The 70,936-nt window shown below is 49.1% G+C and overlaps 1 protein-coding gene and 1 long non-coding RNA gene across 2 annotated transcripts; one reads left to right on the forward strand and one right to left on the reverse strand.

Annotated features, from left to right (window-relative positions):
* Window positions 1–14,810: 14,810 nt before the first annotated feature.
* LOC121482404 lies at window positions 14,811–22,104 on the reverse strand. The gene is made up of 3 exons (XR_005985601.1): window positions 21,828–22,104; window positions 21,209–21,332; window positions 14,811–14,945 (listed from the first exon to the last, which is right to left on the reverse strand). It is a non-coding gene; the product is annotated as an uncharacterized LOC121482404 (long non-coding RNA).
* A 247-nt stretch (window positions 22,105–22,351) lies between these two features.
* Window positions 22,352–35,362, forward strand: EFNB1 (ephrin B1). Its single transcript, XM_041741965.1, has 5 exons — window positions 22,352–23,255; window positions 31,821–32,098; window positions 32,889–32,981; window positions 33,187–33,315; window positions 33,475–35,362. Exons 1-5 carry the CDS (start codon window positions 23,128–23,130, stop codon window positions 33,885–33,887), a joined length of 1,041 nt encoding a protein of 346 aa, XP_041597899.1. The 5' UTR covers window positions 22,352–23,127; the 3' UTR covers window positions 33,888–35,362.
* Window positions 35,363–70,936: the final 35,574 nt, after the last annotated feature.

The following is a 70,936-nucleotide window of genomic DNA, read 5'->3' on the forward strand; positions in this document are numbered from 1 at the left end:
AACAGTTACCATAAGATCCAGCACACCCACTTCTAGGTATGTACAATAATCAAGAAAAAAGAAAATATGTGTCCACATAAAAACTGATGAGTAGGATTATTCATTATAGCAAAAAATGGAAATAAGTCAAAAGTCTATCAACTAAAGAATGTATAAACAAAATGTGGTATATCCATACAACAAAATGTTGTTTGTTGGAACAAGGAATTCATAAGGAATGAATTACTGATACATACTACAACGTGGATGAACCTTGAAATCAAGGCAGACGCAAAAGACTTCATTTTTATAAAATTTTCAGAATAAGCAGGAGTATAGAGACAAAAAGTAAAGTAATGGTTAGTTAGGATTCGAGATGGGGTAGGGGCAAATGGGAGTGACTGCTAATGAGTCCAAAGTTTCTTTTTGGAGTTATGAAATGTTCCAAAATAAGATAGTGATGATTATCACACAACTTTGGGAATATACTAATAAATTCTACCATACACTTCAAAGAAGTGAACTTTATGGTAGCCAAATTTATCTCAATAAATCTGTTTTTTTTTTTTAAAGAGAAATCTAGAAAAAAGAATCCTGGGAAAAATACACCAAAAGGTTAAATGGTTATTACCTTTGAGTCATGGGAAATTTGTGAGGGTGATTGCTATTCTTTTCTTTTCTTCTTCACAGTGTCTTTCATTCATTTTATTATGAACACATAAAATTAAAAACAGACACTTCATGTTTGAAAATATCAAGGAGGGGGGAAAGAAAAGAATTAATATGTTCTGAGTACCTACTCTGTATTAGGTAGGACAATCCCCAGAGCATTCCTGTCAGATTACTACTTTTATTATGAGTTCACCAGTGTGACAGGGAAAAATGAAGCATAAAGATTAATCGTTTAGGGGCCTTTTGGTTTGTTGAATTGGTACTAAATAAAGGAAAATTGAAAGAGGCTTTGACAGACTGGAGTGATTTACAGTAAAAGGAGTAGAATGTGGCCAGAGGAAGCAAGGAAAGGCTCTGGAGAAAGATCACAGGACAGAGAAAGAAAGAAGTGGCAAGGGCTGGATGCAGGGGAAATGAGCCTCATGTGTAGAACTGGAATCTGGGTGCCCGGATTCTTTTTTAAATCATTCTGATCTTAGCTTAGACATGGCCTCTTCAAAGACTCCTGATTACCTACCTCTACAGGAACCCCACTCACTTCTATGTCCATCTCTTTCCATACCAGTATCCTGCATTATCCTCTCTATAGTATTGGTTACTATCTGAAAGGGTCCGGTCTCCTTTCGCTGCAATGTGAGTGCCATTCCAAAGCCAGGGTCTCCTCTGGCTTGTTCACTGCTTTACTGCAGGGCTGAGAAACAGGTATGTTACCAAAGTGGTATTCAGAAAATAAGAACTGCTGTTGCTGTTGTTATTCATTGACTCCTCTCTCTTCATTTACCTCCACTTTTTCAAGGGCTATTCATCCTTCAAAGCCTCACTCAAGACCCGACAACTCCTAGAACTTATACCTCTCGTATGGAAGTGGCCTGCTGATCTTGACACACGAGCCCTCAACTACTCTTACACCTGTATCATAAGCTCTCTGATGCTAGGGTCCATTCCCTGTACAACATAGCAACAAATTTTACTGAGTTTGTGTGTGTGTGTGTGTGTGTGTGTGTGTGCATGCCAGAAAGCAAGGACATAAGAAAAATGGTAATTTTGGACTGCGATAAACATTATGAAAAAATAAAACAGGGGATCCCTGGATGGCTCAGAGGTTTGGCGTCTGCCGTCGGCCCAGGGCGGGATCCTGGGGACCTGGGATCGAGTCCCACATCGGGCTCCCTGCATGGAGCCTGCCTCTCTCTCTCTGCCTGTGTCTCTGCCTCTCTCTTTCTGTGTCTCTCGTGAATAAATAAATAAAATTTGCCCTAGAGATAGAAACAAGGGAGCAGGAGCCTGGGGCTTCTCTGGGAGTCTCTCAGCCAGCCTGTTGTAAGAATCATACGCCCTCGTGTGTTCACCTCATGTAAATTCAGACTGAGATGACAAACTTGTTTATTGAAGTTTGATTTGCCAACATATAGTAAACACCCAGTGCTCATCCCGTCAAGTGCCCTCCTCAGTGCCCGTCACCCAGTCACCCCAACCCCCCGCCCGCCTCCCCTTCCACTACCCCTAGTTCGTTTTCCAGAATTAGGAGTCTCTCATGTTTTGTCACCCTCTCTAATTTTTCCCACTCATTTTCCCTCCTTTCCCCCTATAATCCCTTTCACTATTTCTTATATTCCCCGTATGAGTGAAACCATATAATGATTGTCCTTCTCTGATTGACTTACTTCACTCAGTATAATACCCTCCAGCTCCATCCACGTCGAAGCAAATGGTGGGTATTTGTCGTTTCTAATGGCTGAGTAATATTCCATTGTATACATAAACCACATCTTCTTTATCCATTCATCTTTCGATGGACACTGAGGCTCCTTCCACAGTTGGGCTATTGTGGACATTGCTGCTAGAAACATCGGGGTGCAGGTGTCCCGGCGTTTCACTGCATCCGTATCTCTGGGGTAAATCCCCAACAGTGCAATTGCTGGGTCGTAGGGCAGTTCTATTTTTCACTCTTTGAGGAACCTCCACACAGTTTTCCAGAGTGGCTGCACCAGTTCACATTCCCACCAACAGTGTAAGAGGGTTCCCTTTTCTCCGCATCCTCTCCAACATTTGTTGTTTCCTGTCTTGTTAATTTTCCCCATTCTCACTGGTGTGGGGTGGTATCTCATTGCGGTTTTGATTTGTATTTCCCTGATGGCAAGTGATCTCCCGGCAGTCTTACATTCTCCAGGGTCTAGCTAAGTGTCCTAGCCTTTCTCTACCTGTTTGTACCATTGCCTTCCTGGCATTTGAATCAGCCTAGGTCTTGGGGACTCCATCTGGTCTCACTCCAAATGTAACGCCTTCTGGTCATTTCTCCCTCTTTCTCTCTCTCTCTCAAAGCTGTACATATAATAATAATAATAATAATAATAGCCACTATTTGCTAAGCCTGTAGTATGTGCCAAGATATTTATATATATGAACTCATTTGATTTGCACAGCTTGCTGATAGGTGTTATTTTCTTGGCACATAGTGGGTATTTAATGAATGAATAAATGGTTACTCCCCAGTTTATCACTGGCTCAACAGAAGCAGCAGAAACAGAAAGGAAACCCAAGATTATTCGACCTCAGAGTCCAGGCTCCCAAAAATCATGAGGATGCTTCTAAAACCACTGCCAGTGCATTGAATGCCAATCCCCAGGCCTGTGTGAGGGGGAAGCTAAGGGCTGTTAGGGATACTGCATATGAAGTCAGGCAGCTAGTAAGCAGGCACACAATTTCCTGGCTATGCGATGTGTTCAAGTTGCTTAACTTCCTCTTACCACAGCTCCCTCATTGGCAAATGGGGGTGATAATAGTAACAGCTCAGAGGGTTGGGCCACTTTAATAAAATAATGTACATAAAGTGCTTACCATGGAGCTTGATACATGGTTATCACTCAAATGTGTGTGGTGGTGATGATGGCGCCTGAGACAAACACAACATGGCAGTCCCTTTTTATACCTTCTCTGCACTTGGCCCTCCATTCCCTGCACCCCTTTATCTGCTGTGCTGGCCCGAATGGTAGCCTTAAAAAATATATGCCTATGCCCTAATACTATGTAAACTACAAATGTTATCTTATTTGGAAAAGAGATCTAACTCTGCAGGTATGATTAAGTTAATGAGCTTGAGAGGAGATCATCCTGGATTATCTGGGTGCATTCTAAATTCAGTGACAAGTGTTTTTATAAGAGAAAGAAAGAGGAAGGTTTGAGTATCAGTATTTAAGTATTTCTAACTTTGCATCATATTATTTAAGTTACGGGAATATCATGGGGACAGTAAACATCACTCAAGGACTTAACCCCCTCATCTGGGAAAGGGGTTAATGTGCTTTTGATTGTAGGCAGGATAATTGTATCATGCTGGTAGAATTATAACCTTGTTATTGTCTTTATTTGGAGATAAAGTGTGGTTTAAGGAGATGGGTATGGGTGCCAAGTTAGTAAGGGGTGGACTTGTGATAGATAATTTTATGTGCCAGCTCTATTGGGTCATGGGATACCTAGATATTTGGTCAAACATTTTTCTGAGAATGTCTGTGAAGGTGTTTTTGGATGATATTAACATTTAAATTGGCAGACTGAGTAAAGCAGATTGCCTTCCATAATATGAGTGGGCCTCATCCAATCAGTTGAACACCTGAATAGAATAAAAGGCTGATCTCCCCAGCCTTATTGATTTTGCCCCAAATAAAAGAAATTTCCTGCCTGCCAGCCTTCAACCTAGAATATCATCTCTTCCTGCCTGAAGGCCTTTGAACTAGGATATTAGCACTTCCTGGTTCTACAGCAGCTGCCAACCTCCCAAATTGAATTGGCACATCAGCTCTGCAGATTTTGGACTCACCAGTCTCCATTATTGCACAGGTGAATAAGCCAATTCTTTATATACTATTGGTTCTATTTGTTTGGGGAATCCTAATGCCAGAAGAGAATACTTGTCAACTCAATGAAGTAAATATTATTAATATTAAAACTAGACAAAGACATCATAAGAAAATTACAGACCAAACCATATCCAGTAACATATCAATAAACACGATTAAGCACTATGAATCTGTGGAATTTATCCCTGGAATAAAACGTTTATTTAATACCTTATTAATTAATTAAAACACCATATTAATTAAGGACAAAAACTACATGATCTCAATAGACACAGAGTGCTTGATAAAATTTGTCATTCTGTCATGATAAATAAAATCCCCCAAACTCAACAAACTAGGAAGAGAAGGGAAACTTTTTCAACCAGATTAAGAGCATTTACCAAAAAACTCACAGCTAACATCTTGCTTAATTGTGAAAGGCTGAGTTCTTCTTCCTTAAGTTCAGGAATAAGACAAGGATGTCTGCTTTTGCCACTTCTTCTCAATATTTTACTGGAGGCTCTAACCAAGGCAATATAGCAAGAAAAATAAATAAAAGCTATCCAGGTAATGAGAGAAAAACTAAATATTTATCGCTATTTGCAGAGTACATAGTCTTATGTACAAAAAAATATAACAAATCTACTAAAAGCCTATAAAAGTAACAAATGAATTAAGCAAAGTTTCAGGAAAGAAGATCAATGTACAAAAATGTGTATTTCTCTGTACTGGCAACAAACAATCTGAAATAAAATTAAGAAAACAATCACATGTATGATAACTTCAAAAGAATAAAACAGGAATAAAGTTAACAGAAGTAGTGCAAGATTTGTAATCTGAAAACTAGAAGTTAAAGATATAATTATGTGGAAAGTTATATTCTGTGTTCAGGAATTGGAAAAGTTGATATTTTAAATTCAATTCTTAAGCTAATCTATAGTTTCAATGTAATTCCCATGAAAATCCCAGGTGGCTTTGTTTTGCAGATTTGACAGGCAGATCATGAAATTCATATGGAATGCAAGGGACCTTGGGTAGGCAAAACAATCTTGAAAGAGAAAAACAAAGTTAGAGGATTCTTTGCAATTTCAAAACTCACTCCAAAGCTATAGTAATAAAGACAGTATAATAGTATAATATGGGCATAAGAATAGACATGTAGATCAATGGAATGACAGAACTCCCAAATAAATATTCCGATATATGGTTAATTGAATTTCAGCAAGGGTGTCAGGACAATTCAATAAGGACAGAAAAGTCTTTTCAACAAAAGTGCTAGGATACCTGAATATCCACTTGAAAAAGAAGAAAGAAAAAGAAAGAAAGAAAGAAAGAAAGAAAGAGAGAGAGAGAGAAAGAAAGAAAGAAAGAAAGAAGAAAGAAAGAAAGAAAGAAAGAAAGAAAGAAAGAAAGAAAGAAAGAAAGAAAAAGAAAATTAGGTTGGATTCCTACCACATATCAGACACCAAAATGAACTCAAAATGGATCAAAGATCTAAATGTAAGAGCTAAAACTATAAAACCCTTAGAAGTAACTTAGGAGTAAACCTTTGAGACCTTGGGTTATACAGCGGTTTCTTGACATGACGTCAAAAACATAAGCAACAAAAGAAAACAATGTGCTTTAAGGACAAAATCAAGAAAGTGAAACGACAACCCACAGAATGGGAGAAAATATTTGCAAATCATATACCTGATAAGGGACTTGTCTCCATAATATATAAAGTGTATTTAGAACTCAACATTAAAAAGACAGATAACCCCCCCCCAAAAAAAAGACAGATAACCCAAGTAAAAATGAGTAAAGTATCTGAATAGACATTTCTCCAGATAAGATGACAAATTTCCAATAAACACATGAAAATGTTGAGATGCCACTTCACACACTAACTTAACTATAATCAAAAAGAAAGGAAATAAATGTTGGGGAGGATGTGGAGAAATTGAAACCCTCTACATTGTTGGTAATAATGTAACATGGTACAGCCGCTTTGGAAAACAAGTTCCTTAAAAAGTCACAGATAGGGACGCCTGGGTGGCTCAGCGGTTGAACATCTGCCTTCGGCCCAGGGCGTGATCCTGGGGTCTCAGGATCGAGTCCCACATCCGGCTCCTGCATGAAGCCTGCTTCTCCCTCTGCCTGTGTCTCTGCCTCTTTCTCTGTCTCTCATGAATAAATAAATAAAAAATCTTTTAAAAAATATTTTTAAAAAAAAGTCACATAGAATTACCACATGACCCAGCAATTCCACTCCCAGGTATATGAGACCAAGAAAAATGTAAATATATATGTCCACACAAAAGTCTGTGCATCTATGTTCATAGCAGCATTATTCAAAATATCTAAAAAGTATAAACAACCCAAATGTCCAACCCAAGTGATGAATGCCTAAACATTGTGTGATATATCCATGCAATGAAATATTATGTGGCAATAAAAACGGAGAAGCTACTGACATGTACTACAATATGGACAAACTTCAAAAACATTATGCCAGGGTGCCTAGGTGTCATCTACCTTTGGCTCAGGTCATGGTCCTGGGGTCCTGGGATTGAGCCCCGCATCGGGCTCCCGACTCAGCGAGGAGTCTGTTCCTTTCTATCCCTCTGCCCCTCCGCCCACTTGTGCTCTCTCTCTCTCTCTCTCTCTCTCTCTCTCTCAAATAAATAAGATCTTTAAAAACAAAAACAAGGAGGAGGGGCAAGATGGCGGGAGAGTAAGGTCCCCAAATCACCTGTCCCCAACAAATTACCTAGATAACCTTCAAATCATCCTGAAAATCTACGAATTCGGCCTGAGATTTAAAGAGAGACTGAAGAAACCCCCCCTGTAAGTAGGATCAGCCCTAATCCAGAGGCAGCCCATCCAGGTGCCTTACTGAAGTTTTAGCAACAAAAAGCATTCTGTTTGTGATAAGAAAACCATTTCCGCCCCACACCCTGATTGGAATGTCCCTGAATAGGTTCATGTTGACCTTCTGAGAAATCAACCTGGATGCTATGCGACTCCCGCGGTTCTTTTGTCTTTAAGCGGTTTTTTTCCCTTTACCTTTAAAAGATACCTGTAATTGCTAATCAGGGCTCTTTTCCTCCTCGGAGGCGGAGAGCCCGTTTGCGCAAACGTTCAATAAACCCTCTTGCTAATTGCATCTGCCTGTCTGGGGTCTGAGTCTCTGGGGCGTCCACCGGGACACGTTGGCACCCGTGAGCCAGGGTCCAACAAGACCAGCTGGAACGCTACAGTGAGAAGAGTTCCTGCTTCCATAAAGTTAGGAAGACGGGGAAAAAGAAATAAAGAAAGAAAAGGCATCCAAGGGGGAGGGGCCCCGCGAGGAGCCGGGCTGAGGCCGGGGCGAGTGTCCGCAGGACAGGAGAGCCCCGTCCCGGAGAAGCAGGAGCTGCACCAACCTTCCCGGGCGGAAAGGGGCCCGCAGGGAGTTAGAGCAGGACCCAGGAGGGCGGGGATGCCCTCGGGCTCCCTGGGACACTAACAGACACCTGCGGTGCGCGCAGGAGAGTGCGCCGAGCTCCCTAAGGGCTGCAGCGTGCACGGCGGGACCCGGAGCAGCTCGGAGGGGCTCGGGCGGCGGCTCCGCGGAGGGGGCTGCCGGCCGGGAACGCGAATCCAACAGCGCAGGCGCCAAAGCACAGGGCGCCGGGACACAGCCCAGGATCCGGCCTCCCCACGGGACAGGCAGAGACCAGGAGGGCCCAGGACAGCAAGGAGGTTCCTGCCCCGAGCTGAGCAGATCAGCGGCCCCGCCCCGGAGCCTCCAGGCCCTGCAGACGGAGAGCCCCGGAGTTACTCTGGGGGCTGAAACCAGGTTTCCAGAGCTGCCGCCCCGCCACTGTGGCTTCCTCCTGGGGCCTCACGGGGTAAACACCCCCCACTGAGCCCTGCACCAGGCAGAGGCAGAGCAGCTCCCCCAAGTGCTAACACCTGAGAATCAGCACAGCAGGCCCCTCCCCCAGAAGACCAGCGAGACGGACCAGTTCCAGAGGAAGTCAAGGGACTCAAAGTATACAGAATCAGAAGATACTCCCCCGTGTTTTTTTGTTTTTTTTGTTTTGTTTTGTTTTGTGTTTTTTTTTCTTTCTTTCTTTTTGATTTCTGATTGCTTCCCCCACCCCACCCCCCCTTTTTTCTCCTTTCTTTTTCTTTCTCTTTTTCTTCTCTCTTTTCCTTTTTTTCCTACTTTCTCATTTTTCTTTTTCTCTTTTCTTTCCTGCTCTCTCTTTTTCTCCTTTTCCCAATACAACTTGTTTTTGGCCACTCTGCACTGAGCAAAATGACTAGAAGGAAAACCTCACCTCAAAAAAAAGAATCAGAAACAGTCCTCTCTCCCACAGAGTTACAAAATCTGGATTACAATTCAATGTCAGAAAGCCAATTCAGAAGCACTATTATACAGCTGCTGGTGGCTCTAGAACAAACCATAAAGGACTCAAGAGACTTCATGACTGCAGAATTTAGATCCAATCAGGCAGAAATTAAAAATCAATTAAATGAGATGCAATCCAAACTAGAAGTCCTAACGACGAGGCTTAACGAGGTGGAAGAACGAGTGAGTGACATAGAAGACAAGTTGATGGCAAAGAGGGAAACTGAGGAAAAAAGAGACAGACAATCAAAAGACCATGAGGATAGATTAAGGGAAATAAATGACAGCCTGAGGAAGAAAAACCTACGTTTAATTGGGGTTCCCGAGGGCGCCCAAAGGGACAGAGGGCCAGAATATGTATTTGAACAAATCCTAGCTGAAAACTTTCCGAATCTGGGAAGGGAAACAGGCATTCAGATCCAGGAAATAGAGAGATCCCCCCCCAGAATCAATAAAAACCGCTCAACACCTCAATAGTGAAGCTTGCAAATTCCAAAGATAAGGAGAAGATCCTTAAAGCACCAAGAGAAAAAAAGTCCCTGACTTTTATGGGGAGGAATATTAGGGTAACAGCAGACCTCTCCACAGAGACCTGGCAGGCCAGAAAGGGCTGGCAGGATATATTCAGGGTCCTAAATGAGAAGAACATGCAACCAAGAATACTCTATCCAGCAAGGCTTTCATTCAAAATGGAAGGAGAGATAAAAAGCTTCCAAGACAGGCAGGAAATGAAAGAATATGTGACCTCCAAACCAGCTCTGCAAGAAATTTTAAGGGGGACTCTTAAAATTCCCCTTTAAGAAGAAGTTCAGTGGAACAATCCACAAAAACAAGGACTGAATAGATATCATGATGACACTAAACTCATATCTGTCAATAGTAACTCTGAACGTGAACGGGCTTAATGACCCCATCACAAGGCACAGGGTTTCAGACTGGATAAAAAAGCAGGACCCATCTATTTGCTGTCAACAAGAGACTCATTTTAGACAGAAGGACACCTACAACCTGAATATAAAAGGTTGGAGAACCATTTACCATTCAAATGGTCCTCAAAACAAAACAGGGGTAGCCATCCTCATATCAGATAAATTAAAATTTACCCCGAAGACTATAGTGAGAGATGAAGAGGGACACTATCTCATACTCAAAGGATCTATTCAACAAGAGGACTTAACAATCCTCAATATATATGCCCCAAATGTGGGAGCTGCCAAATATTTAAACCAATTAATAACCAAACTGAAGAAATACTTTGATAATAATACACTTATACTTGGTGACTTCAATCTAGATCTTTCTACCCTCGATAGGTCTTCTAAGCACAACATCTCCAAAGAAACGAGAGCTTTAAATGATACACTGGACCAGATGGATTTCACAGATATCTACAGAACTTTACATCCAAACTCAACTGAATACACATTCTTCTCAAGTGCACATGGAACTTTCTCCAGAATAGAACACATACTGGGTCACAAATCGGGTCTGAACCGATACCAAAAGATCGGGATAGTCCCCTGTATATTCTCAGACCATAATGCCTTGAAATTAGAACTTAATCACAACAAGAAGTTTGGAAGGACCACAAACACGTGGAGGTTAAGGACCATCCTGCTAAAAGATGAAAAGGTCAACCAGGAAATTAAGGAAGAATTAAAAAGATTCATGGAAACTAATGAGAATGAAGATACAACCGTTCAAAATCTTTGGGATGCAGCAAAAGCAGTCCTGAGGGGGAAATACATCGCAATACAAGTATCCATTCAAAAACTGGAAAGAATTCAAATACAAAAGCTCACCTTACACATAAAGGAACTAGAGAAAAAGCAGCAAATGGACCCCACCCCCAGCAGAAGAAGAGAGTTAATTAAAATTCGAGCAGAACTAAATGAAATCGAGACCAAAAGAACTGTGGAACAGATCAACAGAACCAGGAGTTGGTTCTTTGAAAGAATTAATAAGATAGATAAACCATTAGCCAACCTTATCAAAAAGAAGAGAGAGAAGACTCAAATTAATAAAATCATGAATGAGAAAGGAGAGATCACTACCAACACCAAGGAAATACAAGCGATTTTAAAAACATATTATGAACAGCTATACGCCAATAAATTAGGAAATCTAGAAGAAATGGACGCATTCCTGGAAAGCCACAAACTACCAAAACTGGAACAGGAAGAAATAGAAAACCTGAACAGGCCAATAACCAGGGAGGAAATTGAAGCAGTCATCAAAAACCTCCCAAGACACAAGAGTCCAGGGCCAGATGGCTTCCCAGGGGAATTCTATCAAACGTTTAAAGAAGAAATCATACGTATTCTACTAAAGCTGTTTGGAAAGATAGAAAGAGATGGAGTACTTCCAAATTCGTTCTATGAGGCCAGCATCACCTTAATTCCGAAACCAGGCAAAGACCCCACCAAAAAGGAGAATTACAGACCAATATCCCTGATGAACATGGATGCAAAAATTCTCAACAAGATACTAGCCAATAGGATCCAACAACACATTAAGAAAATTATTCACCATGACCAAGTAGGATTTATCCCCGGGACACAAGGCTGGTTCAACACTCGTAAAATAATCAATGTGATTCATCATATCAGTAAGAGAAAAACCAAGAACCATATGATCCTCTCATTAGATGCAGAGAAAGCATTTGACAAAATACAGTATCCATTCCTGATCAAAACCCTTCAGAGTGTTGGGATAGAGGGAACTTTCCTCGACATCTTAAAAGCCATCTATGAAAAGCCCACAGCAAATATCATTCTCAATGGGGAAGCACTGGGAGCCTTTCCCCTAAGATCAGGAACACAACAGGGATATCCACTCTCACCACTGCTATTCAACATAGCACTGGAAGTCCTCGCCTCAGCAATCAGACAGGAAAAAGACATTAAAGGCATTCAAATTGGCAAAGAAGAAGTCAAACTCTCCCTCTTTGCCGATGACATGATACTCTACATAGAAAACCCAAAAGCCTCCACCCCAAGATTGCTAGAACTCATACAGCAATTTGGTAGCGTGGCAGGATACAAAATCAATGCCCAGAAATCAATGGCATTTCTATACACTAACAATGAGACTGAAGAAAGAGAAATTATGGAGTCAATCCCATTTACAATTGCACCCAAAAGCATAAGATACCTAGGAATAAACCTAACCAAAGATGTAAAGGATGTATACCCTAAAAACTATAGAATACTTCTGAAAGAAATTGAGGAAGACACAAAGGGATGGAAAAATATTCCATGCTCATGGATTGGCAGAATTAATATTGTGAAAATGTCAATGTTACCCAGGGCAATTTACACGTTTAATGCAATCCCTATTAAAATACCATGGACTTTCTTCAGAGAGTTAGAAGAAATTATTTTAAGATTTGTGTGGAATCAGAAAAGACCCCGAATAGCCAGGGGAATTTTAACAAAGAAAACCATAGCTGGGGGCATCACAATGCCAGATTTCAGGTTGTACTACAAAGCTGTGGTCATCAAGACAGTGTGGTACTGGCACAAAAACAGACACATAGATCAATGGAACAGAATAGAGAATCCAGAAGTGGACCCTGAACTGTATGGTCAACTAATATTCGATAAAGGAGGAAAGAAAGACTATCCATTGGAAGAAAGACAGTCTCTTCAATAAATGGTGTTGGGAAAATTGGACATCCACATGCAGAAGAATGAAACTGGACCACTCTCTTTCACCATACACAAAGATAAACTCAAAATGGATGAGAGATCTAAATGTGAGACAAGATTCCATCACAATCCTAGAGGAGAACACAGGCAACACCCTTTTTGAACTTGGCCACAGTAACTTCTTGCAAGATACATCCACAAAGGCAAAAGAAACAAAAGCAAAAATGAACTATTGGGACTTCATCAAGATAGGAAGCTTTTGCACAGCAAAGGATACAGTCAACAAAACTAAAAGACAACCTACATAATGGGAGAAGATATTTGCAAATGACATATCAGATAAAGGGCTAGTTTCCAAAATCTATAAAGAACTTATTAAACTCAACACCAAAGAAACAAACAATCCAATCATGAAATGGGCAAAAGACATGAAGAGAAATCTCACAGAGGAAGACATAGACATGGCCAACACGCACATGAGAAAATGCTCCACATCACTGGCCACCAGGGAAATACAAATCAAAACCACAATGAGATCCCACCTCACACCAGTGAGAATGGGGAAAATTAACAAGGCAGGAAACAACAAATGTTGGAGAGGATGCGGAGAAAAGGGAACCCTCTTGCACTGTTGGTGGGAATGTGAACTGGTGCAGCCACTCTGGAAAACTGTGTGGAGGTTCCTCAAAGAGTGAAAAATAGACCTGCCCTACGACCCAGCAATTGCACTGTTGGGGATTTACCCCAAAGATTCAGATGCAATGAAACGCCGGGACACCTGCACCCCAATGTTTCTAGCAGCAATGTCCACAATAGCCAAACTGTGGAAGGAGCCTCGGTGTCCATCGAAAGATGAATGGATAAAGAAGATGTGGTCTATGTATACAGTGGAATATTACTCAGCCATTAGAAACGACAAATACCCACCATTTGCTTCGACGTGGATGGAACTGGAGGGTATTATGCTGAGTGCAGTAAGTCAATCGGAGAATGACAAACAGTGTATGTTCTCACTCATTTGGGGAATATAAATAATAGTGAAAGGGAATATAAGGGAAGGGAGAAGAAATGTGTGGGAAATATCAGGAAGGGAGACAGAACATAAAGACTCCTAACTCTGGGAAACGAACTAGGGGTGGTGGAAGGGGAGGAGGGCGGGGGGTGGGGGAGAATGGGTGACGGGCACTGAGGGGGACACTTGATGGGATGAGCACTGGGTGTTTTTCTGTATGTTGGTAAATTGAACACCAATAAAATTAATTTATTAAAACAACACGAAACAAAAACAAAAACAAAAACATTATGCTAACGTGAAAGAAGCCAGTCACAAAAGATGGCATATTTTATTATTCCATTTATATGAAATGTTTAGAGTAGGCAAATCCACTAAGATAAAACTTATATTAGTAGTTGTTAGGAGCTGAGAGGAGAAAGGTATGTGGAATGGGGAGTGGGTGTTAATGGATATAGAATTTTAGGGCATGATGAAATACTCTGAAATTAGATAATAATGATGTTTGCACAACTATACAAATATACTAAAGCCTACTGATTTGTACATTCTAAAGGGGTGAATTTTATGGTATGTAAATTATATCTCAATAAAGCTGTTATAAGGAATAATCTTAAAGGCAAAAACATAATAAAAATAATTTGGGCTCCAAGTCCAAGAGAATTTGAAGAAATAATTAATATTCTTTACAGATAAACTGCCCTTACAAGTTAATTAAAAAAAAAAAAACCAAAAGGCAAAAGAGAGGAATATGTAAAGCTGAGAAGAAATACAAATTGGCTAATAAATATTTGAAGAAGGCAAAAAGACCATTAGTAAGGGCTAACACATCCATGGTGCATGCTATATACATGGTTCACATATATTACCCATTTAACTCTCACAATAACTCTATGAAGTAGGCTCCCACCCCTTACAGTGAATGTCACCAGGCTACCCAATACTGTGTGACATCCTTGCCCCGTCCATGGTGGTCTACTGACTTATATGCAGTGATTTGCGCTCCCACAATCTCCAACAAGCACCACTGATCCCAGGGATCTGATTTTATCCCTGGGATCATTTAGGGTGTCAGGATAGCTTGCTGGACTGCACGCCTTCAGGCAAGGCTCTTGGAGTCATTATTTCTGGAGGTACACATTTTACTAAGGGCTAGGTGGCAGTGTGTGAGCCCGACTTCCCTAATGAGCTCCAGGAGTGCAAATATTCTGTGTGGCAGGGTATGTGCACATCCATCAGTCTTAGCAATCAGCGAGGCTGGGAGTGAGGATGTTTGCTGCTGATGGAAGGTGGGTTGCCCGGTGAGGGCACATACGCTCCTAGAGGAAGATCACTATGCTTCTGCCCGGCAGTGGCCCTGGGAGGCCCTGCTAGCAGGGCTGAGATTTCTTGTGGGAAATAGTTCTGTTTTGCACCTGTGTGAGAAAAAACAGGTTTCAGAGTCAGAGGCATGTGCTCTATTGCCTGGCTTTGGTCATTTCAGACTGGACATTTTTATCTTTTTTAGAGATTTAATTAATTAATTAATTTCTGTATTTATTTATTTGAGGGTGAGACAGAGCACAAGTGGGGGGAGAGGCAGAAGAAGAAGGAGATGGAAAAGCAGGCTCCCCACTGGAACAAAAAGCCAGACACAGGGCTCAATCCCAGGACTCTGAAATGACCTGAGCCAAAGTCAGACACAACCAACTGAGCCACCTTGGTGCCCATATTGGACACTTTTATTTTTATTTATTTTAAAAGATGTTATTAGAGAGAGAGAGAGAGAGAGAGAGAGAGAGAGAGGCAGAGACACAGGCAGAGGGAGAAGCAGGCTCCATGCAGGAAGCCCGATGTGGGACTCGATCCGGGTCCCCAGGATCACGCCCTGGGCTGAAGGCAGGCGCCAAACTGCTGAGCCACCCAGGAATCCCCATTGGACATTTTTAAAATGTCATCCACTTAGGCAAGAAAAAGCAAGAGAGAAAGAAAGAAAGAAAGAAAGAGAAAAAAGAAAAGGAAAAAGGAAAGGAAAGGAAAGGAAAGGAAAGGAAAGGAAAGGAAAGGAAAGGAAAGGAAAGGAAAGGAAAGGAAAGGGAAGGGAAGGGAAGGGAAGGGAAGGGAAGGGAAGGGAAGGGAAGGAAAGGAAAAGAAAGGAAAAGAAAGAAAAGAAAAGAAAAGAAAAGAAAAGAAAAGAAAAGAAAAGAAAAGTAAAGAAAAGAAAAAAGAAAAGAAATCCCTTAATAAACTGTGGAAAGTCCAACCTGAAACCTGAAAGCTCTGCTCCTTGCAGAATGTGCTTGGGAAACTAAGACTCCTGCTTGCCAGGGTTGCCCACTCTCAGCCAGGGCCTTGTTGGAACCCTAGTGGTGGAGGCAGGCAAGGGAGGAGGAGCTTGAACCACCTCAGACACCCACAATGGGCTCTTTTCCTTGTCAGCCCCAGCAGGTACTCTTTGCATGAAGGACTGCTAGGAAAATGGAGTGACTTAAGGAGTTTCATGCAAACAGTTTACTTCAGGAAGGAGGGAGGGCAGGAGTGAGATGACTTACTTCTTCTTAGGTCACCGGGCTGGAGAAAGGCAAAATAGCTCAGGGAAGTCATGGAAAAGAGGAAGGTTCAGATCAGTGGGTGCTCTACTCAATGGTGCTCGGTGGCCTGAGACTTAGCTAACTGGGCACAGCATGCAGAGAAGGGAAGTAACTCATATATCTCTCTCATCTCTTTAATTCTCAGATTCCAGCTTCCATCAGACTCAGAGAAGGCCCAGCAGTGTTTGTGTACTGAACTGACCCATGCTGGTTCTTGGGATGGGTCTGAGTATTCTACTGCTTGCAATGCCTGATGGACTCTTCCTCTGTGGCAATGGGTTCTTGACTTTTTTAAGCAGTCACTGTTCATAGAAGTGTCCTTTTTGGCCCCAGTCTCCTTGTGTGATGGGACCTGGGAGACTTGCATCTGGGCTTGGCAATCTGCTCTGTCAAATGAGCAAACTAGAGAACAATTGGAAGGATGTAGAGCCAGTTCCTCCATGCTCTGTGGAACATACCATCTTTGCTGTGGCTCACACTATGCCTTGTTGTCAGGAACTGAGTTGTAGTCATCCCTATGTCCCTTCCAAGGGTAAAGGTAGTGTATGGTATGTAGGAGATGGAGATATCAATATCTTGGTGCCAGAGAAACCGGCATCATGCCTTGGAGTCTGCCACTTACTATATGTGAGGTGTTGCTTAGGTCAATTGACTTCTGATAACATTAGTTGCCTGGTCTGTACATAAAATGACTTTTATATGAGACCATATAAAGTACATGGAATTTAGTAGATGGCAGCTGTCACCAACATCATCATCATCATCACCATTAATGTTTATTGCACACCTCCTACACGCCCATCCTCGTGCTTGACCTTGATGCAGAGGGTAAAGAATAAGCAGTTAGTGATTTCTGCCCCAGGTTAGTATTTAGTGGGAGAGTTGGAATGTACACAAATAATGAAAATTCAAGTGCCAGTCACAGGCAGTACAGTCATGATATAGAGCTCAAAGGAAGGAAAGTTTTCTAAGACTTAACAATAAGGCTGACCAGAGGAGGTGGGCGCTAAGGTAGGCCTGGATAGATTGGATTTAGAGTACTGGGAAGGAGGATGGGGAGGAGAAGGAAGGATGTTCTTGGCTTAGCCTAGCCCAGGCCAGCACCCAAAGCTGGCAGTGTCCCCTGCTTCCCATTGGGCCGGCAGTGGCCAGATTTAGTGCTAGGTCAGCTTTGGGAATGCATATACTGGGCTGGCCACTAGGGGTCGACAGAGATTGAAAAATAGGGAAACTATCGCAGAGAGGGAGGATTTCCTTGGACACTCTATCCCTTTCATTCAACAACCTACCTAATGCCTTATTTCCCCACCTCTGAAATCCCACTACCTCCCTCCCATGTCTTTAGAGCTTCAATCCCCTATGACACTCTTCAGAAGCGTCAGAAGCCCCCCAGCTTCCCGACTTCCCCATCCTTTCCCAGGACACCAGTCCAAGGAACAAAATTCCTCTTAAGGTTGGGGGCTACTGTAGGGCTCTATTTTGTGTTTCAGAGAGGGTCTGTGAAAGAAAAACGAGCCAGACCCAGGAAATTTATGTTCCCCCAAGAAGCTGACTTCCTATATGGAAGCTGCTGGGTCGTTCCTTAATTGGAGTCTTATCCTAACCCCGAGTCAGGCAGCCCTCTGGGGAGGTAGAGGCATGGTGGGGGCAGGATGGAAAAAGGCTAGGTGGAGAGACCAATGGCTTAGAAGGAAACCGTGTGCTGACTGGTAGATACACTGTGCCCAGGAGGAAGCACTGGGACCCTCCTGACTGGACCAAAGGTAGGATGGAAGGTCTCTAAAGCAAGCAGGACTAAGTTGTGAGTAGGTAGAGGAGATGTCAGAGATCCTGGCTGGGTTGGCTAAGGGGCAGCTGGGGGCCGACGGGCCTGTGTGCCATGTATCTGTCAATGGCTATCAGCCTCTGGGATATTCCCAGAGGCTCATGACCTCTCTGCCAGTTGACCTGGGTTTATCAGTCAAGGAAGCCCAGGACTTGACCCTTTAACCTTCATGAGAAGTTACCTCACAGGCTGCTGAGAGGTCAGATCTAGTGGGACTGGAGAGATAAGGAAGCAGCTACCCTTCCCTGTGCTCCTTGGGTTGTCCAGAGTTTGCTCTGCTTGGAGCAGGACTGGGCAAAGATGCTATTTCTCCAGCCAGCATCATCCATCCCAAGGCCTACTGGCTTTCTGAGATGGGGAGGTAGGATGGGGTCAAAGACAGGTGAGGACAGCTACTGCTTCCCTTCCCCCAAATTCCTGAGACTTTGACAGTTGACAAATGGCCCAGCCTTGCTTTGCATACTCTCCGGGTAACAGGAGTGTGGTGGGATTTCCTTCCCTCCCTAGACTGCCCCCTGCTGGACCAGAGGACACAAGACAGGAGAGAGGCTAGAGGAAGCTGAGTCCAGATCAGTGCCACACAGGAGGGCAAGGATGTCAAAAGTGAGGCTTCTAAGGAACCCAAGGTATCAGCGGCAGTTCAGATCCATGCTCTGTCTCTCAGATGTGCTGTTCTAGGCTCTTCTCAGGGACAGGGGCAGGTCATTTGCCTATATAGGGCCTGAAGGTTTGCGACAGATTTCTAGAAGTCCACAGTAGGGTAAAGTGGAATAAGGAGGGGATAAAGAGAGAGGGAGGGAGGGGGCAGGGCCATCTCAAGAAGACAGCTCCTCCTATTCCCAGTATCCTGTGGATAGCGTGAGCAGAGGCCAGGCTGACACCTGGAAGATCAAGGTGATCCTAAGGCAAACACCTGTAAACCAGGTGTGAAACTGGGGCAGGGACTGGGCATTGAGAGTCTGGTCGAACCGTGGGCATTGGTCGAACCACCCCCTCCTTCACCGGCCACTGAAAATTGTTATGGCTGCAGTGAAACTAGACTTGCAAGGTTTGTCTACCAGGGGCTTGATCTGACCTAGTCCTGGGATGTGGTGCATCCAGGAGAGGGCAGGAGGAAGAGCAGGAGGGCTCCAACCCCATCCTGGGTTTGCCCTGACACTAACCCAGTGAAAGAGTGATTTGGGAGAAACTAGGTATTGGTAGGGGAGGGAGGACAGCCTGGGTCCAACATAGACTCCAGCAGATCTCAGATAGGAGAGCACTGAAGGCAGAGGGCAGAACAGGAGAGAAATGGATGGTGGGGATGAACCAGCCGGGTAAGAGAGGGCATGGAGGAGGCAGACAGTTGGAGCCTGGGGCCTGTTTGTCTCTTCTTCAGAGTAGGCCTATCAATGTCTATGTCAGGGATGTTGTGAGAATTAAACTAAGATAATATAGCACCAAAGGTGAAAGTACCCAGCTACAGTGACTGGCATATAGTGGGTGTTCAAGAAATGCAGCTCCCCCTCTCCCTGTAGGCACTGGCTGTGTGTGTCTGTGAGGAAGGTACCTGCAGAGGCTGTGGGTCTTTGAGGGAACAGACAGGAGACCTAGGGCAGGCCGGGGATGACTATAGATACAACAGAGTGTTGCCAGCCTCACTGGGTTGTTCCAGCTTACATTGCCCTGGGCCTCAGCAGTAGGCTTCCTTTTCCCTGACCTTTTGGTGTACAAGACTCACCCCTTGGCACACACTCCTTTCCAGAGCCCTGGGGATTGCAGTGTAGACTCCTGAGAGTCTACAGGAGTTACATCAGTTACATCAGTTACATCAGTTACATCACAAACTGTGTAGCTCAATTGCCTAGGCTAAAATCCTGACTTTTCTACTTCCTGGCTGTGTGGCCTTAGGTAAATCAGTTCACATCTCTTATCTCAGAGTGCAAGGTGGGCAAGGACAGGGGCCACAGAATATGAGGGCTTGTGTATGTAACAGTGATATGAGAAAACATCAGGGTTAGACTCTAGGTTCCACGGGAGCAGAAACCAGGCCTGCCACCTGGTGTTGACATGAATTGCCAAATGTTCTTGTATGACTATGTACTTCTGTGTGAAAACACAAGAGAAGCTAAAAAACTGTGCTTTTGCACACACAACGTGAGTGAACAGGCAAAAGCAAGAACCTGCGTGAGTAGGAATGAGGGTGTCTCTGTGGAAGAATGAGTTTCCATAGAATGAGCACCATGATGGGCCAGGCATGGTGCTAAGCCCTTGCTGTACATTACTTCATCCACCCCTCACCACAGCTCTGTGCAGGAGGGATGATCTCCAAATTATAGATGGATTAACTGGAGCACACAGAAACAAAGTGACTTGCCCAAGGAGATATAGCTAGTAAGCAGTGAAATCTGTGGCTTTGAAGTTTATACCTCCCTGCCTCCCATGGGTGTGGGAAGCCAAGCTCAGAAGGAACTTCTCTGTAGTTCTCTGGGGGCTGCATGGTCTGGGAAGTCCCCATGTATAGATTTTGGTATGCTTGGAGCTCCTCAGAGGCAGGGTGTGATGGGGCTCTTCTTTGGATCACCAGGGTAGGCCTGGCTCAGAGGCTAGCACCAGTACTCAGGAAACACTGGTGGACTTGAACCTTGAAGAGTATGTGTGTGTGTGTGTGTATGTGTGTATGTGTTTGGTGATAGTGATCTGGGAGGCTCAGATCCCACAGATCCCAAATTCTTCTCTGGCTCCCGTGAGGAGTCATTTTTCCCTACCACAGGGGCCTGCATTGTTACACCTGAGGCCCAGCTGGGATGGGGCAGGAGGTGGGGACCTGGAGTCACCGGCCCTGGCTGTGGCAGAGTAGGCCCAGTCCTGCTATTGAGGCCCCTATAGTTGGAATGGACAGATTGAGGCAGAAAGGTTGTGCTGTGATCTGGGGTGACCAGCAAGTAGAGCAGGCCTAGACATAAAGAGAGTACCCGTCATAGTTCCTCCTGGTCCCTAGCCACCCAGATCCCTTTCACCCTGTAGACTTGTCCCTAAAAGTAGGAAGGGTCTAGCTCCTTATGCCCCCCTCCCCAAATACAGGACCACTCTATAGCCAAAGAGAACATTATAGGATCCAGGGAGAAACTCCTACTTGAGTGCGATAAGAACATGAAGCAGTGTAAATGGCAGAGCACTTTGGGAATGTTGCTCATCTAATTATCTCCATCAAGAAGCAGCAAGGGAAACTCTATCCTTGGCAGTCCCAAAGCCAACTCCAAACCCAGATCTTCCTCCTAGTGCTCTCCCTCCCTCCCCATACCAGAACGCTGTCCTTGCCAAGGCCACCACGTCTGTCCCAAGTCTTGTGTTCAAGTCAAGCGCTGGGTTTATGTGTGCCAGGCTCCTGGGTGAGAGCTTCCAATTTCTCCAGGGCTCCCGCAGTGCTATGGAAGATCAGTAGGGGGAGACATTAGCACGTGGGTGTATGCCTGTTGGGGTCGGACCACGGGAGCGGCCGACCGGGAGGGTCTGAGCTATGGGATGGAGCCAAAGTTGTAAGCAAGGAAGCAAGGAGGGGCGGGGAGAATGGGCCCGGGCTGGGAGACAAAGACTCAGATGGCAAGGCCGGGAGGGGCTGGAATCTGGCGTCCTGGGGCCAGGATGCCCGCTTCTGCTTTTTCAAAAGGCGTCTGCCTGTGCCTTTTCCTCTTTGCCCTCGAGATGTCTTTCGTTATTGAGGTGTCCTCTCATCCCCGCTGGCCTATTCTGGGGCCTTGCCTGATCCTTTAGACAGGACAAGACTCTAAATTTGCGCTCCCGGGCCTCACAAGGCACTCCCCCAAAGCTGAGATTCCGATGGCCTGGTCCTCAGAAGCGAATAACTCACCTCCCACCCACCTCCATCCCGTACTTGACCTCTCTGAGTCTCCAGCACCTACCGCTATCCGTACGTTTAGGACTCCAGGTCCAAGTGCAAGCAGACACTGCATGGCGAGACAAGAAGGAGGATCCTCTGTGGGATGGGACGGGGAGCAAACAGGCTACTTTTGCCACAGAGGTGGGCATAGAGGAGGACTTCAGGGCTCCTGTGTAAAGAGAATGGGAGTAGTTTCCTGGGATACTTGTGACAAAGCCTGTCTGTCCCAGGTCAGTGGGCCAGAGTGTTGACTAGGCGCGCGGGAGGAGAGCAGGAGAGCAGGAGAGCAGGCCGACAGCCCTAGAACACCAACTTCCCACGGGCTGAGCGCTCTGGGAACAGGACTAAACCGGACCCACCCCAAACCGCAGGAGCCGCACTCTCAGATTGGTGCCATGTAGAGCACGGCGTCCTTAAGAGCTCCCAGAAGCCCCGCCCCCTTCCTGTTCGGGGGCGTGGCATGGGACAAGGACCCCGAGACGGAGCTTACTATTGGCTAAGAGGAGTAGGGTTGGCCTAGCGTTCGCCTGAGCAGGGGAGTAGACAGCTCAGCGGCAGCCGACCGAGTCTATGCGCGCTGGACAGCAGTGGGAGGTGTGTGAGACTCGCACTGGCTCGCACTGGACCTTCGGGCGCAATCGCTGGGGAGCTGGGACTCGGCGACGGGGCTGCGGGGCTACCCGGCCGAGGCTTCAGAAGCATAAACTGATGGGACTAGCTCTCTTGGTTGCGTCTTCTCGCTCTTCTAAGTACGGTAAACGGGGCCCCCGCTGAGGTAGAAGCTGTCGGGGGTTCGCAGCCCAGAGTCCCAGTGTGGCCTGGAGGAACGGAGACCGTGACAGGGCGACCCAGCCGGGGGCCGCCGGACTGAGCTTGCGTTGTGGGGAGACTGCCACTTCTTCCGAGGGACATCGATCCTGGGACGGTCGAGGCGTCGGGGCGGCCACCGAGTCCTCGGTGGGGAGACCCAGTCAAGGAGGGGGCACGCAGTCCGGAACAGTCTCGGGGAGCCAAGCGGAATTGGGCCGGATCACCCGGGGGCGCAGAGCCCCCGTCGCGCCTCGTGCGGCGGAGAGACCAGGGGAGCGAACCCTCAGAGACCACGGCCCATGCCCGGGTTGGGGACGGCTGCCCAGTGACTCCTCTTGGCCCGCCGGGCAGAGAAGAGCGACATCGGAGCCGGCGGGAGGGGAGCACTTCAAGGCCGGCGACAGCGGAGGATGGGCGCCTGAGCGGTTCAGAGCGCAGCGCAGCACAGGAAGGCGAGGCCACTTTGCTGAGGAGGCGCCAGGGGATTCTAAGTGCAGCCTGCTGCCGGGAAGATGGCCCGGCCTGGGCAGCGTTGGCTCAGCAAGTGGCTTGTGGCGATGGTCGTGTTGGCACTGTGCCGGCTCGCCACGCCGCTGGCCAAGAACCTGGAACCCGTGTCCTGGAGCTCCCTCAACCCCAAGTGAGTAACTTATTGGCTCTAGTCTCTGGGGGTGGGAGGCAGTCCTGCTGGGTAAGGCCACGCGCCCCTGAGTGCGTGTGGGGAGGTGTTCCAAAGAGGAGCTGCGCCCCATTTTGTCTCTGGCGTTTTCGAGTGTGTTTTCCTGCGGGCGGGCGGGGCAGGGTGCGGCAGGGTGGGGTGGGGGCATTCGGCTGGGTTGCGACCCCTTGGCTCCCCCACCCTCTCCTCCGCATGTCCCGGATCAAGTCGGGACGGTCGCGCCGGGCGGAGCTGGGAGTCCAGGCGCTCGAGGGCGCACCCGAGAGCTGGGTGGGAGAGAGAACGCATTCCCCTATGGGGCCCCTGGGAACGTGGCGGTTTTCTCTGAGAGCCGCTCGAGGGGCGAGCTTGATATGGGTGAGGGACGAGACCGGAACGCAGGTTTCTCGTTTGTTTAGCTGTGAAGGGACCGCGGCGCGAGACTCTGCGCTTGGGGAGGGTGGCAGCGCCTGTATCCCCATTCGGGCTTCTCCCATTTTCATTTCTCTTTCTTCCCTCTTTGCCTCCCTAGCTTTTGGCTTTGCCGTCTCTTCTAGCCGCTCTTTTCTCCCCGCCGGGGCCATGGAAAGGCGGGCGTCGCTCCCAGGCTCACAAAGGCGGCGGGTGGAGAGGGGCGGAGTGGGAGGGGGATTTGTTTGAGAGGGGGTTCGATCCAGCGCCTGTCGGGGGTCCAGTGGAGCAGCGGCAGAGCTTCGAGGGCCAGCCCAGGCAGAGAGTGGCGTCCGAGCTGGCGAGCTAGTGACGGAGGTGGGTGGGGGTCCAAGGGTTCCTGCCCAGGCGGGTCTGGTGGCCCCCCACCCTATGTCCCTCAGATTTGGGAGCTATGCATAGCTTTTCCCAAGGGGCTGGGGATGTAGCTATGTAAAGGAGATCCTTTCTTTTCTTCCTCCTCCTTCGCCTTCACAATTCCCCCCACCCCCAAACAACAGACACACCTTTTAGGGCGGTGGCTCAGTGGTTTCTGGGCTGTTCGTGAAAAGGTGAAGAGTCGTTGGGGCTGTGAAGTGACCCATGGACCTTTTACTCTTTTGGCATTCTGCACTGGGGTTGGAATCCAGGGTCAAGATTGCTCTTCCTGTTTTGTGGATATCCTGGCAATGTGTAAATACCCTACTTAGTGGAAAACTGGGGGGCTTTGGCCTGCCCTCTGTGCTCTGATTTTTGTATCTGGGATCTCTTTCTGTTCAGTCTCCTAGGCTCCTGGGCTAACTTCCTGGGCTCCTGCCTGCCTTGGCCTCTTAGGTTCCAGGGACAGTGCTCCTCTGAGCCTTGGAGTGGGAGATGGTAGCGTCTCTAGTTCTATTCTCCTTGGGTTAAGATAGGGTCCTATTTATGGGTTTGTGGGATGGCTAAAACAAGGTCAGTGTTGAGGGTTCCAGAAAGGGAACAAGGTACAAGGAAAGGGATTGACAAGAATTTCTCCCCCACCCAGAAGCCAAACGGATCACAGCTCTCTTCTAACAGCAGGGAGTTGAGATAGTCTGGGGGCCCTGAGCTGCTTAACCCAAGGGGAAAGGTTGTTCCTCCCCTGCTTACAGGGGATGTAGAGGCTGGAAATGCTCTCTCTTGAGCCAGGATAGCTGAAATTCGCCTGGGGTAGCCCATTATAGGGGCTCATGGGAGTGACCTAATTGCTCTCTTGGGTCTCTAACCAGAGATAGCAGGCAGCTCCGCAGCTGGAAAGGAGCCCTCCTGCAGAGTTGGGGGGAGGTGCTGGGAGAAATAACATCTCTCTGAACTTCTCCCATTTTGTGTCTTGAGCCTTAAGTGCTTTGGACCAGTTTATAGGTTTTTGGGTTCTACCCACCTCACCGTCCACTTCAGGCTGAGGGCAGGCATCTGGGGGCACAGGGGTGCTGGTGGCTGAGGACTCAGTACGACCTGCACAAATTCCATCCTGTAATTGAGCAGATCCTGAGAATAGTGGAGGACTGATCCTAGTGTCCCAGCATACAACCTCCCCAGTTCCATCCATGCCCCAGGGTCTGTGTGTGTTGGCGCATGGGGGGATGGACAAGGAGGCCAGGAGCGAGGCACTGTCCTCAGCTCCACTGGAGCTCTGGGGGCTGCCTTTACCACAGCACCCAACCCTCAGGCTGCCACAGCCTTTCAAATAAACAGTCTCTCCCTGTCTGTCTCCTTTTTGCCTCCTGGCAGAGTTCTTCCTCTTCAGTCCAGTCTGTGGTGTCTGCTCGCCCTCTCACACCCTCTTCTAGCTGTGCTCACCTTCCCTTTCCAGCTAGGTTCATCTGCTCTCCCTCTTTTTCACACTCCCTCTCACTTAGTCACTCTCTGCCTCTTTTGCTCAAGTCCTTTTGTTTCTCGCACATGCCCATGCTCTCCCTCACAGGCTTATTTTTCTCGTCCCTCCCCTCTTCCTCTCTGCTTTTTGGTCTCTTTCCTCAGCCTTGTCAGAAGCTGGCACTACACCCCCACCCCTCCCGAATCCCCCACTGCCTGTAAACCTTGCTTAATTGCTTCCTTCTTGGGGGAAAAATCAAAATAAAGAAGTGGTGGGGCTGGGGGTATGTTTCCAGGTTCTAGGGTGCTTGCAGCCCTAGCCCTGATGGGGAGAGGGGATCCGGAAGGGCTAGCTTAAGACTTCCAGGCTCTTTCCCCAAATTGGTGCTGGGGTCTTTCAGCATGGAGGTCCCTGTGTGGCAAAAGCTTCTGCCTCCTTGGCCCCTCTTGTCAGATTTGCCTGATGAGTACTGGGTGGGGAAGCAGGTTGAGTCCCACTACAGGCTGGGAAAAACTGGAGTGTATGCACATGCTTGGGTGGGTTGGGGACTGTGATGGAAGGTCCCAGAGCGGCCCCCTCCCCCAGCCTCTTCCCCTGAGAGCTTGGGGCAGCCGGCAGGCCTCACACTTGAGTCCTCAGCCAAGTCCAGCTGCTGCAGTTCAGTCTCTCAGTCCCATTCTGACCCCTTCCTGCCCCCCACTCAGGTTCCCCCACCTCCAGGGAGTGGGAATGTGCCGGAGATCACATTACACCTTCCCTATAAGGGGGTGGGGGTGGGGGGTTCAGCTTGGTGTCCAGACCCTTGACTCCATCCAGCATGGGTGGGGGCAGCTGCAGACCCCAACCCAGGCTTGCCTGCTACAAGCCAAAATGTTGGCCCCAGCCCCCTCACAGCTGTTCCAACTCACAGTCCTGGGGAGGCCAGCTCTGGGGGCCCTTTTCTGGGGCAGTTAGGGACCTGACCTCTTCTACTCTGTGGCTGATTGGCCACAGGTGGGGGCTTGAGAGTGATAGGAACCCAGCAGCTCCTAAAGTTTCCTGTTCCCCTCCCTCTCCACCCCCACCCCAGGCAGCCAGGCCAGGGCAAGAAGGGCCTGTGAGGCTGGGGTGGGGGCTAACTCAAGGACTCCCTGTGTCTCTTCAGGCTCTCCACCACCTCATCAGCTCAGGTGGATGGGGATGGGTAAGGCCCTGGATACCACCATTTTCTGGGATTGGGACCTTGGAAGGGGTAGGCCAGCCAGGAGCTGCTGGTTGCCATGAGAACACCAGGTTTGTGGGAGGGTCCACTCTGTGATCATTAGGGGAGCTGAGGTGGGGGGATGCTCACCAGCCACATTCTGGACTCCTGGCCCTGGGAACCGTAGAAGCCTCTCCTGTGTGTGTTTTCATGGTGGTCATTTGGGTGGGGGTGCTAGCAGCCAGGATCAGAAGCTCCTGTAGCTTCTTACTTCTAAATGGTACTGTTTGGTAGGCTAACCAACAACAGTCAGGTGGCACCTTGCTACTTCCAAAGCATCCTCCTGTGTAAGTTCATTGGTTGTTCCCAACAGCCCTCAGGAGTGCAAATTGTCCCCATTTCCAGATTAGAAGGCCCGGGTGTAGAAGACGAAAGCAACTTGTCTAAACTCAGCACATAGGGGGTAGAGCTTGCCATGTACCATTCTTTCCATGACATCCTGCTACCTTGGAATCTAAGAGAGATAGGAATTCAAGGTGGGGTTTGGAAAAGAGGTGCCAGCTCCCTGCCCCTGGGTTTCCCTCTTACCTCACAGGTGTGTGTGCATCTGTCCTTGTGACTCAGGCCCTACCTGCGTGGGATGAGTGGTACTCTGGCTTCCTCATTTGATTTTGCTAGGTCTGCCTCTGAGGTCAGGCAGCCTGCTTGGATGATCTGAACTAGAGATAGTCAGCTCACTGCCTGGCACTCTCTCTCCTGGGCTCTGAACAGCACCTTTGGTTCCTCTCTGGGCCAAGAATCTCACTCCCTCTCAGGGATCCCACAGAAAGCAAACAAGGAAAGGGATGTTAAGTCCCCACCCCCTAGTGGACCCAAGTCTGCCTGATGGGGCAGAGGGGAGGACATAGTGCAGTGTAGGTGGGGAGGGTGACTTCCTCTGGGACTCTCCTGGCTTCCCTGCCTCTGACAGTGCTGTGTGTGCCAGGACCCAGCCACTGTTCCTGCCCACCCACGCCTGGGCGGGCACTGCTGGGACATGCCAGGCCTGCTCCTGCCGCCTCGGGGGCCTGGGTGGAGCTGGGGGAATGAAAGAGGAGCCTTTAATTTGGGGGCTCCCCACCCTTGCTGGGATGAGAGCAGACTTGAGCTCTGGCTTGGGGGTCCGTCTTTTACTTGTCCTGCCACTCTACAGGTGCAGGCGCAGTGCTGCTGGGGTCACTGAATCAAGGCCATGGCTCGGCTAGAGTCTTCTACCAAACTTGGACTGGCGTGACCTGGGACCAGGCTCTCCCTTCAGCCACCCTCTGACCACAGGTTCCTAGAGCCTGTGGGAAGGGTGAAAGGGAAGGGAGTGTGGGCCTCGTAGAACATGGGCACCTTTCTGGAGGTGACCCCCACAGCTGCAGGCTGGGCCCATTGCAGACTGTATGTGTTTGGGTAGAGAGGGGCTCAGCTGGACAAAAGAAGCAGGAGGGCGGTAAGCCTCTGACCAGGCTACTGCCCCAGACCCCTTCAGGCTCCTCACATACAGAGATTTTTATTAGAAATGGCCGCATTTCTTGGCTCAGTAGAAAGGCTGAGAGAGAGACTTGGGCTAGGGTGGAAGGGAAGAGGTAGGCCATAAGACAGGAGGTAGAATGCTTGGGCTGCCTCCCCCAAGTCTCCTTACTCCCTGGGGTGGCCCACTGGGGTCTCGGCTATCAGAAGCTAAGGAGGGAAGGCCTCAGGGGTTACCATGGCGACCTGCTTCAGGCTTCCTGCTGGGCCTTGTCAATCCCCTTATTTTCCAGAAAAGGGCTTTGTCTGGGGGGTGGCCCCAGGCAAGAAAGCTTGGCTAGATAATGGGGGGAGTAGTAGTTTTTGAGAAGTAGGGTATAAAGAGTTTTAACTTGGGGACAATCTCTCCCTTCTCCTCAGTTGTCCCTACTCCTAACCTGATATGTATTAAGGGAAACCTGCAGGGTCCCCCACCCTTCTGTAAGGTATGACTGGTGTTGTACCTGGTTTCAGGCTGTGCTCTCACTGGCTATATACCCACCCATTAGGTCCCCTTGCCCCTTTCCTGGGCTTCTCACAGGCCAAGAAGCAGTTTTCCTGGTGTTGGAGAGAATGCTGAGAAGGCACCATTATGGGGGATCAGGGTCAGGGAAGGCAGGTCTCATCAGGCTCCTCTCCCTTCTGCACTTTAGGGGAAGGTGAGTTTCCCCTCTGCCAGCTGCTATGCAAATGACCTTATGAATATTTATGAAGCCATCGCTGAGGTTGAAGAGAGTCTGAGGGGTGCTAGGGGCAATAGTCCTCTTTCTTCCTCCTCCTCCATACACTATATAAACATCTGTTTCCTCAACGTCTCTGGATTCAAGGTAGAACCCCAAGTAGCTGAAAGCCCTGTGTTTCAGTTGCAGAGCTCTAGGGCCAGAGTGGCCATAGATGTGCTCAGAACAGCTAACACTCCCTGGTGAGAAAGCCAGGGCCAAGTGTTGAGAAAAGTGAGCTGGCCTGTACCCCTTTGCAAGCCCTCTGTGTACCTGCTGTCACTTCCATGTAGGGTCTTGTTGACAGCTATACAAGGATTCAGCCAATGCCTTAGGTCTTCTTAGACCCCTAGGGATTAACATCCTGGATGAGGATAGCCTCCTCTGGTTGGCTTTGAGCACCTCTCTTCAATAGGAGCATTCGTCTGATCACTCACCGCCTCACATGAGGAGCCTGGACTGAGTGGATCCGAAATGCTCCTCTGGCTCTCAAGAAGTTAGAAGTTATCTGATCCTGGTGTCTGGGTGGAACCAGTGTGAGGATTGGAAAATGAAAAAAATGCCTCGGGAACTATTTGATGAAACTTCTCAGCTTTTTGTGTTCCCTCTCAAATGTTTGTAAGGGCCTTCATCCCATGCCTGCCTTCTTTCTGGACTTCTGGAGCGCACTAAAGCTAGGTACTGAGGGAAAGACCTTCTTGTGGTTTTTATCCTTCTGTATAGCAAGGTGGCAGGCCCCAGCTTGTTGAAGCCTCATTAAACATAGAGGGAGGGCTGCCTTTCTTCATTGGCTTGGTCTAGACTCACCTCCTGGTGTATCATTTGCCTCCCATGAGTGAGGGCACTGAGCTCCCAGTAGGTACATGTGCCTTGTAGTCCCTCCTGTGCCAGTGGGCCCCCAGGAAGTAGAGCCATGCTCTTCTCCTGTCAACTTTGTTCTCTTGAAGCCCTGCTCTTTCAACCCATCATTGTCTTTGCCAGAAGGTCTGTCTCCAGCAGGATGAAACCCACACTGCTTGTTGTGACTCTCAAGGCCTTCCAGTCTGGCCCTAGCTGAGCTTTTCCACCTCTTTGTCTGCTTCTCTCTACCAACAGTGGGGTCAGTCACTGGCTTGGGGGTAGTGTTCCAGCCACTCTTGTCCACTCTTTCTGTGTTAACATCTTATTCCTCACCCAGGACCCACTTTATTCCATTCCTTCTGAGGAACCATCTCTGACCATTCCTCTCACTGCCTCCAGCCCTTGTAGTTTGAACCACTATCCTCCCGCATAACCTGCAGATGGCCTAGCCTGGTACTTTCTATTGCTAAAGCGTGCGCCATTTTTACTTTTCTGACACTACAGCAGACAGTAAAATCCTTGAGGATGGGGCCATAACTTCTCTTCCTCTTCCCCCTGCCTCCCCCACCCCACCAGAAAACCCCAAGACTGGACTCATTAGGTACTTGCTGTTAGTATCTGGCCTCTTGCCTCTTGGTAGACCAACTTGCTGTTAGTATCTGGCCTCTTGCCTCTTGGTAGACCAGGCTGTTTCTAAGCAGGAGTCAAACACGTTGAGTACCTACTCTGTGCTAGGCACTCTGCATGCACCATTGTTCCCCCTCCAGAGTCCTAGGGGCATGGGCCTCTTACCACTGCCAGTGTATAAGTGAGGAAGCTGAAACTCAGGGAGATTGGGTAGCTCATCCAGTGTTGCGGAGCTAGGAGCTAGGAAGGGCTGGATCTGTCTGATTCCAAAGTCTGTCTGCTTTCTTCTTCCTGTATGTTATTGCCTTGCTCCAAGCTTCAACCTGCCCAGGCTCAGAAATGGCCAAGATAGCACCACTGTTTTACTGTGTGCTTAGGCAAGGATGGAGTGATATGGCTAGGTGGGCTTCAGTGGCTGCCCTCCCCCTGCTATTCCCTATGCCTGGCCTTCAAGATTGGAAGATGAACCTGGATTAGGAGGCATTTGTCCATCTCTCTCAGGATCTGGAACAGAGGCAGTGTGGAGGTGCGGGGATTGGAACACAGATGTGTGAGGTTCCTCGGGCCCTATCTTACGTGATCTATTGTCCATGCTTGAGTCCCGTCTCCCCTCCCTCTGCTCTTTTTAGAACTGAGACTGGTCAAGTCTGAGGACTCAGGTTCTTGCATTCTGGGGGTTAGGTGGGTCCCCCTGTAAGATGTTGGGCTGTGGGTGTGGGGAGTGGAGGGGAGAGCTGTGTGGAGGAGTCATACCTGGCCAGAGACTGTACCCATTACCCCTTGGTTCCAGGTGATGCCTATTCCTATCTTTCCATCATGCCCAAGATTAGCAAGGATGGGAGAGAAAGCATGGGTCCTAGACAGGTTGAGCTCCCCCAGTTGTTGTCTGGGAGACACAGGGTGGTGGCTAAGGCATGTGTGGGCTTGTGTGCATATGGGTGTGTGTGTGCGTGCATGTGTGCATGCACATGTGTGCACACACACATATATGTGCTGGGGAGATGGTAGCAGTGGCTCTGAAGGAATGTGAGTGTGATGGGGGCGGGAAGAGGACAGGGCTGCCACCTCCAGGCAGGGGGCCACATCACCCCCCTGTGGAAATGCCACATTAAGACAAAGGGCTCCCCCAGCTAGGCATTGCCCCACCCTGCCAAGCAGTCAAAGCCTGGCAGCCTTGCCCATGGGCCACCCCTTCCACACCTTCCTGGCAGTGTGATTCTCTCTCATCACCCCCAGCCTGAGGATGACGGAAGGACAGAATGCCTATTTTTACCATCTCCATCCAGTAGGCTCAGCCTGGCCCTCATCGCTTGTGCCCCTGATTCGGGAGATGGCTCAGGACCCCTGACCCTGAGGCTGACCATGTCTTCCCTTCTGGGCAGGTTCCTGAGTGGGAAGGGCCTGGTGATCTACCCAAAGATTGGAGACAAGCTGGACATCATCTGCCCCCGAGCAGAAGCAGGGCGGCCCTACGAGTACTACAAGCTGTACCTGGTGCGGCCTGAGCAGGCAGCTGCTTGCAGCACTGTGCTTGACCCCAACGTGCTAGTCACCTGCAATAGGCCAGAGCAGGAAATCCGCTTCACCATTAAGTTCCAAGAGTTCAGCCCCAACTACATGGGCCTGGAGTTTAAGAAGCACCATGATTACTACATTACCTGTGAGTCCCTTCCCATCATATGGTTCTTTCTTACCTTGTAGCAGTAGGAGCTTCTAGGTAGTGCAGTGAGTCAGCACACGGCCTATCCTGGTCTGGTCTGCTCTAAAACCTGGCGTGCTCTCCTTCCAGCCTGGCTTTAGAATTCTGGCCCTAACATTCACCAGGGGATGGCTGTCAGCTCACCTTGGCTCTAGGAAGTGGGTGGGAAAAGACTCCAATTCCCGGTGCCCTTTCTCATTTTCTTGGCTTACTTAAGGTCTAATCTTGAGAATGGCAGAGTTGGCAGAGAACCCCTTGGGATTGGCTGGCTATTCAGCCTTTCTCTTCCTGGGAGACTGACCCCAAGAGGCAAAGGAGCCTCTTGCCCTGTGTCACTCAGGGAGTTAGGAACTCCAGCCATTGGAACTCCAGCTCAGTTCACCTGACTGGATTCCTTCCAGTCTGTATAGAAGCCTCCCCCATGATTCCAGTTCTAATGGTTTTGCCTCTAAGCAACATCGCCCAATGAGAAGATACCTTAGTGTCCACTGAGAAAGAAGGGTAAAGGCCTGGTCACCATAAAGGAGCAGCACCCTTGGGCGAAGTGCTGGTTTCTGACGCGAGCTGGGCCTGGCTAGCTACTCTTTTCCCAGCGCGAGGAAGATAAGCAGAAGTTCACAGGTGGGTGGGGGCTCCTCATCACTCCCCCCCACTCCAGGTTCTGTTCTTCCAGGCTGAGACAGCACTCGGATTTCTAGGTAGTGTGGACAGACTTTTCTCTCCCCCTGACTTCTCTGGCCTCTTGCTACAGCTACATCTAATGGGAGCCTGGAAGGACTGGAAAACCGGGAGGGAGGTGTGTGCCGTACACGCACCATGAAGATTGTCATGAAGGTGGGGCAAGGTGAGTGACCAGTGCGAGGGCTCCCATTAAGCCTTGGCACCAGATATCCCTGGCCGGGTATGGGTGTGTTTGGGAGTAGGGGAGGGACAATAGGGTCAGAGTGTCTGAGGTCTGATAATACAGGTCACTGTTGGCTTGTGCTAGATGACTGAGGCACCTATGCTAGTGGGGTCTTCCCCTCACCTTACCTCTCCCCACCCCCCAGACCCCAATGCTGTGACGCCTGAGCAGCTGACCACCAGCCGGCCCAGCAAGGAGGCGGACAACACTATCAAGATGGCCACACAGGCTCCCAGCGGCCGGGGCTCCCTGGGTGACTCTGACGGCAAGCACGGTGAGTGTATAGATGTCTGCCAGAGGGCAGAAGCCATTGCTTAACTGCCTTTTCAGGCCCTGTCTCTAAAGAAAGGTGGAAGAGGATGCAGGCTGAAATGGGCCTTGTGCCCCAGGGACCCCTGGCTGATCATTTCTCTCCTCCTGTCTCCTTCCTCAGAGACTGTGAACCAGGAAGAGAAAAGCGGCCCAGGTGCGAGCGGAGGTGGCAGTGGGGACCCTGACAACTTCTTCAACTCCAAGGTAGCTTTGTTCGCTGCCGTTGGTGCTGGCTGTGTCATCTTCCTGCTCATCATCATCTTCCTGACGGTTCTGCTACTAAAGCTGCGCAAGCGGCATCGGAAGCACACCCAGCAGCGGGCGCCTGCCCTCTCACTCAGTACCCTGGCCAGTCCCAAGGGGGGCAGTGGCACAGCAGGCACAGAGCCCAGCGACATCATCATCCCCTTACGGACTACAGAGAACAACTACTGCCCCCACTACGAGAAGGTGAGTGGGGACTACGGGCACCCCGTCTACATCGTCCAAGAGATGCCACCGCAGAGCCCAGCGAACATCTACTACAAGGTCTGAGAGCCCAGGGTGGCCTCGGGCCCCCAAGGGACAGTCAGCCAGGACTGCACCTCTTCTTTCTCCCCGACACTCCCTTCCCTGACCAGCTGTGCCCACCTTTGTATTTAGTTTTGTAGTTTCTTGGCTTTTATAATCCCCCCTTTCACCCTGCCCCCCTGGGCTTCGGAGGGGGGCGCCTGTGCCCCCGGCCCCCATGCTCTCGTGCCTTCCCCCTCCAGCCAGGCCTCTGGGCTCTGCAGGGGCGCCCCTTGGAGGGCAGGGTTGGATGCTGATGGACAGCGGGTAGGAAAATGCCCCTCTGGCCCTGCCCCCCACCATTCCCTCTCCCCACTTCCCAGGACTGTTCGTCCGCTATCATCACTGTTTTTAATGTTTTTGTCTTCATTTTGTAGCTGTCAACTCATTTTCATCTGTTTTTTAAAGAAAAATGTAAAAGGCAGCCCCTCCTTAGGCTTTCTGAGCCTGGCCCAGCCCAGTTTAAGGGAACTGGGGTGGGACATGGCCAGCCAGGAAGTATAGGATGGCATTTCTTTTATAAACTCCTTGGTATTTAGGAGAGGGGTGGCAGGCCAGAGCTGTTCTTGCCCATGAGGGAAGACGAGAGTACCACTGGGAAAAGCGTCTCACCCTACCCTCCTGACCCTCCTTCTACAAAGCTGATCTTGGCAATGGGGTACGGGCTGCCACCCTTCCACCAAAAAAAAAAATCTCTTCCTTGTGGGATTCTTGGGCATCTCCTGCCTCCCTCACTCTCACGGTAATTAACGTCTTAATTGGCTGTTGCCTGGGGAACAGGAGAGCTGCTGCAGGCAGATGACCTCATGGGGGTGGAGGGAGGTGAGGTGCCCAGGTGGCTATTTGCCCTGCAGAGCTGGGAGTTCCTCCTCCCCCTCCCCACCCTATTCTCTCCTCACCTTTGGCATCTCTTGGCCTGGTGGGGAAACAGAGGCCCAGGGCAGAGACCTAAGCGGGTATAAGGCCAGGTGGCCTGCTCCTTTTCTGGGCTCTAGCACGGGTGGGTGCCCCCTCAACCCAGCTTCTGCTGGCCCCTCCAATCTTAGGCTGGGACTTGGAAAGAGGAAGAGGCTGCCCAGGGCTGGGCCAGCACGCCGTGCACTTTGACCCTGGCTCCTTGCCAGCACGGCTGCTAACAGACTGCCACTTGAGTGAGCTTTGCAGGCACTCCCAGAGTGGCCAAGGAAGGAGCTGGGCCTTACACCATCCACCTCCACGCTGCCTCCTGGCCAGCTGCCCACCCCAGTGCCAGGTGGGAGAGGGAGCAAAACAGCCAGCCCCTTCCAGGTGGCAGTTGGGAGGGTTTTTTTGTTTTTGTTTCTGTTGCCATTTGTGTAAATACTAGTCTTTTTGGAAAAAAATAATGTAAAGATGTTTTGTATAAACTCTGAATTATTTTCCTGTTGCTTTTTTCTTAGAAAAAATGAGAACTAAAAAAAAAAATTAACCACATGGAGAAATGGGTGTAAAATGGTGTCATGATGTTGGGGAATGAGGTGTGTGTGAGTGTGTGTGTGTGTGTGTGTGTGTGTGTGTGTGTGTGTGTATGAGAGAGAGAGAGAGAGAGAGAGAGGGAGGGAGGGAGAGAGAGAGAGAGAGATTTCCTGTACTCAAACCACTGAAGATCTGGACAGGTATGGGAAGAGGATGGTTTTCCTAGTGGAACAAGATGTTTCAAGTGTCCTATGCCTTTCCTGTTCTCCCCCTATCCTCTTGTTTGGCTGGAGCCAGTGACCATTTCCCCTTCCCTGTCCACCCTGTGACCTCTGTAGCATAGGCCATAGATGCCATGAGCATCTGCTCAGTCTGTCATTAGGCCCAGCTAGAGAGAGTTGATGGGGGAGGGGAGTTCCCATGGGGACCTGGGTGTGTCTGCCGGTACTGCCACCACCTGGCTGGAACTACGTCTGGAACCTGCTGGCAGGCCCAGCCCTGCTCTGCTTCAAGACACCTAAAAGTGGATAGAAATAACTTTCCAAGAGCTGGGCCTCAGATGTGGCCCACTAAGTACTGGGGTTGCTTTAGGCTGCCCAGTTCCCTTCTTAGCCAGAAGAATCTTCCTCTCCTGTCTTCTCCAGAGGTGGGCCACACCAGAATCCTCACAGTGGCATACTTAGGGGCTTCTGGCTAGCAGATAAAGCCCTAGAGCTGGGCAGCCATGAGCAGCCATGAGCCCCTGGTCTCCCTTCCCCAGGCTGATGGTCCAGGAACGTGGCGGGGCTGGGTGGGGGGAAGGTAAAGAGGATCTGGCCTCAGACACAGAGATGCAGGCTGACAGGGCCTGGGGCCTTCCTGCTCCAGTCTGGTAGGGTGGGGGGTGCTCCCAGTAGAGATGACTAAGGCAGATGTCAGGAGAGGAGACAAGTGAGATCCCAGTAGCTAGAAATGGGTAAGAAGGCTAGAGGAAAGAAGAAAGAGGAAGGAAGGGGAAGCTTAGTTAATGATCCAGGGGAGGAAGCTTCAGAGAGCCAGCCAAGGAGCAGACAGAGCTATGAGGAAAGTGGGAAGCCCATGGAGAAGGAAAGGGGAGGAGAGCCACGGGACCTGTAGGGCTGTAGGGCGAAGGGAAGGGAAGGCTGGGCTGGGCCTGGCTGGGGTGCTCCCAGAGCCAGCTGGGGCAGAGGCTGTTTATTTGGTTTCTCATTAACCAAAGGAAGTGCCTGGATCAGATGGGGTCTCTGCTACTTGACTGGCTGCCCAGAGTGGGGCCCACAGCCTGGGTCGGGGGTCTTTAACCCGGGCTGTTTCAGACCAGGTTGATGTCACTGAGGTGGAGCCTGACCCGGGTTGGGTGATCCTTTCATGCACTCCTGCAACTGAGTGTCCTTGGGTGGTCCCCCCACCCAGCCCATGATATTAGTTGCCCTCACTCTACCCATGGCGGCAGAGGCAGGGGGTGGAGTTCCTGGGGCCCCTTGGGAATAGCTGTGGGGGTGTGAAGTAAAATCTGTAGGAGAAAGCAGAGTCTCTGACAGTCTCTCTGACAGCCCAGATTTGTGATTGGCTCTTCCCACTTGCCCTGGCCTGGGTGCTATGGCTGGCACTGGTTTGAGCTCAGTGCCCAAGCTCTGCTGGCCACAGAGTGGTGCCCAGTAGCTCCTTGTGGCAGAGTGTCCTTCACCTGGACAGTGCCTGCCATGTGTTTCAAACACTTACCTTACTTACACTGAGTCTCATAAACTTTCCTGTGAGAGTGGACAGTGGGGAATCATTAGCCTCATATTTGAGATGAGGAAACAGAGACCCTATTGGGGGCAGTGACTTGCCCAGGAATGCACATCAAGTGATCCCCAGAGTGCTAAGATTGGAGTAAATAGAAGTTCCTTGAAGGTGATTGGCCTTCTCTCCACCCCTCGCCCCTTGCCCAGTGTCAGGTGAGACCGAGCAAGCAAGCGTGCTTTAGGGACCTCAGAGAACAGGAGCCCTCCCCCACCTTCCCTTCAGTTTGTGTGTGTCAGAGAGAGACCAAACTTAGCTAGGTGGAGGCAGGAGGTGTGAGCCTCCTATGGTAGGGCCCCAGACGGGCCCCACCCTCAGCTCTCCTTCCTGTCCCAGCTGGGCCCAAGCTCCTGGTGAGTCAGGGATAGAATAGGGATGCTTTCCAGGTGAGGGTGGGGCTGCCTGGCTTCCTCAGCAGGCTGAACCCAGATTACCAATGTGGCAAGCTGGGTGGGTGCTAACCAGGCCTCAGTTTCCCTGAAGGGACAAGCCTTGTGGAGCTGGAAAACCAGAGCCCTTGTGATTTATTGCACTGTTCCATTTTATGCTTGCAGGAGACCTCCCTGAGGATGCGGCTGGCCTGACACACTCTAGGCAGGGATCTGAGGGTGGGCCAAAGAACCCAGGCCCATCTGGGACCATCCTAGGTTTGCCCCTGCTGAGCAAGCAGCCCTTTGGCCACCTGGCATCAGTCACTCTCAGAAATCCAGCCTTCCTGCCTAGCCTCCCATCCTGCCCAGGCATGTCACAGTCCCACTGACACCCCAGCTGAGTCAGCCCCAGCTGGCCTGGAGACCCTCTTTGCCCATCTGCTGTTGGTCTCCTGTACAGCTGGCTGTGAGATCTGGGGGGCTGGGGCCCCAGCTGGTGCTTATTAGGTTGGCTTCTCTTTGAGAGGCTGCTGAGGGGGAGATCAACCTCCACCTAGGACAGGGGTCATGGATCCCAAACTGAAAGCAACTTTAAGGGCATGGGGGAGATAGTAATTATAGGTTCTGTTTCCAATGGTTAGTCACCCAGCTGGCAAAGAGAAAGAAAAGAGGAAAAGCAAGGGGGTTGGGGGGAATAAGGAATATGTGAAGGGATATGGGAGGGTGGGAGGAGTTTGCTGCAGGGCCCCTTGATACAAGGGGAAAGGGCCCTGGCCCGAAAGGCTCGAGACTGAGGACCTGTCTCAGCTCCGACATGACTGTGTTTGACCAGAGGCAGGCAAGTCCCTGCTTATTTGGGCCACAGTTTCCCTGTCTGGGTAATGAGGAGTGGAATAAGATTTCTTCATGCAGTCAGAAAATATTTACTGAGCACCTACTATATGCCAGCTGCTGGTCTGGGCACTAGGGTATGGTGATGAACAGAACAGACAAGGTCCCTGCTACCAGGGACCTCACATTTTAGAAAGGCCTTTAAGTGCCTGGTTAGCTCTTAGCTGTTTGCGTGATGATGGGTAGTGGGAATGGGAAAGGCAGAATAGAATCCGAAAGTTGGGTTCTAAAGTTAGCCCTCATGCATTCATTCATCCATTTCCCCCCCATAAAGTGTTGAATGTCTGGCACGTAGTAAGCACCAATAAATGGAACCTGTTGCTTTTATCATGAGGCAGGGAATGGGCAGTTCAGCTGGGCTTCCTGGGGACCCCAAGCTCCGGCTGTTCCCATCATCACTGACCAAAGCTGGCCTTCTGCAAAGTTCCTGAACATCCTCGTCAGAAGTTATCCTGAGGCTCCAGTCTCCAGGCTGCCTCCCCTCTCCCCTGTCCTGAGTTCCTGGGCTGGGGGCTGGGCAAAATATACCCATGATAAACACTTCCAAAGCCAAAATAGAAGAGATGTGTGCTCTTAGCCCTTGCCTACTGCTGTGGCTCTGTGGGCTCACCTCTCCCAGCCTCCATAGAGGCTCAGAGGAACTGGCTTCTGAGAGAGGAGCTTCCCCCTTTTCTCTGGCCAGGGCCCTAGGGAGAGACTCCAGGTAGCTCCTTAGTTTCCATATTAGCAGGGGAAGCCAAGGAGATCCTGGAATCCACCCTGCATCACAGGGATTTCACGCTGTCTGGATTCTGCTGGGCAGCTTTCAGGGGGACTAGCCAGATTTTCCTGGCTGCCCTCATGCCTGTTCAGTAGAATCTGAGAAGTCAGAGGCCAGGAAATTGTAGAGCTAGGACCTTCCCGAGAGCTTCTTTGCAAGACCAAGCCCCTCAGGGGGAAACTGAGGCCCAGACACCAGAAGGGACTTACCCAAGGGGGCACACAGGGAGTACTGGCAGAGCCAGGCATCGGAACCAGCTCCTCTGCCTCCTAGGCCACAGTTGTGTGCTCTTCTTACATGTTGTTGCTTTTTCTCTCAGAATCCCCAGAAGTTTGTGCCTGTGAGTGAAGGAAACAAATCTATACATACACAGTATTTATATCCACAAACTGTAAGTTTACACAAGGCAATTACCAAAACGACACATTATGGCCCTGGGAGGTGGAGGCCCAGTCAGAGCAGACCTAGAAAAGGCCCTGATAGTTGGCTCCACTCCCTGGGGAGCCCCCCTCTCCTGTGGCACTTTACACAGCTCTGAAGTCACTCGGTACAACAGTTTGGGGGCAACTGTAGAGGCCAGACCCAGAACTGGGCATCTCAGCTGGGCAGGGCCTTAAAGGGCAGACGGTTCGCCCTTCCCTGGAAGACCAGGGAGGCCGTGCAGCCTCCTGTGCACACCTCCAGGACCGGCCTACCTCCCTCCCCCACCAAGGCAGCCAGCCTGACAGTTAGCTGTCCTCACCACTGCTTCAGCCCCCCTGCACACACTAATAGCCATGGCAGTAACATGCTTTCACATGCAAATTGCTATGGAATTCTCAGCCCCTGCTGGTGCCCCACTCCCCAAGGCCTCCCCCTGGGCAGATCAGAGAAGTGAATGGAATCTTTCAAGTTGTTTGGAGACCTTCATGTCCATCCCTTGTGGGATGGATGAGAAAACTGAGGCCAGAGCAGGGAGGAACGAACTGCCCACAGTCACGCAGAAGGTTCACCAGGGCTGGCCCTTACCCAGGTCTTCTGACTTGCAGCCTGCTGCCCCTTCAAACCAGCACACAGCCTCCCAATAGCCTTGCCCCCACCCCGGCTTATTTATTGTGGACTCTGGGATTCCTTCCTCTAGCACACTCAACTGAGGCACCTCCCCGTGGGGCCTGGGAGTATCAAATCCAGAGAAGAAATGGCCAGAGGTATCTATGACTTAGGGGCACTTTCTGTGGAAGGGAGCCACTCTCCATCGAAACAGTTAATAGGCGATATTTGCTCATTTATCGCTTTATACAATAGCCCACCCACTCCCATCCTCTGATCCAGGCCAAACTGTTCTCACTACCCCCCTCCAGCCCCTCACTGCCCCCTTCATCGGCCCCAGCAGGCCTGCCAAGCCATGCCAAACCTTCTCCTGGGCCCTAGCCTTGCCATATCTTCCTAGCTTTGTGTACAATTGCCCTGCTGGGGTTGCCACCAGTAAAACCTGGGAACCCAGCTGGGGTCTGGAAAAATCTCCCTTTTTTTTCAGCTCAGCTGAAACAAGGTCAGAATTTTCTGAAATGAACTTTACAAGGAAACAAAAATAAACACCAAAGGGGAAAAAGAACAGTTTACAGAGCACAGGTGTCTGCTCCCACTTCAGACCTGGTCGTGCCACAGATGGGCCTATGCTAGAAACTTCAGGGTTAATCCGCCAGTTCTGCCTCTGAAACACCTCTTGGCCCTGCCCATTACTGACCACCTCTAATGCCACCACTCTGGTTCCAGCTGCCTTCATCTCCTGCCGGGACTATGGCAATAGCTTCCTCAGGGGTCTCCCTGCTTCCATCCTGTCCCCTTCTTATACAAAACGGCAGCCAAAATGATCTTTCCCAAACTCACTTCTGATATTGTCAATCTCTGTTTACGTTTCAAATGTATCAATAATCCGTCAACTCCTTGGCATAGCTATCAGGGCCCCGGGTCATCTGGCCCCTGTCCATATTTTAAGTTTTGAACCTGTCATCCTTCCACCCCATACTCACTTTACATCCCAACAACACAAAACTACTCACTGGTCCCTGACCAGGACAGGCACTCTTGAACCTCTGAGCCATTCTGGATGCACTTCCATCAGCCAGAAATGCCCACCCACTTGCCCTTAGCCTGGCAAACTCCTATTGATCTTCATGAACACTCCTGACCCACAAATCCAGGCAAAGGTAGAGTTTTCTTCTCTAGAGTGCTTCTGCTCATGCTGTGTGGCCTGTGTCTGTTTCTCCCACTAGATTGTGAGCTTCTGGAGGGCTGAAACTCTGTCTAGTTCATCTCTGCATTTCACCTAGAATGAGGACCAGAACAGAATTTAGTACAGAGGCAGTATCAATAAACTTTTGAAATGTTTGTCGGATAAAGGGGTTTGGATGGGCTGGGACAGTCATCCCAGGGCCCTGGCTCTGGCCCTCTACCTGTTAATGCTACTGTCCAGCCAATCTAGAGTGTCAGCATCTAATTATATTACCCTACAATAATAGCATTTATTGAATACTTATGGGCCAGACACTATGCTCAACACTTCACAAACATTACTCCATTGACATCTCAGGTCTCAATGAGGCTTCAGAGAGGGCCTTATCTGAGGCAGGACTATGATTAGCCCTGTCCTACAGATATGGAGAGAGAGGCTCAGAAAGGGAAAGTACCTGGCCCATGAGCACATGGCTAGGAGGTTGTAGAGCAAGGATTTGAACTCAAGAGGCCTGAATCCAGAGTCCAAATGCTCGAGTACTTTGCCATGCTAGTGAGGTGAGGTGGTAGTGTGCTAGCCAGAGGAGACAGCGAAGTTGTGCTCTGTAGCCTGCACCACTGATGTTCAGCCACATGGCTTCAGACTCTGGTTGCTGTGGTAGTTAAGAGCCTAGATTCTGGAGTCAGGCTGCCAGGGTTTGCACCCCAGCTTTACCACTCTCTAGCTATGAATTCTCTAGCAAGTTACTGAAACCCCTCTGTGCTTTTGTTTTTTTCTCAGTAAGACGGGCCTGAGAGTAATAGCTATCTTCACGAGGTTGGAGCGAGGATTACATGAATGCACAAATAGCAATCCCTGAGAACAGAGCCCTGGTAACTGCTCAATGCATGCCATCTACTAGCCTTCGAGTCCTGAAGCAGCCTTCCGTTCTCCTCACCCAGCTGTAGGCAGTCTGCTCCAGGCTGGTCTCTCTGTAGCCACTGGAATCGGAGGCTCAGTAGCCAGAGATTCTCTGGTCTCAGCCTCCGCGTAGGTCATTATGGTTCCAGTGGGAGTCCAGCAGTGGTGGCTGCAAGTGCCTCCAGGCCCTGGTCCCAGGGCTTAGCTGGCCCCTTAGCTCCCAAAGGCCCAGAGGAAGGAACACCCAGTCTGTTGTGCTCTCCCCCTACCCAGGAGCTCAGACTCCAGGTCAGGATGCCTGCATTTGAGACCTGAGTGTCCCACTAATACTTGAATAATTTAGCTCTTGGGGCCTGGGTTTCTTCATCTGTTTGGAATGGAATGATGTAAGCAAAACTGCTTGGGAAAAAGCACCAACTGAACTTTGATGTAAAGAGCCACCACTTCCCATCAAAATATGGGTTCCTTTGGGCCAGTGAAGCTGGCATTCAGCACAGAGTTGATGAATGGATGAATGAGTGTCTCTTGGACTCGGAGTCTACACCCATCCCCTGCCAGTCTACTCCCATCCCCTGCTGTCTCCAGCAGCAGAGATCCAGTTCCAAAGCAGGAGTGCTCTTGTAGTTGTCTGTAGTGCTTATGGGAAATCAAGAAACATGTGTTGCCCTGTTCAGGAGAAGCCCATGAACCAAAACCTGAGATCTGGAGACTATTCTTGTTCATATCCTCATCGGGGTGACCGAAGCTTCCAGGGACCATTGAAAAGAAAGACGCTATGCTAAATAGCTTCTATCTACACTTATTAGGCTGGTGAAAGGCAAGCCAGTGCAGCCATTCTGGAGGCTGGTTATTTAATAATATGCATATCAAAAGCCCCAAAAGGTGCAGACCCTCTGACCTAACAATTCCACTGTGGATTAAGGGCCCGTGTAAAGGATTTTCATTGCAATTGTACATAGTTTTAGGGTTTTTCTAATATCAAAGAATTGGAGAAACCTCAAAAGCCACCTTCTCTGGTAAGCGTTCATCATCTATACCACACACACACCTACACACACACACAACACACACACATCCGCTTCAGTAATGATGCAAATGTTTTGAGGTAGCATATATTAGCTTCCCAGTTCCTTTTCTGAGGTCTACGAGTGTCCTTGGGCTCCAACACGTTGGATCACAATTACTGAGTTCCTCACCTCTCAGTAATTCAGTTTTCTCATCTGTAAAATGGGCCTGCTGATACCACCAATAGTGTTGGGTTGTTAAAGAGATACCATGTATAGCCCTCAGCATGGGGTCTGGCAGGCCATCATCCCTCAATTCATTTTATTATGACGATTACTATCTCAGTGTGAGATAGTTGTGTGACTACCTCCGTCATTATACCATGATGTCTTCGAGGGTGAAGCCTGTGCTATGTTTTCTTCTCTCTGAATCTATAGGCCCAGGACAGAGCTTGGCACATAGTAGGTGCTGAGTGAATTTGATGAACAGAGAAATTTAGTCCAATGCCCTCAACATGGAGAAGAGGCAGATGAGGCCCAAGGAGGGGGCAAGTCAAAGGTTAGACCTAGAACTTGGGTCTTCTGGCCACAGGTTGTGATGCCCCAAAGATTTGGGGGTGAGGGTGGGGAGTAAGGGGCAAACTTCTGGATTACTTGAGCTGAACTGCCTGGGCTCTTTTCATGCTTTGGGTCTGGGATCCTGTGATCAGAGTCTCCAACACTGGCTCTCTGTACTGACTCTCCTTCCCATTCTTGCCCTCATTCTCTGCATCTCAGGCTCTAGCCTGGCCCAGCCAAACAGGAAGATTCATTAACCGTCTAAATATATAGAGCCCAGGGGCCATGTGCAGCCTGCAACAGAGCTGGGGTCTCAGCAGGGCCAGAGCCTGAGGCAGTTGTGGAGGCAGAAGGCTGGCTGGGAGGGGTCCAGCAAGGGGGAAGGCGCTGGAACAGCTAATGTGATGATTGATGGGGAGGTGAGTGAAGCCAGGCCAGCGCCAGGCCCATGGAACTCCCAGTCTCTAGTTCTGCTTGTAGCTATCTAATCCTGCACCACCACCACCCCTGCCCTGGTCCAATCCTGGTCCCCATGCCAGATTTGGTACCATCCCCCTCTTCATACCCCCCTAACCCCTCTGTCCAGATTTCTGAGCCCCTGAAGTATGGAGCTTGAGAGGTGAGCCACCAGGAATGGGGGTGGCTCCGGCCTGCTTATTATTGTAAGGGCTATTTCTCTAATCAAAACTCCCCAATTACCCAAGGGCCCCTCTGATTAATATTCCATGATAACAGGAACAGGTCACATCTGGCTGCAGGAGCTGGAATTTGACACTTCAGGAGCCCTGTGATTGGTCCCCAGGAAGAATAATAAACTTCCTCTATCTTGCCCCCCCTTTGCCTTCCTTCCCATTCAGAGGCTTTGCTTCTACCTCCCTTTCCCCAGCCCCTTTCTGGCCCTCTCCACTCCCATCCAACTTCCCAGCTTTGCCCTCTGCCCTCTGTGGAGGTGGAATTCACCTTCCCAGCTTTGGTCAGGGCCCCCAGTCATTCTCAACCCCAGCTGTGCTAGGACTGGCTCTCTGGCCTGAGAGCATCTTATGCTGGGGTATGGTGGGCTGAGCAAGGAGGGCAATTTCTGAGTGATTGTGGGTGCTCTGAATGTATCATGTCATCAAATTCTCATTACCACCTCCGACAAGTTGGTTGTATTATCCCAGTTTATTGCCGGGGCACTGCGCATCTGAGAAGCCTCTGGACTTGCCCACATCACACAGGCTGTACGTGACAGAGCTGCAATTTCAAACTCAGAGCTTTCTGCTTCCAAGGCCCTTCTTCTCTCTGCACCCTATGCTGATCTGCAGAGGATGGTTGCAGTCTCCAGATGCTTGGATTCAGATGGGACCCACTAACATGACACAGAGTCAGTGCCCATGACACCAGTCCCCCCAGGCTTCCACTGGGTTAGAATTGGGTTCTTAGGAAAAGAATGAGCTGAGACCTTTTAGTAGAATTCCACAGGCCAGACAGGAGAAAACACTGGCCTTCGTTCATGCGGGAAGGTGGTGGTAAATCTGGGACTTGGCCCCCAGGTCTTCTAACACGTGGGTGAAAACCCCTTCCATTTGCCATTCTGTGGAGGGCTCCGAGATAGTGATTTCCCATCACATCTACATGCAAGCATTTTCCAGATGCCACCATCCTCTGACCTGACCCATAGATACCCAGACAAGGACAGAGCTGCTTGGGTTTGTTCCATCTTCACCAAGGAGTCTGAGCAGAAAACAATCTCTGCTTGGAGTGGGGTAGGATCACAGGGGAGGGGGTTGTGGTCGTTATCAAAGGCCAGGAAGGATTTGCTTTCAGCCAACTCTCCACTAGAGTGTGTGTCCTTCTAGCGGCTGCTCCCTCTTTTCCCACCAGGATTCCTAGGAGCCAGGAGAAGAGGTAGGCCCTTGTGTGTCGGGGGGTGCTATTCTCCCCTGTTCTCCCCTCTCCCTCAGTGGTGAGGTGTACACCGGCTTTATTGGTGCCTATCGGCCAGATAGCAATTTGATTTTGCTAAGGAAGGGCAGGGCAGTAGACTGTGCTTTCCATCCCCCACACTCTCGCCTGGCACTTTCCTCTGTCTCTCACCTTGCTCTCACCTCCTCTGTGTGCTCCTTTTGCTCAACACTATTCAGAAACACCCTGGATCCACCTCCCTGAATCATAATTGGGTAAGCCATAAGCCGAGAGCCCCAGATGAGAAGACTGACTAAGGCTTGACTGTCAGTGGCCCTGGCCCCAGTGGCTCTTCCCACTTCCTCCAATACGTGGCTGGAATGGTCCTGGCCAAGGGGCTAAAACATGAGGCTGCTCAGTCCTTGCATCCTGCTCTTTGGTGACGCCTGAGACCCCCTGCGCTTCATAGGAAGCCATGAGGCTTCTGGGACACAACTACCTCAAGGTTAATGGAGATCCACAGAGGCCTTGTGGGGTCTTGATCCCTGCCTGGGGAGCTGAGGCCTAGGTCTCCCTTGGCCCTGTGTTTTTGTCCTGCTACTGTTCTTATTGCCCTGTCCCCACAGCCTGCCACTTGAACCCCTGCCTCTGCCCCCTTCCTGGTCCCATTTTACCTTCCAGCTGCCCTCATAATTCACCTTCTATGCACTAAAACCAGGCTGACCTCCTTTTTTTTGTTTGTTTTTTAAAGATTTCTATTTATTTATTCATAAGAGACAGAGAGAGAGGCAGAGGGACAAGTAGGCTCCCCATGGGGAGCCCAATGTAGGACTTGAACCCAGGACCCCAGGATCATGCACTGAGCTGAAGGCAGACACTCAACCACTGAGCCACCCAGGTACCCCTAGGCTGACCTTCTTAAACTCCAGACCTGGGCTATGCCTCAGCTTCCTCCTCTGCAAAGTGGGAATAAAAAGTGACCCAGCTCATAGGTTTGTGGGGATGAATGGATAGTATAATGTAAAGCACTTAGATCAATGCCTGGAATAGAGGAAGCACTCAGTATCATCACCTCATCTGCTAAGAATGAAAAAGGCTAATGCCAAGTGAGTGGTTATTATGTGCCAGGCACCATTCTAAGTACTTCATATGTGATAGTTTCTTTAATCTCCACAACAGTTTTACATGGAATCACTGTTAGCATTCTCATATCACAGATGGGTACACTGAGGCACAGCAATATTATGCAACTTGCCAAACCTCACACTGCTAATAGCCTACTGATCAAGCATTTGAATCCATATAGTTTGATACCAGAGTTTGGCCTCTTAACTGCTCAGCTATTTTGCCTCCCTAGAAATAGTCTATGACTCCCTTGTACCTATAAGATAAAGTCTAACTTCGGGATCCCTGGGTGGCGCAGCGGTTTGGCGCCTGCCTTTGGCCCAGGGCGCGATCCTGGAGACCCGGGATCGAATCCCACATCAGGCTCCCGGTGCATGGAGCCTGCTTCTCCCTCTGCCTGTGTCTCTGCCTCTCTCTCTCTCTGTGACTATCATAAATAAAAAAAAAAAAATAAAAAAATAAAAAAAAAACCTTAAAAAAAAAAAAAAAAAAAAAAAAAAGATAAAGTCTAACTTCTTTAAGTTGCCACTCAATGCTCTCTTACCCCTCCTTCTCCTCATGCCACAAATCACAAATTGTGAACTGAGTGACTGCTTCCAGAACATCAAGGGCACTTACCTGCTCCCCAGGCCTGACTTAGGCAGTTTCTTCAGCTTGGAATGATCCTCTCTCCCCATCCCTACCCAAAGAATCCATGTGTATATGAACACAAACCTTGTCTTTCCAGGTATTTATTCTGAATCCATCTCCAAAGTCAGTGATTCAAAGCAAGCACCTAGAAAGGCAGGATTCAGGGAGAGGGATATTTTTGCAGGGAGGGGAGACTTAGAGGGACACTTCAGGTGACCATCCTCATGAAGCTATATAGGGTACTCAGTGCCAGTGGTCCCTAACCATTTCACCACCTAGAGCTGTCCTTTGGAAATATTCCCCCCCACTCCTCTCCTCTCCCTGCCCTCAATACCAAAGCTTTGAAAGGCCTCATCTACCAAACACTCTGCATTTAAAAAATATAAAGCAGGGTTAGGGAACGCAGGTCTCCTGGGAAATCAGATACCACATTTGAGAGGTGTATGGATTTTGCCTTCTCCACACCCCCCACTTATGCTGAACTTGAGTTTGAATGACTCCATGGGAGTTCTGGGCAAAGCAGAGGCCGGGGCTGGTCCCCCTGCAAATGAGAATAGAAAGATCAATGTTTTTCTCTCTGCTGTTGATATGGCTTTATTGTCATGCTGTAGGACTGACTGCAACAGACAATTGATCCTACTGCCCAATTATTATCAGAAAACAGACCTTAAGATCAACTACCCAAAAACCCAGATCATCAATGTTGGCAAACAGCCCCCAGCATTCACTTGGTTTCTCTCCAACAATTTAATACAGCAGGTCAAATCATTTAGTTACCTGGGGGTGCAATTTGCAACTAATTCATCTTGGAGGGTTCACCAGGAAGCTATATTGCCTAAATTAGATGTTCTAGGGGTGTTTTATTGAGTTTTTAAATGGCCACAGTGGCGATTGGTAACGCCTGCTTTGAAAGCATTCCAGACAGAAATGGCTGCAGGCCTGACTTGATGGCAGAGAACTTCGCACATTGGAGGGGATTCAGAACTGTTTTCACGAGAACATTGGCTTTGCATATGGGTACCCCTCCAGGCCTCTCTGTGAGAATTGCTCCTAGGCCCTTTTGATCCATGTAAGCCCTCCCCTCTGCCTAGCTCTCCAGCCAAGTGTGGGCCTCTGCCCTGCATTAGTGACTCACAATTGTACCACTCCAGAATCCTCCTCCAGCCCCTGATGCCCCAGCCTTATCAAGAGCTCCGTTGGGAGAACTAATATTTATGGTGGACATTGTGCAGAGCAGAGTGTCCAGCATATTTCCTGGAGTCTCCTATTATCCTTAGCTTAAGGCAGTTCTTCAGAAGGCCAGGTATTTGGAGCACAGCACCTCCTGGAAGCATGAGAGTAGAGTGATTACATATTCTGGTGACAGACTGGTCTGGGTTTGCATCCAGCCCTACCATCCTTGTAGTAGGTGGCTATAGGGAACACTGTGATAAAGTCAGCCTGGAACTCACTGGCTGCAAGGATGCTGAAGACATTGTGTGGTCATTTCTCCCGGGGTCCTCTTTGGAAGAGGCCAAGGAAGAGATGTGATTTCTTTTCTGACTAGGGAAAGCCATGCTTCTCTGGAATACTTGCTTTATTTTTATGTTACAGATGCCACAAAGCTTATAATTGATGATGTTTCCATCTCTTATGAGGCTACTAGAGGAGCAGGCTACAATATCTGTATAGAACTTCAGAGAAGGCAGCGTGTGTGTGTGTGTGTGTGTGTGTGTGTGTGAATCTCACATCTGGCTTTATTATTTTCCTTATCTCGACTTCTCTCAAGTAAATATTTTATCATTTTATATTTTATAGCATTTGTTTAGTTGTCCCAAATCCTTTGATGAATAACTTGTGATATAAGTGACTGCTGTAAGAGCACCAAGGCAGGGGAGACCAGGGCACGTCAGAGAAGTTGCAGATCATCTGTTGTGGCTGAAGGGCAGGGGATGTGTTGCATGGCCTATGAGCTGAAGAGGGACAAGGAGGACAATTCATGAAGGGCCAAAGCATTTGGAGTTCATCATACAGCAGATGAGGAGTCCTGGAGATGTCGAAGGCAGGGCAAGGACCTGGTCAGCTTGGTGTTTTGAAAAGTCATCTACATTGTTAGAGCAGTGTGGAGTGTGGAGGCAAGGACACCAGGTAAGAGGAAGTTTCCACCACCCAGTTCTGAGCTGCTTACCGCATGTGTCACTGCTTCAACAAATATCTATCCAGCTCTGATTAAGCACCAGGCACAAGGAAACATGGCAATAAACAACACGGATGAAGCTCCTTGCCCTCGGAGACACACAATAAACAATAGACATAATAAATAAGTAATTTCTATATTACGTTAGAATGGGATAGGAGGTACAGAAAAAGACACAATAGAGCACAATATGCAGAGTTGGAATTGTGAGGTTAGGGTTGGCTTGAGACGTTTTTGAGAAGGTGACATTTAAGCCAAAAATATGAAGAAAGCAGAGGCAATATGAAGGACTCTTTCCATGTCTGATTCCTACAGACTTTCACAAGCCCAGGCAAGTGGACTTGGGATTTGACAGTCCTGGGTTCAAGTCCTAGTACCTTGGGTAGGAAACCGCCCCTCTGAGTCTCTATTTCTCTTGTGTACCCTGCCTCCTGAGGTTGTGGTAAGAGGATGAAAACAATGGTGCTTTCTAATCTGACAGGGAGGGGCTGGACATAAAGGGGTTATTAGGAATCTTCTCTCTGGCAACCCTTTCCTGGCCTCTTGCAGCCCCAAGGCTCTTCACACCTGAGGAACCAGTAGAAGAGAAGGCCGTGGGAGACCTGCTGACAGCCTCTTGCTCAAGGAGGGTGAGCAGCTTCTCTCAGCTCCAGTGACAATGAAACTGGGCCATGGGCTGGGCCTGTGGCATTGTGGCTGTTGCCTCTGCCATGCACCACTGGGCATGAACCCACAATGTGTCAGAGCTGGAAGAAAGCCCTGACAAACAATCCAGCTTAGCCCCTATGGGATATATGGGGATGCTGAGCACAGGACTGACACATGGACACAGAGTAAGTCAGAAACACTGTGCTCTAGATCTCCTGCCTCCCAAGTTGGGGTTGAGCTGAGAGGCTGCTTTGACCTAAGCGAATTTGTTAATAGGGCCTGCCCCAGCTACGTCCACCCCACTGAGGCTTCCTTTGGGGATGTAGAGCCCACTGCTAAAAATTAGAAGAAGAGCTAACATTTAGCATTCTTCCAAGAGATTTCCATTCATTATCTCACTGAGTCACTAACCCTGTGAAGCATTATTAATCCTATTTTTATTGGTGAGGAAGCCAAAGCTCAGAGCAGTTAACTGACTTCTCTAAGGTGATGTGTTAGAAGTGGGGGAGCTAGCCAGTTTTGAAAGCTTTGTTTTTTTGGCAGCTTGTACTTAGCTGCTAGGTTATCCAGCTGTGAGATGAGTGTGTGTGCATGATGATTTTGTGTTTGTACACATATGTGTGCACACATGATGGTTGTGTGTGGTTTGTTGTGAGTTGGAAGGATTCTTGGTTAACTCCCAATTGCTCTTTCATACTCTGCACAGGGGCTGTCTGGAGCACAGGGCAAGCTATCTAAGACCAGGGGTTGGGTGCCTGTGGTTCCAAATAGCTGTGACCTCATGTCCAGATCCCCTTATGCCTGTTATAAGAAGAGCAGCCCACATTAGCAAGAACGTGCACAGATATCAAGGTGGATGTGATGCCCTTTGCATGCGGTTCTCCAAACTGGGGTCCCAGGACCAGCAGCATCAGCATCACCTGGGAATTTGTCAGAAATATCAATGGGGGCACCTGGGTAACTCAGTCAGTTAAGCGTCTGACTCTTGGTTTTGGCTCAGGTCACGATCTCACAATCATGGATTGAGCACCCCGTTGGGCTCTGTGTTCAGTAAGGAGTCTGCTTCAGATCTCTCTTCCTCTCCTGTTCTCTCTCTCTCTCTCAAATAAATAAATAAATAAATAAATAAATAAATAAATTCTTTTAAAAAAAGAATGCAAATTCCTGGGCCCTACCCCAGTCCTACTGAATCAGAGACTCTGGGTGGGGCCCAGCAATCTGTGTTTTAACAAGCCCTCCAGGTGATTCTGAGGCAGCTCAAGTGTAAGCATTAGATACAGGTGGGAGGGGCTCAAATCCTGCTGGGATGCACGCTCCCATGTACATGTACACATGTACACATGTGCCCAGAGCACAGCACTTTATAGTTTACTAAGGGCCTTCTTGCCTACAACCTCCTCTGATCCTCTTAACAACGGGGATCCTGCCCACTTCCCAGATGAGTAAACTGACTTCCAGGGAGATGAGGTCATACAGCAGCTAGTCTTTGACAGATGCCAAGCATGGCAGTCCTCTCCTTTCACCCAGTGCCAGTCTTGGATGCTTCTACCCTTGCCTCTCATGCTGGTCCAGGGCTCTTCCTGCCCGCAGCAACCTGGCAGAGGAAAGAGAGTAGAGAGACAGAGACAGCCGGCCGTTGGCTTTCTGACCATCATGCCCCACCCCCTCCTCCTGTCAGCAGCACCTGTAGAACAAGTTCCCTCTTCCCCAGGTGAGTTCACCTGGCAAGGAAGTAGGGCCATGTCCCCAGAAGTAAAGGGGGCTCCAGGGGCCCACTGGCTATTTTCTAGGGGGTACCTAAAAGTGAATCTGGGGGCAGCAGAAAGTTTGAGCTCAGAGTCCCTTCTCCATTTCTTCCTTTGGAAATGGGAGCTCACTGGGGTTGCCCCAGCCCCAGTAGAGGGTGAAAGGTAAGGCCTCAGGCTGATTTCTGCCCAGGCCCATCTCCCATTCTGACCACAGGGCTGCTCTGCCTATCTAGTCTGCCAGAGGGGCTAGGGTAACAAGAAGAGGCAGAGAGAGGGGGCATGTCTGGGTCTGTGGAATTAAGGTACATACACAGCCAAGAGACCATAAAAATAGGCATTATTTTCTTATTTTGATGGTAATCTAAACATGATTTTTTTACACTTACGACAACAGCTATAATTCACACTGGAAGACATTTTCATAGCCTCTGTTCAATTCTGAAGACATTTCTCAAATAAGGGACATGCAGATCTGGGGGTGGGAGTTGTAGTGGTTCAAAGATATCATTTCAGGGGCTGGTTCTGCTGGAATTTTTGTCCTGTAAAGGGAAGATCTGTGGATTCCACTCAAAGGCTGAGAAGCACTGATTTGGTTCAGCCCCTTCACGTTTCAGTTGAGGACACTGGAGCCTAGAAAGGGCTGAGCACTTGCTTGAAGTCTTCCAGGAAGTTAGGAGCAGGGCTGAGACTGGAGGGCTGTGCTCCCACAGTCTGGCCCAGATCTCTTCCTGTCATACTTGCTGGGGTAATGGCTCAGGTCACAGCAGGGGCAGACAGGGTGGCAGAAGTATGTGCCTCCAATAGTTCCATTAGGATTTGTCTGGTCCTGGGGATGCCTGGGTGGCTCAGCGGTTTAGTGCCTGCCTTTGGCCCAGGGCGCCATCCTGGAATCCCGGGATCGAGTCCTGCGTCGGGCTCCTGGCATGGAGCCTGCTTCTCCCTCCTCCTGTGTCTCTGCCTCTCTCTCTCCCTCTCTCTCTCTCTCTCTCTCTCTCTCTCCATGTCTATCATAAATAAATAAATAAATCTTTAAAAAAAAAGATTTGTCTGGTCCTCCTTCTGTTCATGGGACCTGCTCAGAATCGTCCAGATCTCTTTAAGAGATCCAGCCAGCCAGAGGGTAAATGGGTGAGAAGGACTCAAATTTCCATGGCACAGTGACTGTTGTGTCTCCACTCTGTGAGACACACAGGGATGGCAAAGTGTAGCCCATGCTTTTTTTCCTGCTCCTGCACTGTCTGGAGAGGCAGATGTAAAGATAGGCAGTGCCTCACAAATCTTCAAAGTGGACTTTCCCATCCATCTTGCTAATAGACATTTATTGAGCATTTATGTTGTGCCAGGTACTTACTGGTAACTGTAAGATGTCAAGATGTCATCAAAGAAGGTGTGGCCCCATTTTGTAGATGGGGAAAATGAGCTCCAGGAAGGGAAGGTAAACTGCTTCTAGGTGGCAGAGCCAGGAGGACTGATTCCTGGGTACATTTTCTTAACATTGTCCTGTCTCATGTAATCCTTGCAGTAATAGCCCTGGAAATGGGCCTGGATGGGTCATTTCTCCCATTTCACAGAAGAAGAATCTGTGGCTCAGAGCAGGGGAGCAGTTGGACCCCTGGGTATGAGGATGGGAAGTGTTCTGTCTGCTTCCTGATGTAGTATCTACTCACTAGCCTTATATTGCTCCATTGGAGACCTAAGACAGTAAGATCTTTGAGGATCTGGTAGCATGTCTGAAACAAACTAGTGAAAAACCAGTGGTGACAGCAAATTAGTTAAGATTAATAAATTAGTTGAAAATAAATATGTCTAGCCAAAGGTTTTCCATGTAATAATCCTTTCCAGGCACTGTGGTGAAATTTTTTTTGCACTTTGAGCATGGTTGCCTATTTTCTGGGTTTTTCTATTTTTATTTTTCAGGGGAGAATAATTTGGGGATTCATTTTCAACTCATTCTTCCTGCTCTGGTTGTTCAACAATATTTGCATGGACTTTGAAATCTTATCTCTGATTCTAAATAAATTGCCCCAAAAGCAAGTAAGTTGATACTGAAATGTTTCCATCTGCTAGTTCCAGCTTCCATAAGTTTGTGTGAGCTAGGAGGAAAATATACAACCTTTCAATGCAATACAATCTGCTTTACAAGTGATCTGTCTTTAAGTCTTTCAAATTAATTTTTTTTCTGGTTGATGCTCACGTTCTTTATATTTAACCTGCACTCTTACCAGGCTTAACCTACCCCTTCTCAACTGAAGCGGCTTTTGCTGAGCATCTTCTCAACTGTGTCATGGTAATCATTTGTTCCCATTGGGAATTCTGCTTATTGTCAGGAGTGAAGTGCTGGATGGTTCCTGGGACAGGGACAGACTTAAACAGCTTTTTGGTGTAATGGTGCTTGAAAGTATTGGAGAGGAAAACATCAACAGGCGTATTGTCCACACACACAGCACACCAGGCGGGGTGTGAGGTAAGGAAACCATTTGAAGCCAGTGAAAAGATCAGGGCCTATGGTTCATTGCAGCCCACATACCGCTGCCTCAGTTATTGGTCTACACTGCCTGAGCCTTGGTGCTCCCAACTTTGGCTCTCCCTCAAAAGCGATTTGGGCTCCCTTCCCGGGCAGCAGCAGCATCATATCTAGGCTCAGAGTAGTTGCCCCCACTGGTCCTGCATATGTTGATCCTTCCTCCAAAATGAAACAAATACCCTTCAGCACATCTGACTAGGAAGAATAGGAGTTTAAATGAATTAGAAATAATGCCCCACAAGCAAAGAATAGGCTCCTCCCCTCAAAGTCCACAATGCAGGAAAAATGCTTAAAATTGTCAAAAAATATGCTGAAACATCTCACACTATGTCAAAATGACCAATAACTGGATAAACAATCACTAAAGGAATACGATTTTTTTCTCTAGTTTATCATTTAGAACCAACTTTTTTTTCATCATTTCACTTGGAAACAGACCAGATGGGTTGGAACAAAGGTCCTCCTCTCATTCTCCCTGGAGTTGCCTACAGCACCACTGGGTCCATGCTTGAATTGCATTCAGCTGGGCCTCATGCCTCCTTTTTCTGCCCGCTTGTGCTGCAGTATGTATCTTGACGTAAATCCTCTGGCTTCAGAATTCAGAGAAGAGATGCATGTGGACAAATCCATGTCAAATCAACCCTACAGCTAGAATGGATTCAAAGTCGATTTCTTCCTTTTGGTTATGGGTTTTTCTGTTTTCTAAATTTCCTACAATTACCATGTATTGCCTTTGTAATTAACAAACATAAATCCCACAATAAGAAGTTGAAAGCACATATTCAAAATGCAGAACCAAACCATGTCCCAAACACTGTGATGGAGACTTTGAGGTTGGGACCGTTGGTCCCTGTCCTGTGCAGTCTGATCCTGTTGGAGGCTTCCTCTCTCAGCTAATAACTGGGCTCCTCTCAAACTTCCACGGTGGCTTCATCTGCCAAGAGAGCCAAGGAAGGAGGTGGGGTACTCAGGTCTCTGTCACCAGAGGAGTGAAGTGATTAATATAAGGAGACACATAATAAATTGAGACTAGGTTGGGACAGCACAGCAACATTTAAGACAGCTAAGTATTTACACCCCCAAAACTAATGACCTCTCCAGGCAGGTATCTCTTCTCTTGTATCCAGCGTCCTTGACCCTCAGGCAGACCCAGAGCCCCCCCTTCTCCCTACCCCCTCCCTCAGTCCAGGGAAGACTTCTTCTGCCCCCTCCCCACAGTCTGTCTGGGCCAGTCTGTCTCCCCAACCCCAGCAAAGCATTAAAAATTGAAAGCTCCTTTGAAGAGAAAACAGTTTAATAAAAGCACTATCCATTTTTCATGAGGGGATCAGGAGAAGGATGGTGCAGAGAGGAGAGGCAGGATGGAGGAGACAAGCAAGGGTGGGGACAGAGGGCTGTGTGGTGCTTGGGGAAATCCCTCATGGGGGTTCAGCACAGCAGGGACTAAGAAGTCAGCCTCCCCTGACCCGAAGCTTTGATGGCCTCTTCTTTGCTCACTTCCTCTTAGCAGGATCCATGCCAGGCCTGTCAATACTGAGAAATATGGCTTTCCCTCTGAGGAAGCCTCCTGCCTTCTCTTTGGGGCAGGCCTCAAAGGACCTGGGCTGTACTCCATCAGAGGAGTGGGAGCATTGGATAACCTCTGGCCTGAGGGCTCTCTTCCACAACCAGCTTCCCAGGTTGGGCAAGATGAGGCCTGTTACTTGAGCACTGGCCACATATTTTGCACCCAGAAGACTGGGCAGGGAAGGGCCAAGCTGGACTACTAGACTGGTCATTGGGCAGAGGACTGAGTTTTGGGAAGAAGTGGAACAGAGAGGTTGGGGCATGGGGAGCCTAGGGGAATTGGGTCCAAACCCTGGCTTGGGTTCTTTGGCCCCAGATCCTTTTCCAAATACAAGAACCACAAGTGCATTCACTGTTCTGCTTAGCCTCCACCTTTTCTTATCAGTTTCAGCTCAACAAAGATAGGTCAACCCAGGAAAAAGACCTCACCGACTAGCCCTGGCAGGAGAGACCTAGGTGTCATAGGGTCTATCTCTGGCACAAGTTTCTGTGTGTGCATGAGTGGTATGTGCCAGTATGTACAGTGGCATACGCATGAGTGTCCATAACCAGGACGTGTGTGTGTGTGTGTGTGTGTGTGTGTGTGTGTGTGTTTGTGTGTGTGTAAGCAAGGATGCGGGGTGGTGACCACATGTGATAGTACTTGCTCCTACTGCTCCTTGTTTCTAAACAAAAACAAGCCCTACGCTGAGCAAGTGCCAGAGGGCAAGCACAACAGCTAAGGTGGGTAAGAGGGAAATGGGGAGCATGGAAAGGAGGGCAGGCCCCAGAGAACTGAACAGGCTCTGGGGCCTAGAAGTCATCAGGCCAGATGTGCCAGCCCCAGCCCACAAAGCTATTCCCTGTGGGCCCTGGGTACCAAGCAGGAGCTTGCTTATTTAGTGTCCCAACTCAGGAGGACAGGAGTGTGTGCATATGTGTTTGTACAGGAGTGAGGGCTTCTGCTTCATCAGCATGGTCAAGAGGGGTTTCAGGGGACATTCTTGGAGTGATGGTTGGGGAGGAGAATGAGAGGCTAATCATTGGTACCTCCATGGGTTTCAGGGTCCAGCTTTCAATGAAAGACCCAGGCCAGTTTTGGCAGAGCTTCTTCTCCACTCTTCTCTGCCCCAGCAGGAGTCAGGTCCCCAGGGCCCAGGCTCCAATGTGGCTGGGGTAATGAGTGAGGTCATGGATTTGGGAGAGAAGTTAGGACCAGTGTTGGATATCCTGCCTGGGCCTTCTTCTGGGTTTGCTCCAAATGTATATCTACCTAGCCATTCTTCCATCTATCCACTCAACACATATTTACTGAGCTTTGACTCTTGTGCCAGGGATTTTATCAGGATGCTGATCAGGCAGATAGGTCCCTGCCCTCCAAGACTGCTGAACCTAGTACATTCTTAGCTATACTTCTCCATGACTTCACATATGTTGCCTCCTTCATGTCTCTGTGAGGCAGGTGGCCAGCCCTTGTATTGGCAGTTCACTTCAGTAGCTTGACAAGCCAGGGAGCCAGAAGACACCAAACCTGACTTTCATTCACCATGTGACCTTGCCACTGTCCCTGCCAGATCCTTTGTTTTCCCATTCACACTGGGACTGGGTGCCCTATGATGGGCTCAGAGGGCCTTTCCTGCTTCGGTGACTGTTCTTGCCTTTGGATACATGCTATAAAATCTAGCACTGACAACTCCTGGGGAATTCTTCCCTTGGCCATTGGTTCTGGGTGGCCTTAGGCAATTGAGGATATCTCAGCATCTCTTTAAGCTTAGTTTCCTCAACTATAAAGAGGGTATAAAACTACCTTCCTCATAAGATTTTTGGAGGCATTAATTGTAGGTGCTCACGTATATAGAAGTCCTGACACAGAGTCTATGGGCCTAGAGCATCATGAAACCATTGGGCTGGGACTGGTAGTGGCATCTCTGACAGTGTTCCCAATCTCCCAGGGTCATGCTTAGCTCCTCCTGCACATTGAGGCAAGAGTGGGAGTTAAGCTGGTGGGCACAGGAATTGGGAGTTGAGGGAGCTAGTCTGAGTCTTGAGAAAATCTGGTGAGGGAGCCAAGGAGAGAAGCCATACCAGGTATGAGCTCCACTTGTCCTGTTCACCTGAACCCAGTGTTGGGAGGTTTCCATAGCCCCCAGGGCAGATCAAAGGGTTGGTTGCAATACCCCATTTCATTGCTCTTCCTGCCTCAGCCTCTACCAGTCATCCCTTAAATATGAAGGCCAGAGCTGAAGAACAGCTATTGGCATTGTCCTTGGTGGGTAAGGCACAGCCAAACAGGGAAACAGAGCAGGAGACTGATGGTCACAGGCTTAGATCTTCTTTCCCCACTTCCCTCTTCTCAATGGCCCTCCTCCATTCCTCACCTGTACCTTCCTCAAAGGAAGGAGTGGCCCTTCTCTGAAGTCCTAGGATCCCATCCCTTAGGGGATTAAACCCCAGTCATTATCTACCCACTGCTGCTCCCCTGCCCTCAGCCTCCAAAAACAGTCTAGTACTTCTCATCTGAAAATATCCTCTCCTCCATGCTATATCCCCTGTCGAGCTCCCACACTCCTGCTTGTCTACCTGATCATAGCCCAGCATCTTACATGTACTGTCTCCTGGCCTGGACTGCCCCTCACTCTACTCTCACCACAAAAGCCAGTAATATCTGTAAGACTCAAGGTCATCCCCTCCCAACTTGGCCTTCATAACACTCATTCGGTTTTGACACCATTGTCCAGCCTCTCTTTGATTCCTGGCTTTCTTTGGATGTGTGGTCTCTGAATCCTCCTTTCTCTCTACTAGTCCTCCTCAGGATTCTGCATGCTTTCCCTTGGATTCCTTTTATTCTTCTAATATCTTACCTTGGGGAACTCATCTATTCCTGTGTCCTCAACTTTCTCCCCTGACAGAGGAAGAATGTGCATGTGAGGCTGGACCAGGAAGGGGATTCCTCTTGCCTGAGGAAGGAGAGATGAGTGCTGGAGAGGAGACTGACTCTGAGCTCCTCCAGGGCAGGGTCTGTGATGTCAGTGAAGTGCTGTATCGGAGTTTCCAGTGCCCCTCCTCCCCCTCTCTTTCTTCCCTGCCCCGTCTACCTCCGTTCTCCTTCTTTTGACCCACTGCCTAACATTTTCTGAGTACTCACTATATTCTAAGAGCTTTGTCATGTTGGAGGGCTCAGGAAGGATGAGGTTGGTGGCATTGGAGGTGAGTGAGCAAGGGGAAGAACAGTGAGGAGTGAGTGGAACAGCCACTTCCTGCTCTGGCAGGAAGGCCATGGGGAGGACTTGGAGCTTTATTCCAAAGCCAAATGAGAGGCCAGTGGGGGTTGTGAGCATGAGAGAGACTCACTCTGGTCTCTGTGTTGAGAATAGACTATGGAGGTGAAAGGAGGTCCACTGAGGTGAACTAAGATGGTGGCTTGAGTCAGGCTGGTGAAAGGGGAGGTGCTGAAGAGTGGATGGATTAGGATATATTCTGGGGGTAGGGCTGCTAGGGCTGATGGAATGGATGTAGGAGGTGAGAAAAAGAAAAGATTCAAGCCGCTGGGGCTGGAGCAACTGGCTGGATAGTGATACCATCTCTGCAGCTGGGGAACATGGGGGAAAGGAATATTTGGGGGAAACTCAAGAACTCTGCCATGGCTATGTTAACTTCAAGATCCTATTGGGCATCTAAGTGGAGGTGTTAAGTGGGCAGTTGTCTGGAGCTCAGGGGAATGGTCAGGGCAAGAGATATAAATGTGGAAGTGATGAGAGTTTTTACCTTGGGCCTTTGAACTTGCTCTTCTCTCTGTCTAACACTGTCCTCATTTAGGTCTCAGCTCAAACATTGCCTCTCACCCCAGGTATGCTTGATCCCACACTCTATTTCATTTCCTTCCCTGCACTCATCACTTAGTGAAGTAGTCTTACTCACTTACTTATTTACATGCTTCTCCACTATGCCAATCTGTAAGTTCCATGAAGGCGAGGGTTGTCATCTGTTTTTACTTACTGCTGGATCCCTGTGGCCTAGAACAGTGCCTGGCATATAGTAGATGCTAACCAGGTATTTGTGGACTGAATGAAAAGGTGCTTTGTAATGCATCAGCTTCCTTTATCCTGACAACAGCACTGTGAGAGTGGTAGCTGCTACCCCTAGCTTTCAGAACAGAAAGCTGAGGCTTAGGGAGCTCACTGAAAGTTCTAGGCCACCCCTTAGTAGGTGGTGCAACTAGAATTCAATCCTGGGTCTCCAGCTCCAAATCTTGAAAGTGCTTTTGAGAGAAGGCCTGGGTTAGAGTCCTCCTCTGCCACAGTTCTGACTCTCAATCTCTTCTCCCAGCTGGGCATAGTAAGTATCCCTTACTCTCAGGATTATTCCAAGTGCCTATATGGAAACATGTGTTAAGGAGCTTTGTCCACTCTGTCAATGTATACCTATATAAGGGGTTAATAACATCTTTGGGGTTCAATTCCTTTATCTGAATAGTGGATGGGAGTTGAGGAGAGTGTAGAGGGGACCTATAGATGATCTCTGATCATCTTTCTAGCTCTGACATCCCAGGAATCCTGGGTCTCCAAGTTTTTTTTTTTTTTTTTTTTTTTTGGTCTCCAAGTTTTGTAGAGGTGAATTGCATTTACACATTCCAACAGTGAGCATTGTGAACACAGGGGCCTCTACTTTGGCCGCAGAAGCTTCCGCTCTGTGGCTGTGGGAGGCTTCTTTGAAGCTTGAGGGAGGTAAATTGAGGACAAATCAGAGAGTCCTTCCTCACCCCAACTTAATGAGCTTATGGCTTTCATTACACACAGGAGTGGTCTAGGCAGGAAACAGGATTGGCTTTGGATGGAATGATGAATGCCAGAGACATGGATGGTTCTGAGCAGGAGCTGGCATCCCTGACCTCCAAGGTGAATGGGGGGAAAGTGGCCCCTTAGGGCCCAGAGACCAGCCTCAAGCTTCCAAGGTGGCAGTTATATGGGTGGTGGGAATTGGGGGTGGGGAAGGCACTGAGACCATCTATCTGGATTCCCTCCCCCCAGCTCCCTTATCTTAGCCCCTGGCTTGAGGTTGGTAGGTAGACTAGGGGTACAAATTATAGGAGAGGCAGTAGGATGCAGAGATTCCAACTCTGAACCTCTACCCACCTTCTCAGGAGGGGTTGGCTATGCCAACACTCACCAGTTGCTCTAAGGAATGTCTGGTATAGGATCTCCCTTTCCTTCTGCCTCACCCCCACCTGTACCTGGCAACGTCAACTGGAAGGAAGGGCTCCGTTCCTTCCAAACACTGCAGGGCAGAGGGGGATTGGTAGCACTGGGAAGTTGGTGGGATTTGGCCCTGGTGCCTTGCTCCTGACCCTATCAACGCCCCTCTATTTCTCCTATTTATGTCCTCCTTCTTGCAAAAGCCAGTACTGTAAGGTCTTGCTCTTAGCTGGCTGTCAACTAAGGTGTTAGCTGTCAGCTAAGGTGTTAGCTGTCAACTAAGGTGTTAACTGATATCTAAGGTGTTACTTGATAACTAAGGTGTTAGTTGACAACTAAGGTGTTAGTTGATAAGGCTTAATGCACCCCAAGGGGTATGTGCATTTTAATAGGGGATTGTTGAAAAGGACTGGCCTTCAAGATTCAAATGATATATGCTGTATTGGTGGAATTTCAGGCAACAGTGTTGATTATGGGTGGAGGTGTGAGTAGTCCCCTCTAAATCATACCACTTAGATAATCATTCATTCATAAGGTCACATATTCACACACACATACATGCACACACACACACACACACACACATCTCTATCACTCTTGCAGAAAGGTCCTGAGTTGTGTGTATATGGATGTACGTTTTATGACATGTAATAACAAACATATAACACTATGATAGGCACTGTTCCTCTAAGTACTTTATATATATTAACTTACTTTATCTGTGCAGAAGCCTCATGAAGTACATACTATCATTATCCTGATTTTACAGTTGAAGAATTGGAGTCTTAGAGAGGGGACATAACTTGCCACCAGGCCACATGGCTAGCTGGAGTCAGACCATGTAGATAGACTGCATTCAAGGTCTTCACTACTGTACCAAACACTTCTTACCCTGGTACACAGTAGGGTGCATTCACTGTAGTGTGGGTATATTCTGGAAGGTGAGGGTGGTGTTCTTGTTTGCAAACATGCACCCCAAGTTTTTAAATCCTAAAGTGTAGGGCTCAGGAGAGGTTTCTTTGAATAGAGAGAATGTATGCATTGGGTGAGGTGTATAGTAGGTCTGTGCACTCACTGTGTAATGCGACGGCTCCATGGGCTAAGGGAGGTGCAGGTTGTCTACTATGGAGGCATATACAGACACTGCAGGGCTGCATGTACAACTGTATTCTGAGCTCACTAGTCACATGAGATAGTCCTGTGATCTCTCTGCCCCACACCCAGCTCCTACTTTGCAACTCAGACTGCTGCCCTTTGGAATTGTCTCTGTTGGGAGACTGGGCTCTACCAGAGTCTACTATGGAACAAGAATCAGTCTCTGGTTGGCCAGGGGGAAGATGATCCCAGCACCCAAATAAGGGCAGACAAGAGAAATGGCTTAGAAGTGAATAAAGGGGATGTGTGTAGGGAGGGCGGTATGGGTTAAGTTTTGGTAGGGCTTCTGCCAAGTAGGGGTGGGATGATAGGAGCAAAGGTGGGAAGTGTGTGTGTCTGTGCACACACATGCATGTGTGGGTGCATGCGTGCTTGTGTGTGTATGGGTGTGTGTTCGTCCTCCTTGGGGGAGGGGACTCTGGGAAATGAAGTTCTCAGAGAGGCTGACAGCCCATAGCTCTTTTCCTATGGGCACTTGGGAACCACTAACTTGTTTTACAGGTGGGAGAGACATGATTGGATGAACCTTTTAACAAAAGTTGTCCAGATTGCAGTGTAAGGAAGGTGGGGTAGAGGGGGTCAGGCCAGAGGTTGCAGAAGCTTGAGCTGGACATGGCTGTATGGCTGGGTGGCTGTGGGGAAGCTGGGAAGAGCATGGGGTCAAGACTATGGAATTAAAGTTGCTGCAGCTATGAGAGGGTGAGAAGCCTATGGCTCTGTGGAAACCAACGGTAGGGTTTGTAGCCTGGAGATCAGGAGAGAAGTCTGAGTTGGAGATGAAGATTTTTTAAAAATATTTTACATGTAACTTTCTTATTGCTTTTTTCTTATTACAAAAGCAATACCTGCTTATTTAAAAATACATGGCAGATGTAGACAAGCAAAAATAAGATAACAATTTCCAACATCCCTGCCAGAGATAATAAGTGTTAGCATTTTGGTGTATTTCCTCCTTCTAGTCACCCCCTCCCCCATATGTATTCACTGGTTTGGTTTTTATGAAGTGTTCTTTAAGGTAGATTGTAAACATTTTCCAGCACTAAATTTAATCTTCAAGTTCTTTTTGTTACAAGGTGTTCAACACACTCTGGGTAAACTAGAATGTATATACTCAGTCTCCTATTGTTGGACCTTTATGTTGTTGTTTTTAATTTTATGTATTTATTCATGAGAGAGGCAGAGACACAAGCAGAAGAAGAAGCAGGCTCCCTGTGGAGAGCCTGATGCAGCACTTGATCCCAGGACCCCAGGATCTTGACCTGAGCTGAAGGCAGATGCTCAACCACTGAACCATCAACCACCCAGGTGCCCCCTTTATGTTGTTTTCACAGTGTCTCCATTATAATTATTGTTGTCGTGAATATCGTTGTGGCCAGTGAGACAGAGATTTGGAGGCTGTAAACTCTATCCCTCTTGGCCCCCTCCCTTCCCAGGACCCTTCAGCTGAGGTGGGGTGTGATTATCTGGGTTTGGGTGTTTAGAACTCTGCTAAGGACAGGCTGTGAGCTCTTGAGCAAGTCTCTTTCTCTCTCTGGGGCCTTAATCTCCCCATTTATTCAATGGAGGAGATTAGACTTGGGGAAGTTCTTGGACTTTCCTAGGTGATACAAGCAATGTCCTCTCTGAGCACTTTCTTTGCTTTCATTCTCTTTAGCAGCTTTCTCTGGCCCGTCTCCTTCCCCTTCTGAGCTCCCTATTTCCTTTTATTCACTTCCTTGCTTCCCCCGACCTGTTTTTTGGTCTTGACTTCTTGACTCCCCTACTGGGTCAAACTTCCAATTTTGAGCTGGCCTGCTGGCCAGATTCCTCTGTTTCACACTAGCCCTGCCTGTCAGAGACCTGCCATAAATGTCAGGGCAGTTCTTGCTACCCACGTGGCTACAGTGATACTAGGCTTTCCTGGCACTGGTTGTCAGATAACTGGGTGGACAGGTGAGATATTCCTGAAGTGAAAAATGAGGCTCTAGGAAAGGGTAAGGAAGGTTGAGGATTTGAGTTTATCCTAAAGGGGTAATCTTTCCCAAGAAGGGTGATACCATGTAGGGAAAAGCTACTGGATCGGAGTTTCTGGATCCATGTTCATGACCAGGATCTCCGGGCAACTTCCAGGGATCTGGCGATCAATTCTTTGAAATGAATTGCAAACAGATGTGGGTGTGTCTTCCCACAGTCTGGGTTTTGGGTTTTCTATCAAGATGCTCAAGAGGCACATGACTTCAGAAGAAGAAGATGAAGAGGCCTGTCCTGGAGGTCTTCTAGTTCCTACCCGTGTCTTCAGGCAGGATTTATCCTCTGGTACCCAACACAGACATGCACACAGACACACACAGGTCCAGGCACTGGGGATTTACTCCAGTGATGTCACATCACTGGGAAGGTGACATCAGTGTTGCTTAGGGATGTGCTCCCCACACAGGCTTTTGGGAATTGCTGTCCTTCTAGCCACCATTCAGTGCCTTCTGCCTCTTCCAAGGTTTTCTTTGATGGGCAGATGTTCTTCAGCCAGGAGGCCAGGCTTGGGGCATCTGCATGGAGGTAACAAGGGCCAGTGCATCTGCTGCCTGGAGCCTCTGAAAGTGCCTGAGGACACGAATGTGTGGAGCAATGCAGAGCTGGAATGGAGAGGATTAGATAATTGACCTCATAATTGACCTAATTAGTGAGTGGCTGTGTGAAGAGCCCTTGGGGATGCCGGGCCTGCAGGTGGCACAAAGGCCAGGCAGAAACACATAGAAGCTGCAAAAGCCAAAGCCTGGGCATTTGCCAACAGTGGAAAAGGGATTGCCTTGCAGGCAGAGGGGCAGGACCCAGGGGCACCAAGATCAGAAGGGCAGGGGCAGATGGGGGTCACTGAAAGGGAGAGGAGGCAGGAGAGACCTTGAGAGCAGAGGGATGGCAGCCAGCCAGCTGGCAAGGGAAAGGATCAAGATCTGGCAACACCAAGGGGAGGGAAGCAGGGACTGTGTGTGGGGCAAGGGCTGGGGACATGGGGAAGAGGGTCAGAGGAGGGACAGGGAAGACCTCGAGGGCAGAGAGACAGAGGCTGGGGGATCTGGCCAGGAAAGGGGAGTTATTAGGGTAATAGGAGCAGCAGGGGAGAGAAACTTAGGAGGGGACGGGCAGGGCCTGAGGGTTCTCTGGAGTATGGTAGGCTACAGGTGGAACCAAAGAACCTGACCCCAGTGCCCACATTTGGGCAGTGCGTGCATGTATGTCTGTACATGTGCACACACACTTGTGCATGCAGTAACTCTAATCTCATTTGGAGCTGTGAGGAAACTAATGGCATTTTGGTAGGAAGAGAGGTGGTTGGGTCATTTGGAAATGAGGACTGGAACTCCTAGATTCCAAAACAAACTTTCAGAAGAACTTCGCTTTGGGGTTGCCTCCCCAGGATGCATTCTTCCCTTCCAGTATGCATATTCATTGTGTGCCTACTAGATGCCAGGAAATGTTTTAGGAACTGGGATACATAAGTGATTAGACCTGACAAAGATCTCATGGAGCTTACTTTCTAGAGAGAGGATACAAATAAAAAACATAATAGATGAGTAAATCATACAGCGTGTCAGAACATGATTAAGTACTATGGAGAGAAAAAGGACTGGGTTATGGAAAGTAGGGAGTTTCAGAGTGGGGTGGACAGTGATCTGCTATTTTGTTTTTTTTTTTAATTTTATTTATTCATGAGTGAGAGAGAGAGAGAGAGGCAGAGACACAGGCAGAGGGAGAAGCAGGCTCCATGCAAGGAGCCTGACGCGGGACTCAAACTTGGGACTCCAGGATCACACCCTGGGCCGAAAGCAGGCGCCAAACTACTGAGCCACCCAGGGATCCCCATGATCTGCAATTTTTAATGGAGTGGTCCTAGTGGGCCCCATTGAGAGGGTAACAAGAGGCATATGAGTACATAATGAAGGGAAGGGAGGGAGCCTTGTGTATATCTGGGAGAAGAACCCTCCAGGCAGAAAGCAGATACAAAGGCCCTGAGGCAGGAGAGCAAAGGAGAGAGTTAGAAGAGGAGGTCAGAGAGGTAATGGCGGGGCAGGGGAGGGCATATCCTGTAGCGCCATGGTAAGGACGATGGAAAGCATGGTGGCTTTTACTCTGAGTGAGATAGGAGCTACTACAGGGTTTGCAGCAGAGGAACAGCTGGACCTGACCTCGTTTTAACAGATCCCTCTGATTGGTTTGTAGAAATTATGCTTTGGCAGGGTCCAGAGAGAAGGCAGAGAGCAGTGAGGAGTCTTTGTAGTAATCTTGGTGAGACAGAAAGGAGGCTCAGCCAGGATGGCAGTGGATAGATGAGTAGAAGACCCCATCACTACCAGCCTCCTTTGCTTGCCTGGCCCTGGCTAGTGTTAGTCAGGGCAGGGTAGAGATCCCTAAGGTGAGAATATGAATCCAGGTCCAAGAGTTCTCGCTCATCAGGAATCAGGCATAGTTGATGGAGAGCCATGTCTAGGAATGCTGTGTTGGAAGCTGCTGATGTACAGGGCTTGGTCCTTGGCACTTGATGGCAAGTGGCAAGTAATTTACAAGAGAAATGGTATCCACAGTCCCTGTCCTCGGGGTGCTGGCAGTGTGGTCGAGGAGACCAAACATATACATGGACACGCCACTAAGGAAGATCCTGTCCCCAGCCCTAATGTCTGCTGGGAGCAGAGAGGGCAGGGAGAAAGAGGGCTTTTGGAGATGGCTTAGGAGAACACAGGGAGACTTTCTCGAGGAGGTGGCTTTGGGCCCTCCTGCCTACAAATGTGCACACACAGAAGCACACATTCAGAAACAAATGCCCATCACAAAAGTGGCTGCCACTGCATATGCACACAAGCAGAGATGTACACTCAACTCATGCCTATAGGGATGTGCACACACCGACACTAGTGTGTAGCTCACACTTTCACGTACACATGCAAAATCTTCACCATGGGCCACAACTCACTCCCAGCCACATCTTTCACCAGCCTCTGCATCTCCCCATTCCCACTTCAACTAAGCCACCTTCCTCAAACAGGCTGTGGGTTTTCACACTACATCATTAAGCTTTTGCATATATCCTCTGCCTGGAATGATCATCTTCTTTTTCTCTGACCTTCTTCAAAAACAGTTGGTGGGCCCCCTGCTGCAGTGTGGAGCACACAGAAGTGTCAGTACCTGGGCATTTATTTTTCTTTTACCTTGTATTGGGCACCCCCCAGGGCCTTGTCTGTCTTCACCACTAGACTCCAAGATCAGTGCCTGCCACATGCTAAGTGCTCGATCACTTGTTGAATGAATGCAGGTCTTGATGGAATAGAGGTCTGTGGTGGGTTAAGGTGGAAGGTAGACCCAAGGTAAGGTGGCCAGAGCAGACTATACACCTTTCTCTAAGGGGCAGCAGCGATGGCAACCAGGGAGGCTGTCTGGTGCCCCTGCTACAGCTCCACAAGTCCCAGAGCCTGGTCTCCCTCCATCTCTAGGCTTGAGGGAACTTCTTGAGGCTGGAGGAGGAGGAGGTGCAGGAGAGGGGATACGGAGGAGGAACAGATTAATCTGAGGATTAATTGAGGGACTTGGCAGCCTGGCAGCACATGCTTGGGGTATCAGCTCTAATGGCTTAATCAGATTACAGGCCTCAGCACTTGGTCTGTCCCAGCAGTGCCCAGCTCACCCTCAAGAGCATCCCCATTCCAGGGAAGTCCAGAATGGAGCCCACACCCTGTGGGCAGAACCCACTCTGAAGGTTGGCATCTTGAGCATCCACTGTGGAGACCCCTTATCTGTCCATTCTAGCTGGGTCCAGGCCCACTAAATGAGCTGATTTGAAGGGCAAATATTTGCAGTTGAGAGAAAAATGGGTTTAAAGCCAAGCCCTGCCACATCTTAGCTGTGTGGTCCTGAGAAAGCCATATAACCTCTCTGAGTCTCAGTTTTCTCATTTGTGAAAGGAGATGAGAATATCTTCCTCAAAGTACTGCTGTGAGATTAAATGAGATGTAAGTGAAAACAAGCGTTCCTTACCGCTGGTAGAGCTGGTCAACCCTTTCCTCCCACCGGTTCAGTCTAGCTGAGGCCAAAAGTGAAGGATACAAAAAGGGCAAGAATGAATAATGATAAAAAGCAATAATAATCTGCAGCCATCCCCCAAACCAACCTGTGTCTGGTACTTCAAAGTCAAGGAAGCACTTTCCTCTCCACAACCTGATTTAACACCTAGGATAGCCCTAGGAGTCAGGTGATGGGTGATGGACAGCCTCCTCCATGTCAATGTAAGAAAGCAAGCATGGCCAAGAAGAGAAATGATTTGTCTCGGTCAGGGGCCAGAGCTGGGCCCACAGGGAAAATCCTGCCTGCACAAATGCTTAGAGGACGGCCAGGTACCAAATAAGTTGGGAGCCTCCAGCCTGAGCTCCTGGACCAGACAGCTTTGCGGGATGTCGGTGAGGGGTGGGGGGGAGCACTTGGCCTTGCCACATCTCCTTCCACTCCAGGCAGAGTCCCTGGGGTTCAGTGAATATGACAGCCTCTGGCCCTCATGGCTCTAAGGCCAGGAGATACTCAGATCCCAGGGCTAGGGCTGGGGCGTGGGGTCGGGGGGCTTGAGATAGACTGTCTGCAGGCCTGGAAAGCCTATGGCTGTCCTGGGAGTGGCCAGGCCCGCCAGGGCATGGACAGAGGTATGGCTTTGGGACCAGGCTGGCTTCCAGCCTCCCTTCCTCTAGTCTCCAGTAGTTTATTAGGAGTAATTTGTTAAGCTATTCCAACTTGTCAGCAATCACTTCAATGCCTCTGCTTCCTGCTTGCTTTTTGGGAGGGTACACAGATGTCAAGAGCTGAGGGGCAGGCTAGAAAAGAGGAGGTCAAGTGAAAAATAGGCCTTTTGGGGAAGAGGGTACCCAGGCCTCTCTCCATCTTGAGGCCTTACCTCCACAGGACACCATGTCTGAAGGGATGAGAGATGGGGTAATTAATCTCTAGCCCTCACACTCCTGCCTCCTCCAGTTGTGCTTCTGTCCCAGGAGAAGAGATATCCAGAGAGGAGCTGGTGGCTGGGGTGGGGCAGGCAGGCAGGGTGGCCTCTGGTGGATAGGGATGGCTACTGGACCTGGAAAGGAGGTGGAGATGGCTAGGCTCTTTTGTGGTGCTGGGCCTCAGGTGGGACCTCAGTTAGGAACCTGCATGAGTAGAAAGCTACATAGGATCCCATTGTGCAAGGCACTGGGTTCTCAGTCTCACTGGCATTAACTTGGCCTATCTTTCATAACCTTGTCATTTTACAGCTGACAAAACTGAGGCTCAGAAAAGGAAAGCGACTTGCCCAAAGTCACACAGCTTGAAAGTGGTAGGGTCAAACTTGAACACAGATCTGGCTGCCTCCGAGGCCTTCAGAGTATCTAGGACTGCTTTGGAGGAAAAAGAAACAAAAAGCTCATCGTCAGGCAGGGGAGAGAGTAGCTCCCCAGTGTGCCAGGACTCTGGCCCTGACATGGTTTCTTGCCCCTATGAGAAGCAGGAGCTAGCATGGAGTAGGCTGGAGAATTTTGCCAGCTCTGATGGTTAAGGATTTCCCCAATCTGTCTTTAACTCCTTGTGATGGCCAGTCTGCTAGCCAGTCAGGGCCGGGGACAGAAAGGCAAACCTAGAAGCACTCAAGCCACCCTGGGATGAGGGAGGTGTGTGTGTGGGAGATTTTTCATGAGACAGCCAGGCTCATAGTACCCGACCAGGTGCAGCTTTGAGCAAGACTTGGCAAGAGGAGACAGGTCTGAGGCGAGTTTTGGCTCTTAATCACTTCTCCCCTCCCTCCCGCACACCCTGCCACCCTCCCAGGATCTGGGCACTATGGGGGGCTGGGAATGGGAAGAGCCTGCCTGTCATATCCTCTGCCCTGGTCCTGCCCCATGGACTCTGGGGGAAAGCTCATTAGCTTGGGGGGTGCCCTGGCCCTCCCCTCACAGCTTGTCACACAATTAGCCACCCTCTCTGTACAAGTTGCTGTGTAATTATTGGGTCTTGGCGGGCTCAGGGCCATGTAATTAGCCTGCCCCAGACTCCAACCAGCTCTCAGGGTCATTAGTGGGCCCACTGGGAGTTGGTGGGTGGACAAAACATCTGCATGACAATGCACACATTGTGGTGCCTCTGCCTGCACACAGGGCAGAGGGGGCAGCTGGTGCCACTGTGTGGCCACGCTCCTGGACACATCTATCCCTACCCTAACTGCCTGCTCAGAAGCATTCCCAACAAGCCCCTTACCATCCTGTCTCATCTGTGAGCCTCACCACAACCCTGGAGGTGGGTCCTCTGCTTCTCCCCATTTCACTGATAAGGTAACAGAGGCTTAGAGAGGGACCAGGGCTCCTCACAGGTGGTGTAGGCAGGTTTGGTACTCAGATCTGTGTTACTCATTCACTTTTTCCCCATGGTAAGCCTGGGAACAGACTGGCTCCTGAGGGCAAGTGCTTGATGCTGAGCCAGAGGCTGCCTAAGCAGCCTCATTCACTCCC

Source organism: Vulpes lagopus, chromosome X, assembly GCF_018345385.1.
Source record: "Vulpes lagopus strain Blue_001 chromosome X, ASM1834538v1, whole genome shotgun sequence".
Classification (NCBI taxonomy): Eukaryota; Metazoa; Chordata; class Mammalia; order Carnivora; family Canidae; genus Vulpes; species Vulpes lagopus.

Coding starts and splice junctions, on each gene's coding strand:
- EFNB1 (XM_041741965.1), top strand. CDS start 23,128: ATGGCCCGGCCTGGGCAGCGTTGGCTCAGCAAGTGGCTTGTGGCGATG. Junction 23,256..31,820: donor TGGAGCTCCCTCAACCCCAA/GTGAGTAACTTA, acceptor CCTTCTGGGCAG/GTTCCTGAGTGGGAAGGGCC. Junction 32,982..33,186: donor TGTCATGAAGGTGGGGCAAG/GTGAGTGACCAG, acceptor CCCACCCCCCAG/ACCCCAATGCTGTGACGCCT.